The sequence below is a fragment of the Drosophila nasuta genome, unplaced genomic scaffold (genome assembly GCF_023558535.2).
Source record: "Drosophila nasuta strain 15112-1781.00 unplaced genomic scaffold, ASM2355853v1 ctg22_pilon, whole genome shotgun sequence".
Lineage (NCBI taxonomy): Eukaryota > Metazoa > Arthropoda > Insecta > Diptera > Drosophilidae > Drosophila > Drosophila nasuta.
In genome coordinates, this window is record NW_026869442.1 from 93522 (window position 1) to 165610 (window position 72089).

The 72089-nt window shown below is 39.3% G+C and overlaps 2 protein-coding genes and 1 pseudogene across 2 annotated transcripts; 1 reads left to right on the forward strand and 2 right to left on the reverse strand.

Annotated features, from left to right (window-relative positions):
- LOC132797803 (villin-like protein quail) overlaps positions 1-5055 on the forward strand; it is a 7254-nt pseudogene extending 2199 nt beyond the window's left edge.
- Positions 5056-21390: 16335 nt separating this feature from the next.
- Positions 21391-58137, reverse strand: LOC132797804 (uncharacterized). The gene is made up of 3 exons (XM_060809578.1): positions 57912-58137; positions 23324-24371; positions 21391-23224 (listed from the first exon to the last, which is right to left on the reverse strand). The coding sequence occupies exons 1-3, from the start codon at positions 58135-58137 to the stop codon at positions 21391-21393; spliced, it is 3108 nt and encodes a 1035-aa protein (XP_060665561.1).
- A 1627-nt stretch (positions 58138-59764) lies between these two features.
- On the reverse strand, positions 59765-62262 carry LOC132797805 (uncharacterized). Its single transcript, XM_060809579.1, has 3 exons — positions 62006-62262; positions 60369-61946; positions 59765-60278 (listed from the first exon to the last, which is right to left on the reverse strand). The coding sequence occupies exons 1-3, from the start codon at positions 62260-62262 to the stop codon at positions 59765-59767; spliced, it is 2349 nt and encodes a 782-aa protein (XP_060665562.1).
- Positions 62263-72089: the final 9827 nt, after the last annotated feature.

Below are 72089 nucleotides of genomic sequence, written 5' to 3' on the forward strand. Positions count from 1 at the left end.
GAGGCATCTTCAGCATTAGACAAAAGCTGCAAGATATTGCCCACAAGTTTATAGATATTCTCGAAGGCCTAAGTTTAGCCGATTTTGCTGCAAATTATAATTTTCCGAAATCCTGTCGGTCAGCACGTCAAGATGCAGATGACGGTGGTGATGGAGAAAACAAGGTCCTATCAAATTCCATTCACGCTCTTCGTGATGGTAGTGGCTTCATTAGGGAACGGACCAAACCAGCAATTATTAGGTTTAGGAAGTTCAATCTAAATGCAGACAGAGAGAACTATTTTATGGAACTTTTAATGTTATATTTTCCGCGGAGGGATGAACAGGTAGATTTGCTTAGGGTTAATTGTGAAAGCGTGTATTTTAGAGGATTTAGAAGACGTGCTTAAAAGGGCCATAGAAGCTGAGGGAAATTTTGAAGAACGGATCAGGCAGATAGTTTAGTTAATCAGTTTAGGGCTTTCGCGATCCCTGAAATAAATTCTCAAGTAAATGTCTTGAACTTAAATGCCGTTATTGTTCCAGAAGATTCGGTCAATCTCATCCGACTCTTTAAGCTCCCTCAAATTATATATATATACTTAGCAAGCATAGTTAAGTCTTTGAATCTTAAGCAAAACTTATTTCACGCATGTACTGCATAATGCTAAAGAAATGAAAATAATCGGTGCCAAAATGTTATCTCCTTAGATGATATTCTTAAGCAAATTTTGCTAACAGGGAAACCTCATTTGGAAGAATTTCAATAATTGTTTGTCCTACGTCCCGTAGGAGATCGATGGATTTGGAGTGCAATATTTGGGTGTACTTTGTGGGATATGTTTAAGTTTTTGAGCTCGCAGAGATTATGCGACAACGAGACGATCAAGAATTTGTGCTAGCGCTTAATAACATGGCATGAAAAATGACAATAAATGATATAAATTTACTTAGAGCTATAGTTTCGGTCTTAGACCAATTTCCTAATGATGCCATTTATTTGTTTTGCGTAATGAGGATTCAAATATTTTTAACACTGCTAAGTTAATAACGATACCTTCGGAGCAGTTCATTTCCACTAACTATAAAAGTCATACCAACGTGGTGATCCACACAAATCCTGGTATGCAAAGGGAAAATTTATGGAAACCGTTGTGGTATTAGTCTTGATTGCCATTCGACTTCTAGTGGATCTAGTCTAAGGAAAGGCATTCTTATATTCGTCAAAAACGAAGTTTTTGAGAATGTTAGTCTCTGCTCAAGCGAACGATATTATTCTGACCCCAAAAATTTAGCTTCCGCAGTATTCGAGTATGCAGTGTTTTGTCGGGAGCAGCAGACAGCGCATGTTAATGCAATGCTGTGACAGCGTCTGCCAGCAGTGCTGCATCTGCTGGCAGCGCCGTATGCTTCTGTTAGCGATCGCTTGCTGTTCGATCGGCTAATTGCTTTACTCTTGTTAGACTCTTGAATTGTAATTCGTTGTTATCGTGTCGGTGGCGAAGCTTGGTACTACGCAAGTCACAGCCAAACATTCTAAGGTGGTTACATATACGTACATATGTACCATCTCAATAAACAATTCAATTGTAACTCTGTTGTATATCGTGTCGGTGGCGAAGCTTGAAAGTGTTCAAGTCACAGCCAAAACATACATAAGTGGTTACATATATGTACATATGTACCACAGCAATAAACATTTAATTTGAATTCGCGTGTTTTATTTATAAACAATATTCTTGCGAATAAAAGTTACTAAAAAGCTTAGTAGCTCAACATTTGAGGCCCCGGCGAGATACATATTCTCGCTTAGTGTTGTGAATGCAATTGATTTTGCATAAATAATTGTTGAAAATAACTAAACATAAATAAAAGTAAACAATAACAATTGTTGAAACATTGAAAGTGCAAGTGCTGGAGAGTGCAAAGTGCTAGAGTTGGAATTGATTTAAATATGTACATATGCATATATATTTAACAAGCGGTGCATTTCTATTCTTGCATTCTCCGTTGTTTGCGCATGTTCGCCGTTGCTCTGCGTCTTGCGCACCCTCTCCGCACTCCGTCGCTTGTCTATGCTCTCCGCTACTCCGCTGTCGCAGCTGCGTGCATTGACCTTCAGTCTTGCTGCTCTCTTATGCTCTCGGTTTGTGTGATCTAAATCAGCTAATCAACTGATTAACTTTGAACAGCTGCTGTGCGTAAGCAACTCGCGCGCGTTTGTGATCGCGGCTTTGACGCGTTTTCCGTGGTGCGCTTCACTTTAAGCTGCTGCTGTGCTTAACCAACTAGCGCGCGGCTGTGATCGCGAGTTTGACGCGTTTTGTCTTGCTTTGAACTGCTGCTGTGCTTAAGCAAACCGCGCGCATTTGTAATCGCGGTTTGACGCGTTTTTCTGCTGCGCTGCACAGTAAGTTTGCCATACAAAGTGAGCAATTGCCAGTTAGCCAAAGTGCGGTTAACTGCTAACAATGGAAAACTCGATAAACGAGCAAGCGACTACTGTCGAAAATCGCGCGCGGTTTTTCAAGCGGAAGGTTCTATCGCTCTATGATAGCCTTGTGAGACTCGATGCGTCGCTTTCTGAAGTTAAGCTAGCTACATTTAATTCATCTGAATTAGCAGTACGGTTGGAGCTATTAGAACGTGCTCAAGCTTCATTTGACTTAGCTCAGAATGCGCTAGAGGAGATCGACTATAATGAGATCGGTAGTGAAACGTGGGACAATTTCGATGAGCGTTTTCTTGAAGTGAAATCGCGTGTTCGGACGCATTTTGACAGTCGTGAGCGTCAATTGATTCGGTCGCCCACATTGCGGCGTGATGAGACTATCGAACCTTCGGCTAATGGCCCGGTGCCCGCGCTAATAGACGTCGTCTACCCGAGCTCAAACTTCCCACGTTCGGTTGAGATTATAAGGAGGTGCGTCCAAACACAATACCCGACTTGAAGGTGGATGCCACATTCCGCAAGGTGCCGAGGCATGCGTTAACCTTTGAGCTGTGGAAGATCGACGAGGATCGCCTAGAAGCCGTTGCTCGAGCACAATATGGAACATTCTACGACAACTGTGCGTACATCATTTATGCATCGAGTTTAGTGGGACACTGTGCGAATCACGAGACCATCACACGCGAGCAAAAGCCGAATGTGCCGTTGGAGCGTTACATACATTATTGGCTGGGCAGCAATGTCAGCGAACAGAATCGCTCGAATGTTGTGCACAATATTCAGCAGCTAAACTCGTATCTAGGCAATGTGGCGTCCATTTATCGCGAGACGCAGAATCACGAAAGCGCACGCTTTCTACTACTTCAAGAAGGGCTACGATGTTCTCTCTGGCGCCTTGAACAACTCGGTTCAAAAGGTGCGCCTCTTTCAGATGTACGGTCGCAAGTGGCTGCGTGCTATTGAGCTGGCTGAGATTAAGTGGTCACACTACAATTCGGATTACATCATGGTGCTGCAGATGGAGGCCATCACCTTTGTGTGGATTGGACGCTCGAGTGCCTCGATTGAGCGTCGAAGTGCGCTCGCTTGGGTGCAGCGACAACGTGGCAAGGATTCTCGCACTATTTGCATCGTTGGCGATGGCTACGAGCAGTCGATGAGTGCGGAGCACAAGCAGGCATGGAATATGGTGTTGCCACTCCAGCAACGTCGTGTCTTTCAATCCAATCAGCAGCTGGACAGCAACAGCTATGACTCCAAGACGAATGACGATATCAATGGCAGCAGCAACAAGTTTCGCATTTACAAGTGCAATCAACGTGGGCGATTGCATCTCGATCAACTGCACATGGGCATGCCCAGCAAGGATGATCTAAGCGATGCGCATGGCGTCTATCTGCTCGACAACTATGGTCAAAGCATTTGGCTGTGGGTTGGCGCCCTGCCACTCAAGCGGATGCTCTCATGGGCGTGCATTTGTGAAGAAAGAAGTATGCAAACAGCACGCTCGTGGTGCGTGTGCTCGAGGGACAGAAACCCGTGGAGTTTAAGCGTTTGTTTGGCAACTGGCTGACGGTGTGGCAGGATAGTACACGAGGCCACAAGCCTGTTTCCACCAAGTTTGGCAAATTGGCAGCGGACACACAGTTGGTGGACGATGGACGTGGCGAGCGTGTTTTGTATCGCATCTTTGGCGATCAACTGGTCGAGCTGCCGGCCACCAAAGTGACGTTCTTCACCACCAACGCCTCCTATGTGCTCAAGTACACCGTCGTTGTGGCCGCTGATCTGGCCAGTGTGGGCGTCAAGAGCATCATCTACCAGTGGAACGGTTCGGAGGCATCTGCGGAGACAATTGCCAAGGCAGATAGCTTTGCCATGACTAGTTTCGAGTCGATGCAAGGTGCGGAGGCGATGTTTGTGCAGCTCTACGAGTTCGATGAGACGCCACATTTCTTGCAGCTCTTCGAGGGCAAACTGATCATAATGCGAGGTCAACGCAGCGAGCTGCTGCACTCCAATAACAATCACAATTGGGACTTCAAGACCAATATTATGCTGGAGACCTTTTTGCTGAAGATCTATGGCGATGCCAGCTACAACCCAAGGCTGTCGAAGAGCATCCATTGTCAGCGATCAGCTCCAAGGATTGCTATGCCATCAAGACGAATCATGTGTGGGTCTGGTGTGGACAGAGCAGCACTGGCGATGCTCGGGAGATGGCCAAATCGGTGGGCGCACTACTGGGCGAAAGTTCGCTGATGCTGGAGGGCAAGGAGAGCAAAGAATTCTGGCAATCGGTGTCAATGTACTTCATTCAGACTTTCGTCATCAATGGGCAATCGTGTGGCAGCACCCGGAGAGCCATAAACAAACTCTGTCTACTGCCCCTGAAGGATGATGTTGAAAGATAGGTTTTCAACGGCGGGAGTATGTCGGGAGCAGCAGACAGCGCATGTTAATGCAATGCTGTGACAGCGTCTGCCAGCAGCGCTGCATCTGCTGGCAGCACCGTATGCTCTCTGTTAGCGATCGCTTGCTGTTCGATCGGCTAATTGCTTTACTCTTGTTAGACTCTTGAATTGTAATTCGTTGTTATCGTGTCGGTGGCGAAGCTTGGTACTACGCAAGTCACAGCCAAACATTCTAAGGTGGTTACATATAGGTACCTATGTACCATCTCAATAAACAATTCAATTGTTACTCTGTTGTATATCGTGTCGGTGGCGAAGCTTGAAAATGTTCAAGTCACAGCCAAAACATACATAAGTGGTTACATATATGTACATATGTACCACAGCAATAAACATTTAATTTGAATTCGCGTGTTTTATTTATAAACAATATTCTTGCGAATAAAAGTTACTAAAAAGCTTAGTAGCTCAACAGTTTAAGTTTTAGAATTCCTCATTCTATGTATATAGAATACTAACATATCCTTCGCATAGGTTCGAAACTGAATTTGTATGTATTTGTATGTATTTTTGTTGTATTTTTGGACTGCTATTCTAGTTACAGTGCTGGGAGATTTTAATTTGTGTTTTCGAGTTTTTGGCAGCTAATAGTTTTAGGTCCTTGTTAGATTTGAACACGTCCACAATATTAATTGGACTTGCTCAAATATTACGGATACAAGGGCCACAGTACGAACATATGAGGCAATTTATAACTATCATATTGGTACTTTAGTTAGCAGTGATGATAAATTAAATGTATAATAAGTATAATTATAGAATTAAATAGACTTTAATTTACGCCAGCAATTTGGGGCACATTTTCCTGACTATTTTTTATTATGGGTAGCGGGATCTCACCGTCGAGCTCACTCGATTGTGGCTTTCTTGCTTGTTTTATAATGTCTTTTTTTCCTCTAATGCCGACGGCATTTTGTAGATCTAGCGCCGAGCCCCTGCAAGGCTCGGCTCTGCGATGGAGAGTTGTGGGGAGAGAGTAGCTGAGCGCATTGGATCTTGATTTTGTATTCACGCGCATTGCGGGTGAGCGAAAATCATCGAGTGCTTTTGGTCGGCGGAATGGATAGTGTGCCACTCACCTACAATGCGCTCGCATCAACATTTTCCCCTTGCAATATAGGGATTGCAAAGAATATCAGACTTGGGAGGATAGCACTCTTGACCAATCAGAATCAGTCCAATTTGAAGAAAGAATTGGGCATTAAGTCCTTAGATTGGCCAGGAAACAGCCCAGACCTTAGTCCAATCGAGAATGTTGGGGCCTATATGGGAGCCAAAATAAGAAAGCGAAAGCCCAAAACTATGGAGGAGCTAAAACAAATTATAGAAAAAGTATGGATACACGATATAACGAAGGAATATTTGATTCCATTTACGATTCTATGCCCAATAGGGTAAAATCTGTAATTAAGGCCAAAGGAGGCATTTCTAAGTATTAAGCTAAATTTAAAAAATATGTCTAATGTTAAATTGCCTATATTTAATTTTTTATAGTTAGTAAGGTGTTCAATTGGAAAAAATAGTTTTTGTTGAATTTTTCAATATTATTACTTTTATGATTTTTTCATTAAGTTTGCCATAATAGTGAAAAGTCGTTAAAACTAGGGTGAAACCAAAAACAAAATTTTTTAATATTAAAAGCAAATTTAAAATAAAAATTGGTATGCACTTTTATTAACATACCATCAATTATCTTGTTAAAAAAATTGGGCGAATCCGAAAACATATAATGAAACCACAGGCCCTGAAAGTTAAAAATTCGTAACCCATAAAAGTGCGGCTTTTTTGTGGCGCTGACTGTATGTCGGCAATTACCGCGACATACAAACGTACAAGAAATAACGGACAAGAATTAAGCAAAACGAAATGCTGGTACACAACTTGATTTAAATTAATTAATTCGTATGCTTATATATGTATGGAGTATACAATATATAATCTTCGCACTTTAAGAAATGTTTCCATCCAATTTTTTCAAAAATTTCTTTAGCAGTCGAATTATTGTCAGCAAAGGAAAGAAAGGAGTCGCTTAAAAATTCTATCATTACGCTTTTAGCTGATCTTTCTGCCTTTGTCCAGCTTTCCTCTACTTTTTGTGGCTTTTGATTCTCAACTACATATAATGTATCATTTTCAGCTAAAAGTGCCTTGATACGAAATTTCCATACGGAATATTTTTCACCACGGAAGGGTGAAAAATTCTTGAACTTATTCTCCTTGTTCATTTTTAAATTTGTATTGTATTAATGTCAAACAAATACTGTGCAAGTGCCTTCATGTACACACATAACATACACACGTGTAGGTAAAGCCAGTATGGTGAAATAAGAAGATCCACGCGGTTTCAAATATACATACACTCACAAATACAAATTTTCGTTAAAAGGAACGAAATATTTTATACAAACTTGTGCTTTATTACAAAAATTTAATTGCTTCTTTATAATTGTTGATGTGAGCGCATTGAAGGTGAGTGGCACACCTCCGCTCTGCTGACCGAAAAGCACTCAAAGCTTTTCGATCACCAGCAATGCGCTCACCCGTAAGAAAGAACTCAAGCTCCAATGCTCTCAACATCTCTCTCTCCCACAACTCTTCACCGCTGAGCGCGGCTCGGCACTAGATCGGTGAAATGCCGTCTACATTTTACTAGGTCAGCACCAAACCAGGTCTCTTAAGCCACGGTCTAATCACCCCCAACTCTGTGCGAATATTTCTAACAACCCGAAAGTTTACATATTTTAATTATTAGATATTAAAAAATTCGAGTGTTTTTATTTACGGGAACAACGGAAGCTACCACCTACTTATCTGCGCCACTCCAAAACATTGGTACTTCGAGCCGGATATAATCTTCGTTACTCCAGCATACTCCGCAGATAAGTACTACACAAGTTTTTTTCTTTCCTATCACTTCTTCCACGGTCGTCCGCCCTTTGATTTCCGCCATATTATGGAAAAGATTCCAATATCTTTTGCCAAGTTGCTTTCTTTTGCTTCGGTCGACCTTTTCTATGCTTTTTATCCTATATATATAATAAATTAAGACGCGTCCCAGTCCCTCGGCTGCCAATTGTAACTCGTTCGAAAAGAAAAATGGCACTCAATGTAGTAGACTCAGCGTTGAGTTCATCGCCGCGACTGATCGCATCAGTCACTTTGCGGCGCGAGTCAACAAGCCTTCTACTGACAGCCCATCCCGGTACACGTGCCAGGTACGAAGGGACCAGATACGTGCCTTGTGGGAAAAATCGAGAAGGAGTACGAGGCTTGCTCCTGCATCATGTCGGATGAGATAACGACAGAAGAGTTGCCTACTATTCAGGCAAAGTACGATTACTGCTATCTTCTCTACGAGCAGTGTTCAGCTCAGTTAAGTGAACAGATAGCTGATACATCCCAGGCGCTCACTCTCCATACACCCGTACAACCCCAAGCCGTGCAGTTCATGCCCACAGGGTGTCGTTTACCTCCGTGCGACACCGAAGTTTTCGGAGGCGATTACACTCGCTGGCCCACCTTCCGGGACTTATTCACGGCTATCTATATCAGAAACCCGAGACTGTCGGAAGTTGAGAAACTTTTCCATCTCAACTCCAAGACCAGCGGAGAAGCCCATGCCATTGTGTCAAAGTCTCCTTTGACCAATGACCAATGTTGCTCGTAAGCAGTCAGCTGAGGATCCTATTCAGTTTGCCCGCCATTGGGCAAGAGTCGGGTGCAGCCATTCAGGAGTTGCAGAGCACCATTTACAGAATAAAATGTAACTAAAATAGAACCACTATCACATATTGAAATAAAAGAAATGATTATGTATAACAATAGAGAAACCATAATTATAAATATTCAATAATTATGATTGTACTAATATTAATCCTCATTGTTATACACAACTTAGTAAATAAGAAAATTAAAACACTATTCAACACAATAACACAAAAATTTGTAAGAACACATGACACAAACATAAGTGCTAATGCTGAAACCGATAATATTGAAATTCCAGTCCCACTTATGTACCCTGAACTAAACGCTTGAGGTCAAGCTAACCTCTATAGGTTGGGGAGTAATACATCCACCACCAGAATAATTTCTCGTAGTTATTCCCCTATCTTCCAAATTCTTTCCCACAAGTCATATCATAAACATAAACACTTGTCGCGACGGGACCACCTGTCACAAACAAAAGATCCGATTACATTGGCGATCGTGCCACTTTCAAAAGTCCAAAGTCCAATTAAAGTTTTCCATTGCAACTTGAGGACTCAGCATTAATGCACTAACACAAACACCAAACATCACACGTATGTTAGCTTTAAGTCGCAATAAGAAGTTTCATGTTAAAGCTCAGCATATTGTGAGTTCAGTTTTAAAGAAACTTTCCTCGCCTAAGACGCGTAGCCCCCGCGAGCTTATAAGTAACAATAAAGTAGTCTACTAAGTAAACAAAAATAAATCCTTGTGTTTTTATTTTTTTTACTGTTCGTGAACCGCGAACATACAATTATATATATATTTATAAATTGTCCCAGCCAATTGATTGAAAGGAAAATTTCTTCTTCTTCTAATGTGTCTTCGATAATATTGAGCTTACACAGAGTTGATCTCAACTATTCGATCAATGTCTGTAATTTATTTGTGTGAATGGTAATTTACTGTCAAGGGCTGCTAACTCGACTGAGTGACATGTAATATGCGATTAATCGATATTAGTCAGCTGGATATGTTTACATATCGTTAAATAGCTAGAATTTGCAAATGCAAAAGTAAAATTCAAATTGCACCCTGACACACCGCACGAAGCTAAAAATATCTCCATTATGATATTCGATGATGTGGCATGTGAAATGCAGGATAATATCCGAAACTAATTTTGTATGGGAAGACATAAGAATATTGAATCATTCTATTTATGTTAAGCATACACCGAAACATTTAATACGTGACATTGCTAATTTTATTATAATGTTTAAAGAAGATGATTTGAACATGCGTCATATATATCGAGATCACGTAAACAGTGACATGGACTATGAATCATTTATGGAAATTTCACGCTTGTGATGATTGATGAGCTGGGTGGAACTTCAAAAGGGATTAGAATATATAACAGCTTTGATATAATATTATATACATACCATACCCATATGAGGAGTTACTATTCAATTATATCTAACTTAAAATATAATAGTAAATATAAAACTCAAATTTAAATTCAAATAGGAATTACATTTCAATTTTCATTGAATTTACGTTATATTATTGAACAATTTATGAGGCAATGAAAAATTATATACGAGAAAAGAAACAACAGCAACAAAGGCGGCGGCGAGTGCAATAGCACTATCGGCGGCGTCAGAAGCAGCAACGAAAATCGGCAGTGGCCTCCAGTGGCAATCGCACTGTCAACACAACATCCAATAAGAGATGCGACGACGAGTGGCGGCAAAGATCTCAGTGCCGACGAGTGGTGCAGGCTCGGCAACACATCGCAACGAATCGTAGCAACGAGTCTGCGTCAGAAACGCGCAGCCTCAGCAGTGCATGGCGCAACTTCCACAATGATAACGAGAAGTGGCAACGATCAGCTTTTATGCTGATCCACTCTCTCAAAAGGATGGAGTCTATCCGAACCGCCTTAGCAACGCATGGCGTAGCTTCTACAGCCTCCTGCTGTCTTTGTCGTCACTAAACTGGTGACTCAATTGCAAATATCTAGGCGTTTCGTGGCAACTTCTTTTGCAAAGTTGTTGCCACGCCTTTTGGCGCTGGGCTTCTGCAGTTGCAGATCATTTGGTGTGTGGTGTACAGTGGTCGTCGCCACGTGATTACACACACAATATCCTACACCAGGAAAAGGCACTAATGAAAATTAAAAATTTGGTTTTCTCACTACGTTCCTTGTTAAACCAACGAGAAGGCCAAAGAAAATCAGAAAAATACACTTTATTCATTCTATTCAGAAGCTAAGCGATTGTATAATAAAGAATGATTCTAAAAAGGCAACTCAACCAAGAAGGTTTATTCTTATTTGAAAACTCAAGCTTTTATTTCATCATTAATTCACCAACATTGGGACTCAAATACCATAACTGGGGCAGCCGCATTTCGAACAATCTCCCGGAGGATGAGCACACCAATATTGTTTCTAATGTAAGATAGTTGTTAACATAATGTGTGTAAAAAAAAAGAAAGAAAGAAAAGAAAACAAACTATGAGCAAAAGAAAAATGTATACATAACGTAATAATGAATTAAAGATGTTGGACAGTGAGAACGGGAATATCAAAGTTGCAATAAAACAGTGAACTCTAAACAAAAAGAAGTGAAACAAAAGTTGTATATGTAAGTTAATTATTTATTTAAAAATAATAACAAAAAAATATATTTTATTACGATTCCGATTGACTAAAGACTAATTCTAAAGCTAGCCCTATATAAAGCTGCGAGTTTCAGCAGCGGCGTTGACAGCGCTGCTGTGGTTGGTGAGTTGGGTGCAATGCTTCATGTTCCTGGAATTGCTTGCACCGGCATGTGACGGATGTATTGGGCAACTTGGCTTGGATCTTCTTGAATGTTTGCAGGTGCACTCGGCGCGTGCAGAAAGTTGGTCAGACGCTGAGTCTGCATTTTGGACTTGTGGGATTTGTTGTTTGAGTTTCAAAATGTTTTGTGTGTTAACTCTTCCCCTCTAATTCGTGCTTGTCCTCAAACAAATTGTATTTCTCAAAAGTATGGGATGTTGTTGAATTGAGGCAGTGGATTTTTCTGTAAATCTTCTTGCTTGCGGAGTGGTGGCTTCAATGTTTCTGATGGAGCTGGTGTTGGTCCAAGTTGAAGGGTAATGGTGTTCTTCTTCCGACTGCAACCGTAAAGTCCTAACGCTGTTATCAGGATGACACCGAAGAGCGTTAACATTGTAATGCTGTTGACCATGGAATGCGTCTGTATGTATTGGAGATTGTTGGTGTTATTGAGATGAAGCGCCTCCAGTGACTCTAGGGATAGAATCCTTAAACGTTCAGTTTCTTCGGCTGTTATTTGTGAGATTGGCACTTTTGGTTGCATAATGACTGGCTCCATATTGTTGAATAGCCGCTCTTTGATTTGCATGGAATCGTTGGATTAGGTGGATTAGAAATGACCCTTCTAGAGGATTTCCGGTTCCATTCCAGACCAAATTGCCGTTGAAGTTATTGAGGAGAATTAAACCATTGTCGATTTCCTCTATCTCTGGGATGTGATCTGCGTTGCTGAAACTGCACAGTGCTCTCTCTCCTTAACTAATTTCGGAATACAATGTGTTTGGCTTACATCAATAACATCTCTTTTGTCGCAAACTTTTATGTTTAAGTAGGTTTTACAATTTTTTGTATGCCGTATACTATATCATTATACAAAAATAGTTGACTTATTTCTAAGTGTACAATTGCGATATTTTTTACTATTGGTTTTAATAAAATATCTTGATATTCAATTTCTTCTAGGTTAGAATTTTGACAATATACAAAAGTGTAGTTTTATTATGAAGCATTGATATATCGGAGAATTCCATTATCTCTTCGATTGACAATGGTGGCATATTGCCTTTTCTAAATATTTCTCCAATTTCTGTTAGTTCATTTTCGTTTAGTAAAAGAGTATTTGCTATATTTAATTTGGCCCACTGAGTGGCATATGATGTTTACTATTTCATCTTTTAATAATCGCATTTCATTATGAAGGCTAATGTCAACCTCGTTACTAAGAAAACTACTTTTTGTATTTAATTAGTTAGGGAGTTCGATAAGGACGTAAGTTTGTTAATTCTTTTGATCCAGTTGTGTATTAACCATGACCTGTTGATTATTATTACTGATGAGATTATTGATATTTTCCTTTAACATGACGAGATCGTCATGATCTGGGTTGCCTGCTATTTACTTCCAACCTGTACCTAACCAATTTAGTGATCTAGATTTTCGTTTATTTGGGGAATCTGTTATTGTTTTGAGTGCGTTAGTGGTAGCGATTAACTCATGATGTATAGTTGAATATAGCGGACTACGCTTTAGGCCCTCTTCAGTGTGACTGTTAAGTAGGTCTAGTGCTTCCTGGATTTGATTAAGGTCTATTACATGTACTAATTTTGTTGAGGATATCTGCAACTTTCCCAGTCCCCTATGAACGGTCACTGTCTGAGCGTTCGTCTAGTTTGTAATATCCATCGTAGCTTCCGTTATTGTCCATAGTAATACCCTGCGAATATTATGATTTGATGTTACTTTTATGTACGATTCTTGCAGATTCTGTTAAAATGTTTGTATTTTTATCATCTTTAACTAATTCTTTCTTAAATCTTGGGGAAAGTTTTGAACCTAAACGAGTGTTTACTTTACATATATTTCTTGTCCTGGCTCATAAGTTATTATTTCGTTTCTGCTTTTGTTGTGAGTAGTTGGAATATCAAGTTTTCTCACAAATCTAATCCTCATGCAAGGAAGTGTTAATTAGGGTCACCTGTCATTAATGTCAATTTAGGGTAATAAAATGCAATTTAATTAGGGTCACCTGTGGAAATATCAAGTGTGAGGTAATAAAGATGAATTTAATTAGGGTCACCTGTGGAAGTGTGGGATTTGTGTGACGAATCGTACGCGACCCGAGACGGGGCGATAAAAGGATCGGGATCGGGATCGGGGTCGGGGGCGTTTCGTCACACAAATCCGTTATCGATCCTTCGGAGTCGGGGTCGGGGTCGGGGTCGGGGTCGAGGCCGCTTGTCCCGAGACGCCCTCGGGGTCGGGGTCGCACTCGGGCTCGCACTCGGGGTCGCAGTCGAAAACGATTCGTAGATCGAGGACGAAAACGTGTGACGAACACGTGCTACGATACGCTCTTATCATTAACGAACGTAGCGTACATTGTCAATCAGGGCGCAGCGCTGTACCCAAAACGATCGAGCACGTGAACGTTCAGCTCGAAAACGTAGTCGGAGTCGGGGTCGAGGTCGCGTGTCCCGAGACGGACGGTGAGGGGATCGGGGTCGGGGTCGCAGTCGAAATACGATTCGTAGATCGTACTCGAAAACGTGAGACGAAGACGTCCTACGAAAACGTGAAATGGTCTTTAACGAACGTAGCGTACGATCGCGCGAACACCCACCTCGAAAACGTAGGTCGTGGGGCAATGCATCATACTAGATCGAAACTTTACGAAACGAAAGGACGGAAACGTGGCGCAACGTGTCCCGAGACGGGACGGTGAGGGGATCGAGGACGTTATGAAACGAAAGGAGGGAAACGTGACGCAGCGCCACATCCATCGAATACGTGAACGTCTAACACGAATCAACGTTACAAAACGTGATGAAATATGCTCGGAAGCCCAACGCTACCTGAAAAACGATCGAAGGCGCCATGCACGTGACGCATCGCTACCTGTAAAACGATCGTAGGCGCCAACGTTACGAAACGTGATGAAATATGTTCGGAATCTCAACGCTACCTGTAAAACGAACGAAGGCGTGACGCCCACTTGTATCGTCAATTCGAATGTATTCGAAATCAGAGCGGAGGAAGGATCACGTGATGAACCTAAAAAGGATGGGAACATGATGGAATTCAGACGGGGCTTCTGCAGTTGCAGATCATTTGGTGTGTGGTGTACAGTGGTCGTCGCCACGTGATTACACACACAATATCCTACACCAGGAAAAAGGCACTAATGAAAATTAAGAAATTTGGTTTTCTCACTACGTTCCTTGTTAAACCAACGAGAAGGCCAAAGAAAATCAGAAAAATACACGTTATTCATTCTATTCAGAAGCTAAGCGATTGTATAATAAAGAATGATTCTAAAAAGGCAACTCAACCAAGAAGGTTTATTCTTATTTGAAAACTCAAGCTTTTATTTCATCATTAATTCACCAACATTGGGACTCAAATACCATAACTGGGGCAGCCGCATTTCGAACAATCTCCCGGAGGATGAGCACACCAATATTGTTTCTAATGTAAGATAGTTGTTAACATAATGTGTGTAAAAAAAGAAAGAAAGAAAAGAAAAGAAACTATGAGCAAAAAAGAAAAATGTATACATAACGTAATAATGAATTAAAGATGTTGGACAGTGAGAACGGGAATATCAAAATTGCAATAAAACAGTGAACTCTAAACAAAAAGAAGTGAAACAAAAGTTGTATTTGTAAGTTAATTATTTATTTAAAAATAATAACAAAAAATATATTTTATTACGATTCCGATTGGACTAAAGACTAATTCTAAAGCTAGCCCTATATAAAGTTGCGAGTTTCAGCAGCGGCGTTGACAGCGCTGCTGTGGTTGGTGAGTTGGGTGCAATGCTTCATGTTCCTGGAATTGCTTGCACCGGCATGTGGCGGATGTATTGGGCAACTTGGCTTGGGTCTTCTTGGAATGTTTGCAGGTGCACTCGGCGCGTGCAGAAAGTTGGTCAGACGCTGAGTCTGCATTTTGGACTTTGAGTTTCAAAATGTTTTGTGTGTTAACTCTTCCCCTCTAATTCGTGCTTGTCCTCAAACAAATTGTATTTCTCAAAAGTATGGGATGTTGTTGAATTGAGGCAGTGGATTTTTCTGTAAATCTTCTTGCTTGCGGAGTGGTGGCTTCAATGTATCTGATGGAGCTGGTGTTGGTCCAAGTTGAAGGGTAATGGTGTTCTTCTTCCGACTGCAACCGTAAAGTCCTAACGCTGTTATCAGGATGACACCGAAGAGCGTTAACATTGTAATGCTGTTGACCATGGAATGCGTCTGTATGTATTGGAGATTGTTGGTGTAATTGAGATGAAGCGCCTCCAGTGACTCTAGGGATAGAATCCTTAAACGTTCAGTTTCTTCGGCTGTTATTTGTGAGATTGGCACTTTTGGTTGCATAATGACTGGCTCCATATTGTTGAATAGCCGCTCTTTGATTTGCATGGAATCGTTGGATTAGGTGGATTAGAAATGACCCTTCTAGAGGATTTCCGGTTCCATTCCAGACCAAATTGCCGTTGAAGTTATTGAGGAGAATTAAACCATTGTCGATTTCCTCTATCTCTGGATGTGATCTGCGTTGCTGAAACTGCACAGTGCTCTCTCCCTTAACTAATTTCGGAATACAATGTGTTTGGCTTACATCAATAACATTCTTTTGTCGCAAACTTTTATGTTTAAGTAGGTTTTACAATTTTTTGTATGCCGTATACTATATCATTATACAAAAATAGTTGACTTATTTCTAAGTGTACAATTGCGATATTTTTACTATTGGTTTTAATAAAATATCTTGATATTCAATTTCTTCTAGGTTAGGAATTTTGACAATATACAAAAGTGTAGTTTTATTATGAACCATTGATATATCGGAGAATTCCATTATCTCTTCGATTGACAATGGTGGCATATTGCCTTTTCTAAATATTTCTCCAATTTCTGTTAGTTCATTTTCGTTTAGTAAAAGAGTATTTGCTATATTTAATTTGGCCCACTGAGTGGCATATGATGTTTACTATTTCATCTTTTAATAATCGGATTTCATTATGAAGGCTAATGGCAACCTCGTTACTAAGAAAACTACTTTTTGTATTTAATTAGTTAGGGAGTTCGATAAGGACGTAAGTTTGTTAATTCTTTGATCCAGTTGTGTATTAACCATGACCTGTTGATTATTATTACTGATGAGATTATTGATATTTTCCTTTAACATGACGAGATCGTCATGATCTGTGTTGCCTGCTATTTACTTCCAACCTGTACCTAACCAATTTAGTGATCTAGATTTTCGTTTATTTGGGGAATCTGTTATTGTTTTAAGTGCGTTAGTGGTAGCGATTAACTCATGATGTATAGTTGAATATAGCGGACTACGCTTTAGGCCCTCTTCAGTGTGACTGTTAAGTAGGTCTAGTGCTTCCTGGATTTGATTAAGGTCTATTACATGTACTAATTTTGTTGAGGATATCTGCAACTTTCCCAGTCCCCTATGAACGGTCACTGTCTGAGCGTTCGTGTAGTTTGTAATGTCCATCGTAGCTTCCGTTATTGTCCATAGTAATACCCTGCGAATATTATGATTTGATGTTACTTTTATGTACGATTCTTCCAGATTCTGTTAAAATGTTTGTATTTTTATCTTCTTTAACTAATTCTTTCTTAAATCTTGGGCAAAGTTTTGAACCTAAACGAGTGTTTACTTTTACATATATTTCTTGTCCTGGCTCATAAGTTATTATTTCGTTTCTGCTTTTGTTGTGAGTAGTTGGAATATCAAGTTTTCTCACAAATCTAATCCTCATGCAAGGAAGTGTTAATTAGGGTCACCTGTCATTAATGTCAATTTAGGGGTAATAAAAATGCAATTTAATTAGGGTCAGCTGTGGAAATATCAAGTGTGAGGTAATAAAGATGCAATTTAATTAGGGTCACCTGTGGAAGTGTGGGATTTGTGTGACGAATCGTACGCGACCCGAGACGGGCGATAAAAGGATCGGGATCGGGATCGGTACGATAAGACGATAAGACGTCCTACGAAAACGTGAAATGGTCTTTAACGAACGTAGCGCACGATCGCGCGAACACCCACCTCGAAAACGTAGGTCGTGGGGCAATGCATCATACTAGATCGAAACTTTACGAAAGGAAAGGACGGAAACGTGGCGCAGCGCCACATCCATCGAATACGTGAACGTCTAACACGAATCAACGTTACAAAACGTGATGAAATATGCTCGGAAGCCCAACGCTACCTGAAAACGATCGAAGGCGCCATGCACGTGACGCATCGCTACCTGTAAAACGATCGTAGGCGCCAACGTTACGAAACGTGATGAAATATGTTCGGAATCTCAACGCTACCTGTAAAACGAATGAAGGCGTGACGCCCACTTGTCTCGTCAATTCGAATGTATTCGAAATCGGAGCGGAGGAAGGATCACGTGATGAACGTAAAAAGGATGGGAACATGATGGAATTAAGACGAGAGTACAACACCATTTCCAAGATACTTGAAGCTAAAATAGAAAATCTAAAAGAAAAGCCGAATATTATAACCAAGATGCAATGAGGGCAGCACACCATGAATACCCATCGATATTCGCCCAATATTCAATTTTCCTCGGCTCCGCGATTCTCCAAAGTTAACAATATTTAAAATTGTTAAGTGAATAATTGTGCAGTGCAAATTGTTTAAACCTTTAATATTAACAATGACAATATTAACAATAACAATATTAACAATAACAATAACAAAACAAATTATAATTGTGCAGTGAAAATTGTTAATAACTTTCTAAATCAAGTTTGTTTAAACAAATTGTAAAATTCAAAAATTATTGTTAAACAACATTATAAAAATCAATTTTACAATACACAATAAAATACTTTAAAAACAATAATACAAATAAAATAAACTTTATTATATTCAACCAACAAAATACAAAAGAAACAAACAAAAACATCAACATCAACATGAATCCCGAGAACATCAACAACTTCAACAACACCACCAACACCATAATTGGGGAGTATTGCTATTCCTGCCAGCATTACCTACCTGCAGGTGGATGGAAGAATCAAGCAGATTGTGAATGGATACAAGGGACGTATTCTCCAATACATGTTTGAGAACGAGGGAGCGGATGTTAGGATGCCTATTGAATTGCTAAATGAGGCTGGATTAGCACTGATCCCTCACTTGGAATGCGTGATGACTACCCACCTATCATCCAAATGCAATTTTGAGTTGTTTGCTGAGTACATGCTAATAAAAGAGCATGATATTCAACAAGAAATAAAATCGTTCCAGAGCACAATTGGTCTGGTTACGACTGGATCCAACTTCCTTCGCTTCTTTGAATCGCATAAAAATGTGATAGACGCAAAAAATGAGTGAGTTTCAGGAAAAGGACAGCGGATGCACCTTGATACGAATCATTAGGCTGGAGCTTAATGTTTACAAATGTGATCCGACAAAAGGCTCTAATCATTTTGAGCTTCCGCTTAAATTAAAAATAGAAGGGCAGTTGTTAATGTACATAACAAAGATGCCTTCTGTTTTAAGTGGGCAATTATATCAGCCCTCAAACCAATAAATAGGTCATACCATTGCAATAGTTATGGTATTGAGATCACGTCCAATAATTGAGGTGAATAACGTAAAGATTGACTTCAATGGATTAACATTCCCGATGGAAATTCGATAAATAAAAGAAACCATCACATAAGTTTAAATGTTTTCGGGTATAATGAGGAATCTGACAAAATAATTGGACCGCTTTACTGCGATGGAGTGGAAATGAGAATCCACATTAACTTATTATTCGTCGACGGACCAACGGCGGTTATTCATGGACACTATGTGTGGATTAAAAATATTTCATCGTAAGTACATTCAATAAATTTGAAAATATCACAATCACCTTACAATTTCAATTTTCACACACAGTCTACTTGCCAAACAACTGGGTAAACAGCGTGTTAAGCGTGGGTCTGTAATCAATGCTTACAATACTCAATGAGTAAGGAGAGGGCGGCCCAACCTTCATTGAGATGCAGTCCGTGATGGGATGAGATGGTTACCGAGGGACCAAGGAAGGATCAGAAGATTACCTTTAAAACCATCACCGTCAGTTGGAGGTTCCGTTCGTCGTGTATGCAGACTTTGAATGCATATTGGAACCAGTAACATTAGATGTAAGTGCAAACTCCAAAATTATTAATAAGCATGTGCCAGTAGCATTTGTGTGTATTTGACTCTGGCGTAGATAAGTTTGTTTCGAAGACAGGAGGTGATGTCGCTCGCACTTTCATCAAAAATTTAACGTCAGACTTGTCCGATTTGTATGAGAACCACATGAAAATAGTGATTCCAATGCACATGAGTCATAATGAGTTAGAAAATTTTAGGAAAGCGACCATTTCTCACATATGTAAGGGTATTTTAAATAATGATAGAGTGAAAGATCACTGTCATTTTACAGGTAGATATAGAGGTGCAGCCCATAATTCTTGTAACCTTAAATACAAGACGGGTGATTTTATTTCCGTATTCTTTCACAATTTCTCCAAATATGATTCTCATTTGTTTGATAAAGATTTTGGAGAAATTGAGGGGAAATAAAAGTTATTCCTTTGAATAAGGAATTATATATTTCAATTTCTAAATATCTCCCTCTAAGGAAAAATACGCTAGAAATCAGGTTTTTGGATACTATCAGATTCATGCCCTCTAGTCTAGACACACTCGCGGGGAATTTGAGTGAGGAGAATTTCAATGTGCTGAAATCACAGTTTAAAAACAAGTCAAATTTTGAACTACTTCGCAGGAAAGGTGTTTTCCCTACGAATATTTAGATTCTGTTGAAAAACTAGACGAAACTTCTCTCCCACCAAGGTCCAAGTTCTATAGTAATTTAACAGAGTCAGAATGTTCAGAAGAGGATTACGCTCATGCCTTCCAAGTATGGTGTCATTTTAATTGTCGTTCATTGAAGGAATACTTAGAATTGTATTCAAAAACTGATGTTTTATTGTTAACAGACGTTTTCCAAAATTTTAGGGCAATTTGTTCTTCAATTTACAATCTTGACCCCGCCCATTATTACACTACACCAGGATTGTCGTGGGATGGTATGCTAAAACCACAGAAATCGAACTCGAGTTACTCACTGACATTGATATGATTACATATTTTAAGAGTGGAATTCGGGGTGGGTTGGTGCAATTAAGTCATCGGCATACAAAAGCAAACCACAAATACTTAAAAGATTTCGATCCTACTAAAGAATCGGAATTTTAATGTATGTGGATGCAAACAATTTGTATGGTTGGGCTATGTCTAAACCACTACCATGCGGTGAGTTCAAATGGTTAGACACGAATCAGGTTAAGAGTTTTAATCTAGAAAATATTCATGAAAATAGTGAGTATGGGTATATTCTAGAGGTTGATCTAGATTACCCTTACTCAATCCATGATGAACATAATGATCTACCATTCTGTCCGGATAACAAGCTACCATCAAGCACTTGTAAAACTCCAAAGTTAATAGCCGATCTCGCTGAAAAGAAGAATTATATCATATACTATAAGACTTTAAAACAGTGTATAAGACATGGCTTGGAATTAAAAAATTCACTCCATCCTTCAATTTAGGCAGAAGCCTGGCTCAAGAAATATATTGATATAAACACTGAGCATAGGACCAGAGCCAAAAATAATTTTGAAAAGATTTTTTCGAATTATTGAACAATGCTGTTTATGGAAAAACCATGGAAAACAGTGAAAAAGGGTGGATGTACGAATAATAACGGAGTGGGAGTATCCAATTGAAAATAGGAAGTCAGGGCGACCCAAATTATGTGCCAGGGATTTAATATCAAAATCTAATTTTCATAGTGCATCAAGCTTCAGTGAAACTATGTATGCAATTCAAATGAAGAGGTTACCCAACATTTGTGATTATTATTATATGGCCATGACAACCCTTTATCGGGTCTCAGCCTGAAGCGCAATGTGCCTCCACGCGTCTCTGTCCTGAGCGCGCCTTCGCCAGTTGGTAACACCAAGTGTGGACAGGTTTTCCATCACCTGGTCTTGCCAACGCATTCGGGGTCGTCCTCTCCTTCGTGTCCCAACAATCACCGCATCAAACACCTTACGAGCCGGAGCGTCTTCATCCATACGGGCAACGTGGCCCAGCCAGCGAAGTCTTTGAGATTTCACTCGATTGGCCACGTCAACATCACCGTACAGCTCATACAGCTCGTGGTTATATCTGATGCGATTAACATCGTCCACGCAGATTGGACCAAAGATTTTACGAAGAATTTTCCTCTCGAACACTCCAAGAGCAGCTGCATCTGACTGCGTCACTGTCCAGCACTCCGCACCATATAGGAGTACTGGAAGAATGAGCGTCTTGTAGAGTGTGGTTTTTGTGCGTCGAGAGAGAGCTCTACTATTGAACTGCCTACTGAGCCCAAAGTAACACCTGTTGGCAAGTGTTATTCTCCGCTTAATCTCCAGACTGACATCATTTGTGCTTGTTATAGCAGTGCCTAGGTAAATAAACTCCTTGACGGACCCAAAGCTATAGTTTTCTGCAGTCAGCTGAGAATCAAGACGCCGCGATTCTCTGCTAGAGCACACCATAAACTTTGTTTTCTCCATATTCACCGCTAGTCTTGCTTTTGCTGATTCCTTTTCAATAGCCCCGAAGGCTCCTGTGACATCACGCTTGGTGCGGCCAATGATATCAATATCATCAGCGTAACCAAGGAGCTGGACACATCTGTTGGTTAATATCGTGCCCGTCCGATGTACACCAGCCTTTCTTATTATACTCTCCATTAGAATATTGAAGAGTATACAAGACAGCGAGTCCCCTTGTCTGAGGCCACACTTGGTAGTAAAGGTTTCGGATTGGCAACATCCTACCTTGACAGAGCTGATGGTGTTGCTCAATGTCATTCTGCAAAGTCTAGTCAGCTTTGCTGGTATACCAAGCTCAGACATGGCGGCATATAGGCGATCTCGCCGGGGGCTATCAAATGCGGCTTTGTAGTCGACGAAGAGATGGTACGTGTCGATCTGGTTTTCGTAAGACTTCTCCAGGATTTGGCGCAAGGTGAAAATCTGGTCAACAGTGGACTTGCCAGGCCTGAACCCGCACTGATAAGGTCCAATCAGTGCTTCAGCATGGGGTTTCAGTCTTTCACACAATACGCTCGTTAGGACCTTGTATGCAACTGGAAGAAGACTAATTCCGCGGTACTTGGTGCGCACCGCGGCATCACCCTTCTTCAGGATGGGACAGATCATGCTGAGGTTCCAATCTTCGGGCATGCTCTCCGTGAGCCATATCTTACTGATTAGTTGGTGCATGCTTCCCACCAACATATCACCAGCTGCCTTAAACAATTCTGCCGGCAGGCCGTCAGCACCTGCAGACTTGTTGTTTTTAAGCCGTTGGATTGCATCCTTGACTTCGATATGACTTGGGATTGGCACTTCAATATCAGTGCCATAGATTGGGGTTCGTGGATCATAGTCTTCAGAGTCTGTGCTTGAGCCAGATAACAGACTCGAGAAGTGATCCCTCCATAACCTCAGCACGACCTCTGCTTCTGTGACAAGATTTCCATCATCGTCCCTGCACGCCACTGCACCAGTCTTAAATCCTTGGGTCAGACGCTTGACCCTCTGGTAGAAGTTACGTGCTTCATTTCTGCATCTGCTGCTCTCTATGCTCTCACACTCTCGCCTTTCCTGCTCTTTCTTCTTGCGTCTGAAAAGGCGTTTTTCGTCTCTTCTTCTCGACCTGTAGACATCCACAATAGCTCGTGTCGCCCCAGCCTGCAGTGTTCTTCTTTAGGCGGCGTCCTTTGCAGCTGTTGCGTCATGACACTCCTGATCGTACAATGGATTCCTTGTTAGAGGACGCTGGAGTCCAAGCACTTCCTCTGCCGAAGCTCGCAGGGAGTGAGATATGAGCGCCCACATATCGCTTATGTCTTCAGATATTGACGGTGCTCGGCTTAATAGCCCCGAGACGTGAGTGGAGAATGCATTCTTCGCCTGTTGTGATTGCAGCTTTCCGATGTCCAGCCTTCTTAACGCACTTCGACGTGCAATCTTCGCCACACATAGCCGTGTGCGAATCTTAGCTGCAACAAGATAATGGTCGGAGTCGATGTTGGGACCCCGACAGGATCGCACGTCGAGTATATTAGATGCGTGCCTTGCATCGATCACGACATGATCGATCTGATTTCTGGTCAGTCGATCGGGAGAGAGCCAGGATGCCTTATGGATGTCCAAATGACGGAATCCAGTACTACGAACTACCATATCATGCGCAGCTGCAAAGCCTATTAATCTGAGACCATTGCTTGAGGTGGTCTCATGTAGACTAAATCGCCCGACGGTGGCACCAAAGATGTCTTCTCGTCCTACCTTGGCATTAAAATCCCCGAGGAGAATTTTAATGTCATGGGAAGGACAGCGGCCATAAGCTCGGACGAGCTCCGCATAGAAAGCGTCCTTGGTGGCATCGTTCTTTTCCTCCGTTGGGACATGTGCGCATATCAGGCTGATGTTAAAGAATTTGGCAGTAATTCGGATCGTTGCAATTCTCTCGTTTGTTGGCCGAAAGTGAGAGACCCGGCGCCGCAGCCTGGCACCTACAACGAAACCACAGCCAAATTCATGCCGTTCTGGATGGCAGCTGTAGTATATGTCACAGTTCTTCTTCTTTATGCAGCCTTGTCCTATCCATCGCATCTCCTGGATAGCAGTGATGTCAGTCCTACATTTATTGAGGGTATCTGCTAGTTGTTGAGCAGCACCAGGTCTGTACAATGTTCGTACGTTCCAGGTGCATACTCTCAAATCATTGTCCTTTTTACGCTTGCTATGGTCGTCAACGTTAGATCGGTTCCTTTCCGAGGCTTCTCTTGCTTCCTTCACTGAAAACAAAACCTAGTTTGTAGAGTTAGGACTCTCGTCGCGCGATTTTAGTTTGCCACTCAACGGCTGTCGAGTGACAATCCAGGGAGAACCACGTGGAGGTAGTGCGTCGGCTTGAAGAGAGCAGTGACAGGAATCATGCTGGCATTCACCAAGTTGAATGCAATCAGACACTTTGACCTGTATGCTTTCCCCATTCTCCCCACAACATTTGTGATAAACCAATTTATTTAGGATTTGTAGTGCTGGAGATGTCAAAATACTAAATGTATGACTTCCATTATGACTACATGAAACCTAAGTTTGGGAAAGCACTCAAATTAAATTATATGGATACGGATTCATTTATTTACAGCATAAAACAAATGATTTTTATGCAGATATTCAGGATGATGTGGAGTTAAAGTTTGCCACGTCCGAATTCCAGATGAGTTGGCCGAGATGTATAAGTTTCAGAAATGTAATAAGAAACGATTGGGTTTCTTTAAGGATGAAATTTATGGTAAACCAATGACTGAGTTTGTTGGTCTACGCCCAAAAATGTATGCGTACACATATGAAAATTTCGATAACTCTGGTGAAATATGCATAAAAAAAATAAGGGGTTAAAGGCATGTTGCTTGAGGGACATTTCATTTTCAAACTATTCAAGTACTTTGTTTACAGGAAAGCAAGAACGTGGAGATGTTTAGGTCTAGAGGGCATGAAATCAGTATAGTCGAAATAACAAAAACTACATTAGATAGCAAGGATAACAAGCGAATAATAGAAAAAGATAGGATTTCAACTATAGCAAGAGCACATTATTTAGTAATTCCCTTTGAAATTGAGAGTTACATATAAATTCTAGAAGCGGAGTCAAGAGTTTGGCGCATCCAAATATTTGCGCTAGAGAACTCACACAGTTATCAAACTAGTGTGAACAAAATAAATAATCTTAAAAGAAAGTTGGATAATAATGAAAGTGCGATCAACAATTAGTATTACATTTCATGTTAATGGATAGGTTGAAAAAAGAAAACTAGATGTTTAGAATAATAAAACAATACTTTATTGAAAATTAAAATGTATAAATAAAAAAAAGAAATGTTTAAAATTAAGTGTACATATTAGTAAATTAAGAAAAATAAAAAAATTTTAAATAACTTGAAGTAAAATAAAAAGAAAAAATACAAAACACAAAAATTGTTTTCAATCTTATGTTATATTATTACAAAATTTCATTCTTATGAATCCAGCTGTCTTCGGTTTTGGGGAAACCCAACCAGCGCACGAGAGCTCTATTGCCTTTCTTTTTTACACTTTTTCAACCAGATAAGTGTTAGGAAAACTTGTTTTTTCAGTTCCTCTTTGTAGAAACCACCTTGAATTGGATTCCCATTGAAGTCTTGTAGTAAGTATGTTGTTGGGTAACTATTTTGTACTTTGCTTATTTTAAAAATTTCAGTTGTCCAATTAGAGTATAGCCTTTTACAAATACGTGTTTGTACTTGCTGATGCGTACATAATCACCCATTTTCAATTTGCTACCCGTAAACATTTTAATGTTGTTGTAGACAGTTTTCAAAATATGTTTCTCATTATTAGTGTTTACATTAATGGGTGGCATTTGTATAGTTTTATGATATCTATTGTTGTAAACGGAAATTGGTGTTTTGATTATATCAATACACTTGTATGTCCCATTGAAACTGCATTCACGCCACATTAGGTCTTTTAATGACCTATTAAATCGTTCAACAATTGACGCCTTTAGACTACTAAATGTTGAATAGTGGTTGATTCCATATCGTTTCACTAATATCTTAAATTGAGTGTTAAAGAACTCTTTACCATCGTCTGTTTGAAGATTTTTGGGGAATCCTCTCCCTGATTGAAATATTTTCTCCATGGCCTCAGCAACGTCTTTTGCATTTTTAGACTTTATTGCTTCCCCATCCAAATTTTGACTATGTGTCTATCACTGTTAGCATGTAGCGATACCCATTGTTTGAGTGTGCATACTTCCCCATTTCAACCAAGTCAGCTTGCTATAATTCGTTTATTCCTTTTGTTATGACTCTACGTCTAAGAAAATGCTTACTTGAAGGAGCATGTATTTCATTAATTATTCCCCGTCTAGACATATTTATTACTTCCTTGTATATTGTAACTTCCATCATTATCAATGTAGAGTCTTGGTATTTTCTCACGTCGTTTTAAATGAATAGAGATCTGCTTATCATTTACATAACGTCCAAACTTGTCAACAGACATGATCATCATGTAAGCTCATTTCAATATTATCAATCAATTATATACGAATTTAGTGTATAATTTGAGCCTCTCTCAATTTTCAATTATTGAGGTAATTTCATTTGGATCGTCCCAATATACATAATTGGGTTTATTCGTCGCGAGTGACATGAATCCAGTCCCAGAAACAATTGATTTTGAGATTTTAGGTGTAGACTCAGCAGTGCGTGATTTTGTTAAGAGTGGTTTAATAATTTTTGTATATTTCTTTGCTTTTGTTCCTCAGTTTTGTCCATCATCCAATTCAATTTTTTGTGAGTCACATTAATATGTGAATTCCCATTAATTGTCCACTTGCCATTTTGTATGGACCATATGTCTTATCAAAAGATCTTCCCGTGCCAGTTCACTGTGTAACAAACGGATTATACATAGCCTATGATAACGTACTCTGCTTACGGGGGCCGACTGTTGCTCCGGGCAAATGGGGTGGGTTTTGTTATCTATAGGAGCTGAGGTTACATTATTAAAAGAGGTAAGCAGACTTTATCGATATCTTAAACGGCAAAAATCTGAATTGGCATACGAGCAAGCCTAAAAGTCGAAGATCACAGATGTTGTGGATCCTCTTCTATACCCCTCCGTCCTGTAAAGCCCATTATGGTCTTTACCCTTTTTATTGTTTAATTTATGACACACACAACTATACTCAGGTGCCCGAAAGGCTTACTTTAATTCATTTTCAATAACTTCATAACGTTAAGACTTTATAATCGGACTCATTTTCAAGGGCGGTCAATACCCTGCAATTCTTCTTAATATTTACGGTAATACAAATCTATATATATAATACTTTAATGGTAAATATGGCATGTGTTAAACCCTATACTGTTGACACTATTATATTTCAATTATCGGCCAAGCCGTACTTACATACTTTTACTTTTGTATAGATGTACACAACTCACTGATGATCAGGCCTGATGATGAATGATGTGTGTGTGTTTTATGTTGTTGATGAGATGATGTACATATGTTTGCTGTGTGAACTTCCAAAAGAGAATTAGAATAATGTTAACAGTATTGAATATCGACTACATACCATACCATGTACTTATAAAACTATGTATATTACAAAAAATAAGAAAGCTACGTTAATTGATTCATTTTAATTTAACATTGATGCAAATATCGATACTTTTAAATTGTACAAACTAATCAGCGGCAAACAGGTGATGGCTATTAGCCGCGGAAGGTCATCATGGACGGCGACAATACTTGGGATGCTCCTATGGGGCATCACTGTTTAGAACATAGAAGCAACTATGCTCTATCCCTCCTCTGAACGGCTCATGGGTCCCTGTTAGCCCATGCTAACAATTTTGGCGCGGCCCTATGGGGCAGCACCGGTAGGAGACGTGTCGATCCTCTGCTCGACTGCTTTTGCCTTTTGAATTAGTCCAAGTTAGCCGGTGCTAACAATTTTAGTGCGGCCCAATGGGGCAGCACCGGTATGATTCGAGGCGATCCTCTGCTATGGCACTAATTCGCTTGCTGAGTTTTATTCCAGTTAGCCGATGCTAACAATTTTAGTGCGGCCCAATGGGGCAGCACCGGTAGGAACAGTGGCAATCTTCTTTTTAGCTTTTTAGCTTATGTATGTGCCCACTGTAACTCCAGCAGCAGTTTTGCGCGCCGATAATGCGCAGGTGAAAATACTATATGGCGGTGGCCAAACTGTTTAAACGCTTTTTAAACGTTTATAGACCCACGCCGCGCTAACTTGCAAATGCCTAAAAATATTTCTTATTAGAAATATGTATGTGCCTATGTAGCCTACGTACCTTATAATTATCCAAACAAATACTCTGGTGGCTAGATCCATGCAGATGAAGAAATATTTTAACTTTAATACAATTCAGCGCTGGATTGCTGAATTTTATATATAAATTTTATACATCAATTTTTCCAAATGGTCCACGCGCCTTGGTACCAGAAACGGAAAAGGAAAATTTCTTCTTCTAATGTGTCTTCGATAATATTGAGCTTACACAGAGTTGATCTCAACTATTCGATCAATCCCTGTAATTTATTTGTGTGAATGCTAATTTACTGTCAAGGGCTGCTAACTCGACTAAGTGACATGTAATATGCGATTAATCGATATTAGTCAGCTGGATATGTTTACATATCGTGAAATAGCCAGAATTTGCAAATGCAAATTATAAATTTAAATTGCACCCTCACACCACAGGTTTGAAGGCAGTGGCAAACTGTCGCTCAAAGCTGAAAAAGGGTGATGTTTACCAAATATCTTTTGCGTGAAAAGTGCCTAACTCCTTCCCATCCAAATCTTCAAAAGATACAACGAGTTGCCGATCTTGCTTTTGATTCTGGCTTTTACTCCTACGGGCGCCAATTTGGCGTTGAAATTATTAGCCAAGTTGCTGAGCTTGAAGTTTCTTTTGACTACTTCTTGGCCTATTTGAAAGGAACGCACTTTACTACGCAAATCATACGTATTCTGATTGGTGTTATACGATTTTTCTAGGTTTTTCTTAATGTTTGCACGAATTTTTGTAAATTCATCTAATCGTTCTAATCTTGCAGCACCTTCATTTATCAATTCTAAGTTTGCTAGCAGTTTATAATCCTGCGCATGGCAAATCATTTGCTGTCCAAATACTGCTAAATAAGGAGACATGGCGATAGATTGATGAAGATGGGAGCGCAAAGCACAATTGATACGATCAGATATTGATCCCAATCACGTTGATCTGATCGTAAATATGATCGCAATGCAGCATTGATACTTCTATTGACTCGCTCGGCAGCATTAGCTTGTGGCGAATACGCTGCAGTGAATGTGTGATGATTATCTGCGATGTGAATCTTTTAACCGCTTTTTAAAATGTAAATTTTGAAAAGTGGTCTAAAATGATGAAAATGCCAATATTTCCTCGCTTCGACCTTGGAAAGGGTCAATAAAATCAAATATAACCTTTGAAAAGGTCTCTCAGTAACGATCTGCTGACCCATTGGTGGCTTGAGAACGTGAGTTGGATATTTGCAGGTCCTGCAAGTATCACATTTCCCAATGTACTCGCGTACATCTGTAACCATACGAGGCCAGAAGAATTTCTGTCTAATCCGATCTAAACATTTTGAAACGCCACAATGTGAAGCAGATGGTTGATTGTGTGCAGCTTCTATCACACTGGTGCGTAGTTCGAGAGGAACGACTAATTTCCAATTAGATTCATCATGGTCCGGGTGACCATTAGAAAAGTCGATACGATGATACAGGAAACCGTTTTCTATTCTATAATCAGGTGAATTTAATGCAATATATTTTGCTTTCATGGCTTGGTAGTCTGAGGACTGAAAAGCATCCGCATTTAAATTAATTTCAGGGACGATTTCAACTTCAACGGCATTTATATCTGCGTCTTCAAAAGAACGGGACAGGGCGTCTGCCACGACGTTTTGTGAACCTTTTCTATGTTCTATAGTGAAGTTAAACCCTTGCAATTTAATAGCCCATCGCGCTAATCTACCACTCAAATCTTTTTGATTCATGAGCCACCGTAAACTCGCGTGATCGGTAACTACTTTGAACTGATGTCCTTCTATATACATTCGAAACCGTTGTATGGCTAGAACGACAGCTAAGCATTCTAATTCGGTCACTGAATAATTTCTCTGAGCTTTATTGAGCTTCTTCGACATAAAAGATATTGGCCGTTCAACACCTTCTTCATCGCACTGAGCTAATACCGCACCTATGCCGTCAATGGACGCATCGCATTGCACGATAAAAGGTTTTTCATAATCAGCATGAACCAACAACGGTGCTGTGCAAAGTTTACTTTTTATAAGCTCAAATGCTTCTTGTGCGCTTGTATTCCAATTTAGGCTTTTGCCACGCAATAAGTCAGTTAGAGGATGAACAACCGCAGAGTATTGTGGAACGAAGCGTTGATACCAACCGGTCATGCCAAGAAATCTTCTGAGTTGTCTCTGTGTTTTGGGGACCGGGAAGTCATGTACAGCTCGAACTTTATTAGGATTAGCCTGTAAAGTACCTTCACCTACTATATATCCTAGATATTCCACTCTAACCAAACCAAATTGGCTCTTTTCGATATTAATTGTGAGACCTGCTTCTCGCAGTCGCTCCGAAACCAGCGCTAAATGCTCTAAATGCTCTTCGAAATTAGAAGACATTACCAGTAAATCATCGAGATATACCATAACTTGAGATTTCAACTGGTATGTAATTACTTGGTCCATTAATCGACACATGGTCTGAGGTGCGTTGCACAATCCAAATGGCATTCGTTTGAATTGATATAATGGACGATTAGTAATTGAAAATGCAGTTTTAAGTCGAGATTGGGGTTCCAATGCGATCTGCCAAAATGCATCCTTAAGATCTATCTTGGAGATACATCGCACTTGGGGGAGTCTACTTAAGATACCCTCTAGATTGGGCATTGGATAAGCATCTTTTATAGTTGCTTCATTTAATTTCCGGGAATCCAAGCAAAATCTTATTTTGTTTGGTTTGACTAATAGTACAATTGGAGATGACCATTCGGATGCTGGAGCTTCTTCAATTACACCCAGTTCTAACATTCGGTCTATCTCTGAAACTAACAGTTTTTCTCTGGCAGGTGACAAAGGGTACTTCCTTTGCTTAATAGGTTTTGAATTGCCGGTATCTATTTTATGCTCTAACAAATTAGTAAGGCCAAGTCCATCCCTTGTTGAAGCAGGAAATTGCTCAATAACAGTTTGCAATTGTGCACTCTGGCTGAGAGTTAGGGGCAACTGATTATTTTCAGCTTCGATAGCTCCTATTTCTTCCATCATAGGAGTTTGGACGATTGTAATACCTAATTTTGTCCATGAATCGATTCCGATAATGACATCAATCTTAATATCAGGTACTATAACGAAATCAATTTCAAATGGGGAATGGTTGTAGATCAGTCGGGCGATAATTCGTCAAATTATATGTTGTCTTTGACCATCGGCTGTTCGAACATTGCCAGTCGTCTTACGATATTTTAACTTTTCATTGATAATACGATTAGCAAGACTTCCGCCAATAATACTTTTATTTGCTCCACTATCCAGTAACGCAAACCACGGCTTGCCAAGGAGGTCAATTCTAATAAATGGTCGATTATCTTGTTTGATATAAGTAATGGTCGATACTGTGCAATATTTTAATTCACGCTTCGACTTCCAGTATTCTTGGAGGCGTTTGGAAGATCTAGATTTACGATCTTTAATCGAAGGTGACAAGTGTGTTGGGTTAGCAGTGTTTGTCGTTAGTGGATCCGTGGCTTTGAGCGGATATTCGTTACCTAATTGGGACGAACATCCTGTGGTGCATTTTCCGTATGCGGATTGCAGTGACCACACTTCGGCTTATAGGTATTTAAAGCACCACAACCGTAGCAAAACACTCTACGAGGCTTTAAACAGTCTTGGTATCTATGACCCAACCCATCACAGTTCCAACATTTTATCTTGTCTGATATTTTTACCGCATACACACTGTTGGACTCTGTACTTTCTCCTTCCAGAATGGAATCAGAATCTTCATGCGTAATAACATTTACTGCACGTCTAGGGAAACCAGATGTGGTCATCGGTTTAAGCCTGTTACTGGTAAAGAAGTTTTCATGCTTATGACATTCTCGACGCAAACTTGCCAATGTAACTGTGTCAACGTGCAACAGCTCGTGATACAGCTCAGGCTTTAAATTGTTTCTCACTTCTGCCACTATTTCCTCATCCGATAAAGGATTACGTAAACCATCTGCGAGGGATACCATCGCATCGACGAAATCATCAAAGCATTCATTACGGCCTTGTTTACGCCTACGCATCGCATCTTTGATATCTCGATCGGTGCGTTGATCTCGATATCTCTCTCGTAGACGAGTACACAAAATGAACCAGTTCATCTCGTGTTCCATTCGGTGACAACGCCAAAAGAAGTTTAAGGCTGTCCCCGTGAACAAAATATGACCGTATTTATAGAGAAGATCAAAATCACCATTCAAGCACTGCTCGGTTAAGCAACTTACTCTATAAATGAAATCTTCAATAGAAATGACTGTTCCAGAGCCACTGAACTTGATATGCCAGTTGGATATCACATTCGAAGTTTTATCTGAGCGTTCGTCAGTAGAATTACGACGAATTGGTGAGTTATCATTTCGGATTGTAAATTGTCGATTTCTTCTATTGTTGCCAGGAATATGGGAGGCATTGGTACGTCCCACTCTAGTTGAGGTTCTTCCGGACGTTCTTGTTGAACTCCGGAAATGGTTAAGTTTCGTATGGCTGCACGGATCTCGTCCGTTAAACCTGTTGCCATGTTAACTCGATATGTCTCTAATGAACTAGATATTAATTGTTGAACACGTTCTTCCGATATGCCGTTTGATTCAGGCGGAACTGGTATAGCTGGATCTACTCGAGCCGCTGCTGATGTGTTCGCTCTTTGATTCACTCCAGTATTTATTCTTGGGTTTGACCTTGTATTTGGCCGATTTCTGGGCACTGCACCCGTGTTGATACTTGGATTGTTAGTTCTAGCATTTCTGGAGGATGGCTCATTGGGTTCTATTGGAACACTTGCTATATCATCTAACTGACTGCGCGAGCATGCACGTCGACAGACTGGACATGTTTCATTTTCACTCAGCCATGTTGTCAAACATTGTCGATGAAATTTGTGCTTACATAAGGTTTCAGCAAATTCAGTTAGACTACTAGTGTCATTACAAATACTACAGCTCGACTGCGGATCGCGTGGTGGATTTCCCATCAAGTTGTCGAGGCTACGTCGAACTGCCATATTTGACGCAACAAAAAAAAACTTCACTCCAAAAAAAATTAACTTAACTAAACAAACAGAGTTGAATCTGCGAAATATTCAAGATACTCAATAGCTAAAATAGCCAAAAAAAATAACTCAAAAGAAAAGAAAAGTCGAACCAATGCAAACGCAGATTCGCGGAATACAAAAATAATTATTACCAACCGGTAATTGCGGGAAAAATAAACCAAAAGAAAGATAATAAGATACGATACTCAATACGATAAACTCGGTAATCAATATAAATCATAAAATTTTGGGTCTTATCCTTTGTACAATTGGTGTGTCAAATTATAAATAGGATGTCGTATTCTGCCAATAAAAGATATCAATTTTGTTTTTCCTTTTGTGGAAAACTGCCAGGATTCGATGTTTTCTTAAGAGAGGAACTGACGAAACACTCCATTCAGAACAATCTCGATCTTAAGTGAAACAATACTGTTGTAATCAGATAATAGTTCCTGGTATAGTTCCGCTACTTAGTCAGGCTATAAATCCGAGGTGAACTTAAATCTTTTTTACTTCAGGGGTCTAATTCGCATGTTTGATTGTGGTCAGGATCCAAATATTCAGAACTCCTGCATATTCCAGGCAATCAAACAATTGAACGTTAAAGTTTTAGGGTACTATTGCAGTGCAGGTCAAACTGCTAACACGCCTCAGATGGAAATCCTTGTACTTTATTTTATTTTCATATCTAGCATGTCGAGCTTGCTTGGCCTCACGTTCGGGCGCCATTTAATTATGTAACAAACGCCTCTCGAGTTTGTTTGGCTCCACGTTCGGGCGCCATTTAATTATGTAACAAACCGATTATACACAGCCTATGATAACGTACTCTGCTTACGGGGCCGACTGTTGCTCAGGGCAAATGGGGTGGGTTTTGTTATCTATAAGAGCTGAGGTTACATTATTAAAAGAGGTAAGCAGAGTTTATCGATATCTTAAACGGCAAAAATCTGAATTGGCATACGAGCAAGCCTAAAAGTCGAAGTTCACAGATGTTGTGGATCCTCTTCTATACCCTCCCGTCCTGTAAAGCCCATTATGGTCTTTACCCTTTTATTGTTTAATTTATGACTCACACAACTATACTCAGGTGCCCGAAAGGCTTACTTTAATTCATTTTCAATAACTTCATAACGTTAAGACTTTATAATCGGACTCATTTTCAAGGGCGGTCAATACCCTGCAATTCTTCTTAATATTTACGGTAATACAAATCTATATATATAATACTTTAATGGTAAATATGGCATGTGTTAAACCCTATACTGTTGACACTATTATATTTCAATTATCGGCCAAGCCGTACTTACATACTTTTACTTTTGTATAGATGTACACAACTCACTGATGATCAGGCCTGATGATGAATGATGTGTGTGTGTTTTATGTTGTTGATGAGATGATGTACATATGTTTGCTGTGTGAACTTCCAAAAAGAGAATTAGAGTAATGTTAACAGTATTGAATATCGACTACATACCATACCATGTACTTATAAAACTATGTATATTACAAAAATAAGAAAGCTACCTTAATTGATTCATTTTAATTTAACATTGATGCAAATATCGATACTTTTAAATTGTACAAACTAATCAGCGGCAAACAGGTGATGGCTATTAGCCGCGGAAGGTCATCATGGACGGCGACAATACTTGGGATGCTCCTATGGGGCATCACTGTTTAGAACATAGAAGCAACTATGCTCTATCCCTCCTCTGAACGGCTCATGGGTCCCTGTTAGCCCATGCTAACAATTTTGGCGCGGCCCTATGGGGCAGCACCGGTAGGAGACGTGTCGATCCTCTGCTCGACTGCTTTTGCCTTTTGAATTAGTCCAAGTTAGCCGGTGCTAACAATTTTAGTGCGGCCCAATGGGGCAGCACCGGTATGATTCGAGGCGATCCTCTGCTATGGCACTAATTCGCTTGCTGAGTTTTATTCCAGTTAGCCGATGCTAACAATTTTAGTGCGGCCCAATGGGGCAGCACCGGTAGGAACAGTGGCAATCTTCTTTTAGCTTTTAGCTTATGTATGTGCCCACTGTAACTCCAGCAGCAGTTTTGCGCGCCGATAATGCGCAGGTGAAAATACTATATGGCGGTGGCCAAACTGTTTAAACGCTTTTAAACGTTTATAGACCCACGCCGCGCTAACTTGCAAATGCCTAAAATATTTCTTATTAGAAATATGTATGTGCCTATGTAGCCTACGTACCTTATAATTATCCAAACAAATACTCTGGTGGCTAGATCCACGCAGATGAAGAAATATTTTAACTTTAATACAATTCAGCGCTGGATTGCTGAATTTTATATATAAATTTTATACATCAATTGACGGCGCGCCTTGGTACCAGAAACGGAAAAGGAAAATTTCTTCTTCGTCTAATGTGTCTTCGATAATATTGAGCTTACACAGAGTTGATCTCAACTATTCGATCAATCCCTGTAATTTATTTGTGTGAATGCTAATTTACGGTCAAGGGCTGCTAACTCGACTAAGTGACATGTAATATGCGATTAATCGATATTAGTCAGCTGGATATGTTTACATATCGTGAAATGGCCAGAATTTGCAAATGCAAATTATAAATTTAAATTGCACCCTCACAACTGATATTCAAATTTTTGATTTCTCTTCATGTTGGGTTGATTGACTCGTTATCGAAAGTGATGAATGTATAGATGTTTCATTTGGTAACACGTTCGATAAATGAGACGGCTCTTGACTCGTTAACGGAAATGATGAATGGGGTGAGTCTTGAACCGGTAATGGAAGCGAAGTGTGTAGAGCATTTCGGCTTTTAATTAATTGATATAAAACTTTTGATTCATTTTCTTTCTTTCAAATTTATCTCATTCAACTGTTAGTGGATTAGTGATTATTTCAGTCTTGTGGTCATTAGTGTACTGTGATCTATTTTACGAAACATAATCATATATAACCTGTAGTGGTGAGCATTGTCCGTTAATTTGCAATTTGAATTTAAATTGTATGGCGGTGTTAATATTTGCGACGCGACTGTTGTGCAAGCTAACAGCTGCTCGCGATAACATCTGCATTCGATGATTGATGCACTTACCAAGAGATGATAGTATATTATTAATTATTAATCGAATATTTGCAGTGAGTTGGCAGGATCACTTTTGCCATTCACAAAAATATCGTATTATATAATATCGTTATCGAACTTAGATTAATCAAGCAATATCGATATCCACGCTTAATCTAGGCTAGACCATCTCTTTTAATTGAAAAGCTAAGGAGACAAGTTGTGCGGCAGAAAAATAATAAAAATAAATCTGACGGCATTCGTCACAATATTATATATAATTAAATGTTCGCGGTGCACGAACAGTAAAATAAATAAAACACAAGGATTTATTTTTGTTTACTTAGTAGACTACTTTATTGTTATTTATAAGCTCGCGGGCTACGCGTCTTAGGCGAGGAAAGTGTCTTTAAAACTAAACTCACAATATGCTGAGCTTTAACATGAAAGTTCTTATTACGACTTAAAGCTAACATACGTGTGATATTTTGTGTTTGTGTTAGTGCATTAATGCTGAGTCCTCAAGTTGCAAATGGAAAATTTTAATGGACTTTGATTTTTGGAAGTGGCACGATCGCCAATGTAATAGGATCTTTTGTTTGTGACAGTTGGTGCCGTCGCGACAAGTGTTTATGTTTATGATATGACTTGTGGGAAAGAATTTGGAAGATAGGGGAATAATTATGAGTGTTTGTCACGTATGAGAAATTATTCTGGAGATATATTACTATATATATTTTATTGGTGTTGTTCGGGAGTGCGCACTTTTCAAAGTGCATTGTTTTGATTTTCTTTGGCCTTCTCGTTGGTTTTACAAGGTACGTAGCGAGAAAACCCAATTTCATAATTTTTATTAGTACCTTTTTCCTGGTGTAGGATATTGTGTGTGTACCACCAACTGATCTGCAACTGCAGAGGCCCCTTGCCAAAAAGGCGTGGCAACAACTTTGCAAAGGAGTTGCCACCAAACGCCTAGATATTTGCACTTGAGTCACCAGTTTAGTGACGCCAAAGACAGCAGGAGGCTGTAGAAGCGACGCCATGCGTTGCTAAAGCGGTTCCAGAAGGAACACAAGCTTCGGATAAACCTTTTGAGAGAGAACGGATCAGCATAGTAGAGCTGATCATGGCCACTCTCGTTATTAGTGTGGAAGTTGCGCCATGCGCTGCTGAGGCTGCGCGTTTCTGACGCAGACTCATTGCTACGACTCGCTGCTATGTGTTGCCGAGCCTGCACCACTCGTCGGCATTGAGATCTTTGCCGCCACTCGTCGTCGCATCTCTTATTGATGTTGTGTTGACAGTGCGATTGCCACTGGAGGCCACTGCCGTTTTTCGTTGCTGCTTCTAACGCCGTCAATAGTGCTATTGCACTCGCCGCCGCCTTTGTTGCTGTTGTTTCTTTTCTCGAATATAATTTTTCTTTGCCATATAAAATGTTCAACAATATAACGTAAATTCAATTCAAAATCATATTGAAATGTAATTCATATTTAAATTTAAATTTTATATTTAGTATTATATTTTAACCCTCTAACACGTAAGCGTGCGTGAAGGCACGTATTACTTTTTGTCCTTAACTAATGAACTAACAGCTTTTCAATCAATTAAATAATTTTTGACGGTTGATAAAAGCACAAAATTATGAGTCTCAGCTTTGAAAGCTCTCCGTGACGTATATTTCGGTATGCACAAGCCATATGTTTTTCGCGCGTAAAATTTGGTCTGCCTTATGTTGTGTTTTGCTGTGCAAATAAATTTGAATATATAAAACCAATCCAGCTCATAATTTTTTCTTGAAAGGTAAGTTAATTTACGGTTAAAATTAAGTTGCAGATTTGCAAAAATATTAAAGGCATCCGTTGTGACATCGAAATAGCGATACGTACCTTGAAGCACGTTTGGGGATCCAAGACAACTTTTGTTGCCAGCTGATATTTCACAATAGATTGCAATTTATGTGTTTGTTTCTATTGATGGAGTGATTTTACTTATTAGAAATAGAAATATTACAGGAAATGGATAACCGAGTTCGGTATAAGCTGTCCGACTTGACAGATGAGCAGTTGCTCAAGATTTTGAGTCAGCTCCGTCGGATGAAGAAGTGTTAAGCTCAAGTGACGACGAGGACGGCGACATTGATATAGTGGAGGCTCTTAATACTGCATTAGAAGATGTTGAGACTATGTCATTTATTGAGAGTAATGTTGAAAATGTCCAGAACAATGCACAGAAAGCTGTGACTTCCCAGAAAACTGCAAAAGGCCGCGATCACCTTTACCAATTAGTGAAGATTCGGCGTGCGCATCGCCGCCAACTTCTGGTGGGTTCAATGGAGCTGGTAAGCCAAATTTAATTGCTATGTGTTATTTTAGTGAATAATTAGTTTTATTTAAACAGGTATTGAATCAATAACAAAAGATTCGAGTAAGATTCTGTAGCGAGAGAAATCAATGCAGTTGCATATTAACAATGTAGCATTTCGAGCGATTTTTCGTTGCCAGCAGAAATAAAGGAGCTCAAAACACCACTAGAGCTCTTTTGCTATTTCTTTAATGCGGAAATTATGAATATGATCGTCGGCGAAACCATGTGCGCAGCTTTAACGGATGATATCAACAATAAGTTCAAAGTTAACACTGATGAGATGCACCACTACATAGGTATTTTGATGTACATGTCTATTTATCGCTACCCAAATCTGAAGAGCTACTGGGGACAAAATGCGCTCGGACCTATACAAACCTGCATGACCCGAAGCAGATTCGAGGCAATCAAAAGTACTTCTCGCTACGTGATGAGCGCGAACGGATCAAAAGGGTGAACTAGGCTACGATCCTTTGTTCCGTACGCGAAAACTTGTAGACTGTCTCAACAAACGGTTTGACTTGGTGCCAAAGTATGCCCGTCTTTGTGTTGACGAGCAAATGTGCAGCACAAAAATGATTCATTTGGATACGCATACCGCTTTGAGATTTACAGCGGTGCAGGTGATAATGTGGTCTTACCTGGTCACCCAGATCTTGGTGCTTCTGCCAACATTGTAGTGCGTTTAACACAAACCGTTGAGACATTTAAGAATCACATCATTTACTTCGATAATTTTATACATCCTTGCCTTTGATGGTTTATCTAAGAGCGAAGGGTATTTACAGCCTTGGCACGGTGCGAGGAAACCGTATTCCCAATTGCAAGCTACCAAACGATATTGCCATCAACAAATTGCCAAGGGGTTTTTCGACTGAGTACGTTGGGTCCTCATATGGTGTCGACATAACCAATGTACTCTGGAAAGACAGCAAACCTGTTCGCTTTTGTCCACCTATGTGGGTGTAAAGCAATTTCAAAGGACAAACCCTTGTGAAGGAACTGCAAAGGCTGCTCGTTTTGACAGAAAAGCTAAGCGACACATATCAATTGATTGTCCCCAAATTGTGCATGAGTGTAACGCTCACATGGGCGGCGTAGATTTCATGCACGGCCTAATGGGTCGCTACCATATCAGAGCAAAAACACGCGATGCTGCAACACGAGTTTTTATCACTTAATTGATATGGCAGCCACCAACGCCTATATTTTACACAGACGTATCCAAAACGAGAACGAAAGCAAAGAAAAATACTCGCACTCCCAGACTTTCGCGAAACCCTAGCCGCAGGGCGTGTGACATATAAAAACAAAACCTTACCGGGTCGTCCAATCAACACCAAAAGTGCATCTTCACCGCGCGACAAACCAGTCTCCATCCTCTCAGTCAGGACGAACAATAAATTCCCCATCCTTGCAGACAGAGCGGGCAAAGCAGTCTCGATGAGACATCGTCCTTATCAGCTCAAACATGGTCAAAAATCAAAACATCCAATATCGGACTTGCGGTTTGACCAGCTCAACCATTTCCCACATTGGTTGGATCGAAACAGTGGCAAAAGATTTTGCAAGCACTGTAAAACTTCACAAACGCAATGCATATGCACGAAATGCAATCTACATTTATGCTGCACAGCGAATAAAAACTGTTTTGTAGAATACCATAAGAAAAATAAAAACAAGTAAAGAAGCTACAGTCGAGTGCACTCGACTGTGAGATACCCGCTACCCATTTTGAATAAAAAGAAATATATTTTGCGATATTTTTCTCAAAATATACCAAATATACTGCAAAAATACTAATAGTATACCAAATAGTATATTTGGAATATTGATATAGTACCGCATTCAAAATATACCATAGACGGCACAATATACAAGATTGTCATTTAAAGCAACTAAGACCCCTAGTAAGTAGGCGTTTTTGCCCATACAAAAGTATTTCTTTAATAACTTCGACAATTTTTATCTGATCGCAACCAAATTTTCAGGAATCATAACTACTATAGTTATTATTGCATATACCAAAATTGGCAACTCTATCTTTAAAATTACGCTTGTTATTCGATTTTTTGATTTGCGGGGGCGGAAGTGGGCGTGGCAAAAATTTGAAACAAACTTGATCTGCGTGCAAACATAACAAATACTGTCGAAAAAAATTATAGCTCTATCTCTTATAGTCTCTGAGATCCAGTGTTTCATACGGACGGACGGACAGACACACAGACACACAGACGGACAGACGGACATGGCTATATCGTCTCGGCTGTTGACGCTGATCAAGAATATATATACTTTATAGGGTCGGAGATGCCTCCTTCTACCTGTTACATACATTTCCTGCCGGCACAAAGTTATAATACCCTTCTACCCTATGGGTAGCGGGTATAAAAACATCATTACTTGAAAAATTTTTTCACTCAAAGCCCCAAGCGAGCCTTCAGGCACGCTTACCTTTCCTCTCACCTTACAGGTAAACCAAAGATTCAACGTAATTTCTAAGCACATATTTGAGCTTAGAAGACTTCATTTACTTAAAAAATTATTTGAATACCTTTTTTCTATTACTTTGGAAAGTAGTCTTAGAGGGTTGAGTTAGATATAATCGAATAGTAAGTCCTCATATGGGTATGGTATGTATATAATATTATATCAAAGCTGTTATATATTCTAAACCCTTTTGAAGTTCACCCAGCTCATCAACTCATCAATCATCACAGGCCTGTCGATATCGATGCAGTATAAAACAAGTAAAGAAAGCTACAGTCGAGTGTACTCGACTGTGAGATACCCGCTACCCATTTTGAATAAAAGAAATATATTTTGCGGTATTTTCTCAAAATATACCAAATATACTACAAAATACTAAAAATATACCGAATGGTATATTTGGTATATCGACATAGTACCGTATTCAAAATATACCATAGACGGCACAATATACCAGATTGTCGGCCAAAGCAACTAAGACCCCTAGTAAGTAGGCGTTTTTGCCCATACAAAAGTATTTCTTTAATAACTTCCACAATTTTTATCTGATCGCAACCAAATTTTCAGAAATCATAAATACTATAGTTATTATTGTATATACCAAAATTCGGAACTCTAGCTTTAAAATTACGCTTGTTATTCGATTTTTGATTTGCGGGGCGGAAGTGGGCGTGGCAAAAATTTGAAATAAACTTGATCTGCGTGCAAACATAACAAATGCTGTCGAAAAAAATTATAGTTCTATCTCCTATAGTCTCTGAGATCCAGTGTTTCATACGGACAGACGGACAGACGGACAGACACACAGACGGACAGACGGACATGGCTAGATCGTCTCGGCTGTTGACGCTGATCAAGAATATATATACTTTATAGGGTCGGATATGCCTCCTTCTACCTGTTACATACATTTCCTGCCGGCACAAAGTTATAATACCCTTCTACCGAATTTTGGTATATACAATATTTACTATAGTAGTTATGATTCCTGAAAATTTGGTTCCGATCAGATAAAAATTGTCGAAGTTATTAAAGAAATACTTTTGTATGGGCAAAAACGCCTACTTACTAGGGTCTTAGTTGCTTTGGCTGACAATCTGGTATATTGTGCCGTCTATGGTATATTTTGAATGTGGTACTATGTCGATATACCAAATATACCAATTGGTATATTTTTAGTATTTTTGCAGTATATTCGGTATATTTTGAGAAAATACCGCAAAATATGTTTCTTTTATTCAAAATGGGTAGTGGTATCTCACAGTCGAGTACACTCGACTGTAGCTTTCTTACTTGTTATTCTTATTAGTATTATATTCATACCCATTGTTAGGAAATAATAGACAAAAGTAATATAGTAGGCTGATAATGCATAAAATGAAGTTATGTACATGCATTATAGTATTTTTGAAGTCTTTTAGTCTTAACCTCTTTGAATAATCATGAAGTCGAAATAAATTATAAAGTAATGGGCACCTGATATTACTTGTTGTTGCTTAATATGGGTAAAGGCATAGAGCCAGAAGCTTTTACAGGTTGGGAGGGTAAAGAAGAAGAACATAACCATCTTCGTTCTTTATATTTATATTCGCTCGCTCTCGCAGTCGCAGTCGGACGTGTTTTTTTCTTCCCTCTTAAACTTTGTGATTTTTCATTAATTTCATATTTATTTACAATTAATATAACATTAATTTTACTCTTTCACTTGTGTTTAACTACAGATCGTTAAATCGCTGTGTGCTTTCTTGTATTTAGTATTATTATCATTTTTCTGAAAATGTAACAACAAATTGTGTGGTCAAACTTTGCTTTGCTTTGTTAGCACAACAATTCTGTTTTCGTTGCCGCTGCACTTTGTTTTTGTATTTTTGTTTAATTTCGCGCTCTTCTTTTTCACTTGCTATTTTTGCGCTCAACGCTGTTACAATAGTTAACTCTCCCTTTTTGGTGTTGTTGTTGGCTATCATCTATCTTGCGTCTCGCTCGACCCGCGCTTTACTCTCAGTGCTTGTGCTTTGTGCTCTCAACGCTCTTTAGAATAGTAAGTCTCCCTCTCTTGGTGTTGTAGCTGCCTATCTATCTTGCGTCTCGCTCGACCTGTGCATACACTCTGTGTTTTGTGCTCTTCGTAATTAGTTTGTTAAAGAATTCGTTGCCAAAAGAAAAATCGGTCTCCGATTTCTCTTCCTAGTAGTGGCAAGAATTCTATTTCAAAGCCTTCCTCTATGTCTGTCAGTTCAAAAACTAACATCCTCTTTTACTTCTTGGCTATCAGAATGTAAGAGGTATTTGTAGTAAACTTACTGACTTATATTTAAATAGTGTATCTTTCCATTTCGATGTTATTGCCTTTACTGAAACTTGGTTAAAAATGACATCCTTGATACGGAAATCTTTTCTAGTAGATTTTCCGTATACAGACGTGACCGCAAGGTACGTCGCGGTGGAGGGGTTTTAATTGCAGTAGATGCTCAATTAAATTCAGAGTTGATTGATCACACTTCTGACATTGAGCTAGTGGCTGTTAGATTATCCTTTGGTAGTTTTAACATTTGTATTTCTTGCTCATATATCCCTCCTGCTTCAGATGATGCTTTATATTTAGCTCATTTTTCTATTATTAATAACATTTCTAATATGCTTTCTGATGCGTGATCACCTTATAGTCCTTGGTGATTTTAATATCGCTGGGGTGTCATGGCATTCCGCCAAGAATCTAAATGGACTTTGCCCCTCTGTATCCCATGTTTTTATTGATAGTCTTTTTGGGGTATCATTGTTTTAGATTAACGGTATTCCAAACAGGTCTCTAGACCTTATTTTTGTTTTGGACCCAGATTCATGTTCTCTATCGAGAATATCTCCTATATCTTCCCCTGAAGACCCTTACCATCCCACTTTAGAAATTATGTTGGAGCTCCCATTTATTGCGTCTGAGTCGAGTGTACGTTGTGGTGAGTTTTCTCGTTGTTTTCGGAAAACCGATTTTGAGAAACTTGCTCTGCTTATATCTCAAACTGACTGGTCCCAACTTTCGTTGTCTACAAACTTGGATATAGCGGTTGAATTTTTTATTCTACTTTAAACTCGCTATTTGATGCTTGTGTTCCATCAAGTATTCCACATTTGTTTGATAAACCCTTATGGTTTACCAAGAAATTATCGAATTTAAAAAATCGTAAGTCGAGACTTTACAAAAAATTCAAAGGAACTGGCTCTTCTTTTGATTTTCTGCGTTATTCTGTTGCACAAGCTGCTTTTCGCACTCATAACAATGGGTGTTATAATAATTATTTGAGTAGGTGCAGAATAAGATTTCAGCGTGATCCAAAGCGATTTTACGACTTCGTTAACTCGAAGCGTAGATCCGCGTCATCACCAGCATTTATGTCTTTGGAGAATATGACAGTATCTAATGGTCATGATGTTGCCGATTTATTTGCGGACTTTTTCCAAACGACATATTCTGTCCCAAGCTCTCAAAATTCCTTTTCTTATCCTTATCAGTTAAATTCATCTAAGTGTATTTTTGGTCCTTTAATTACTGAAAGCTCTATTTTAACGGAACTATTGGCTATAAAACCTGTTTTTGGCTGGTCCGGATGGAGTACCTAGTTGTGTGCTAAGGTATTGTGCTGGTAGTATCTGTAAACCGCTTTTAAATTGTTTGAATTATCCGTTAACTCATGTTCTTTTCTTAAAATCTGGAAAAATCATACATTATACCTATCCTAAAAAAGGGAGTATATCTAAAGTTCAAAATTATCGCGGTATATCTAAATTGTCTGCGATTCCGAAAGCATTTGAAAAATTATAACTTCTCAACTGCAACATCTGTGTAAATCTATAATTTCACCTTACCAACATGGGTTTGTGAAGTCTAGATCCACTTCTACTAACTTATTGGAGTTCTCTTCTATTGTAATTAAAGGATTCGAGAATAAAATGCAAACGGATGTTATTTACACCGATTTTAGTAAGGCTTTTGATTCTGTTAATCATCACCTCTTACTGTATAAGCTTAATGTTTTAGGGTTTCCTCATAGCCTAATTGAGTGGATATCCTCATACCTTTCCAACAGAATTCAAAATGTTTATTATAATGGTTTTGTATCTAAATGTGTCCAAGTCACTTCTGGTGTGCCCCAGGGCAGTCATTTAGGTCCTCTATTGTTCACTTTGTTTATAAATGATCTTCCTTCTGTTATTGAGCATTCCCGTGTACTTATGTACGCCGATGACGTTAAGCTTTGCCTGACATTTGTAACAAACCGATTATACACAGCCTATGATAACGTACTCTGCTTACGGGGGCCGGCTGTTGCTCAGGGCAAATGGGGTGGGTTTATTGTTATCTATAGGAGCTGAGGTTACATTATTAAAAGAGGTAAGCAGAGTTTATCGATATCTTAAACGGCAAAAATCTGAATTGGCATACGAGCAAGCCTAAAAGTCGAAGATCCTAGATGTCATGGATCCTTTTCTATACCCTCCGTCCTGTAAAGCCCATTATGGTCTTTACCCTTTTTATACCCGCTACCCATAGGGTAGAAGGGAAATGTATGTAACAGGTAGAAGGAGGCATCTCCGACCCTATAACGTATATATATTCTTGATCAGCGTCAACAGCCGAGTCGATCTAACCATGTCCGTCTGTCCGTCTGTGTGACTGTCCGTCCGTCCGTATGAAACACTGGATCTCAGAGACTATAAGAGATAGAGCTATAATTTTTTTTCGACAGCATTTGTTATGTTTGCACGCAGATCAAGTTTGTTTCAAATTTTTGCCACGCCCACTTCCGCCCCCTCAAATCAAAAAGTGGAATAAGAAGCGTAATTTTAAAGCTAGAGTTGCAAATTTTGGCATATATAATAATAACTATAGTAGTTATTGCGATCAGATAAAAATTGTCGAAGTTATTAAAAAATACTTTTGTATGGGCAAAGACGCCTACTTACAAGGGGTCTTAGTTGCTTTGGCTGACAATCTGGTATATTGTGCCGTCTATGGTATATTTTGAATGCGGTACTATATCGATATACCACATATACCATTTTGTATATTTTAAGTATGTTTGCAGTATATTTGGTATATTTTGAGAATAATACCGCAAAATATATTGGTTTTATTCAAAATGGGTAGTGGGTATCTCACAGTCGAGTACACTCGACTGTAGCTTTCTTACTTGTTATTGTTTAATTTATGACACACACAACTATACTCAGGTGCCCGAAAGGCTTACTTTAATTCATTTTCAATAACTTCATAACGTTAAGACTTTATAATCGGACTCATTTTCAAGGGCGGTCAATACCCTGCAATTCTTCTTAATATTTACGGTAATACAAATCTATATATATAATACTATAATGGTAAATATGGCATGTGTTAAACCCTATACTGTTGACATTATTATACTTCAATTATCGGCCAAGCCGTACTTACATACTTTTACTTTTGTATAGATGTACACAACTCACTGATGATCAGGCCTGATGATGAATGATGTGTGTGTGTTTTATGTTGTTGATGAGATGATGTACATATGTTTGCTGTGTGAACTTCCAAAAGAGAATTAGAATAATGTTAACAGTATTGAATATCGACTACATACCATACCATGTACTTATAAAACTATGTATATTACAAGAATAAGAAAGCTACGTTAATTGATTCATTTTAATTTAACATTCTTGCAAATATCGATACTTTTAAATTGTACAAACTAATTAGCGGCAAACAGGTTATGGCTATTAGCCGCGGAAGGTCATCATGGACGGCGACAATACTTGGGATGCTCCTATGGGGCATCACTGTTTAGAACGTAGAAGCAACTATGCTCTATCCCTCCTCTGAACAGCTCATGGGGTCTCTGTTAGCCCATGCTAACAATTTTGGCGCGGCCCTATGGGGCAGCACTGGTAGGAGACGCGTCGATCCTCTGCTCGACTGCTTTTGCCTTTTCGGATTAGTCCAAGTTAGCCGGTGCTAACAATTTTAGTGCGGCCCAATGGGGCAGCACCGGTATGATTCGAGGCGATCCTCTGCTATGGCACTAATTCGCTCGCTGAGTTGTATTCCAGTTAGCCGATGCTAACAATTTTAGTGCGGCCCAATGGGGCAGCACCGGTAGGAACAGTGGCAATCTTCTTTTAGCTTTTAGCTTATGTATGTGCCCACTGTAACTCCAGCAGCAGCTTTGCGCGCCAATAATGCGCAGGTGAAAATACTATGTGGCGGTGGCCAAACTGTTTAAACGCCTTCTAAACGTTTATAGACCTGCGCCGAGCTAACTTTCAAATGCCTAAAAATATTTCTTATTAGAAATATGTATGTGCCTATGTAACCTACGTACCTTATTATTGTCCAAATAATACTCTGGTGGCTATGTCCACGCAGATGGAGAAATCTTTTCCTTTAATACAATGTTCAGCTCTGGATTGCTGACTTTTATATATATATATATAGATTGTCCCAGCCAATTGATCCACGCGCCTTGGTATGGGAAACGGAAAAGGAAAATTTCTTCTTCTTCTAATATGTGTCTTCGATAATATTGAGCTTACACAGAGTTGATCTCAACTATTCGATCAATCCCTGTAATTTATTTGTGTGAATGCTAATTTACTGTCAAGGGCTGCTAACTCGACTAGCTGGATATGTTTACATATCGTGAAAAGGTCAGAATTTGCAAATGCAAATTTAAAATTTAAATTGCACCCTCACACATTTAATGATAGTCTTGCGAGCTCACTGTTACAATGTGACCTTAATCGTCTAGAATCTTGGTGCAAAGTAAATATGTTACATCTGAACTGCAATAAGTGTAAGTTTATGACCTTTTGTAGGGATCCTTCTCAGTTAAATAACTATATGTTATATGATACTCCTCTTGAGCGAATTGAAGGTGTGAATGACTTAGGGTTTTGCTTGATGCAAAACTAAAACTCGATAAACATATTCTGTCTGCTGTAAATAGGGCCATGGGTGTTCTGGGATATATAAAACGCTGGTCGAAAGAGTTCAATGATCCCTACATCACTAAGATTTTATACGTCTCTCTGGTTCGTCCTATCCTTGAGTACGGATCTCTTGTCTGGAATCCCCAGTATAGGGTTTATCAAGATAGGATTGAATCGGTGCAGAAACAATTCTTATTATTTGCTCTTCGTAGTTTAAATTGGAATCCTAATATTAGATTACCACCGTATCGCAGTAGACTTTTATTACTAAACCTTCCTTCTCTTTCTTACCGTAGAACTATGCAAGGTGCTGTTTTTATACAGAGACTAATTAATGGTGATATAGACTCTTTGGAGCTGTTAAGTCAAATTAGTTTTGCAGTTCCTGTCAGGATCACTAGGAATTTTCTCCCTCTTCTCATCTCACGTAGATCTAATAACTTTTATTTCCATAATCCCTTCCGTATTCTGTGTGTGAACTATAATAATCTCAATAACGTAGTTTGCTATAGTAAATATATTCCTTTGAAAAACCTTATTATTAGCTTATTTATCGAGTATTTAATTGTTATTTATCTTATTATACATTTATTCTAACATATTTTTAATCTAATTTAATTAGCTGTCCAGCGTCTTTTAATATTTATTGGCGGGTTTCGTTTAATGCATGCTGTTCACAAATTTTTTTTTTTGTTTTGTCCGCGCGTCAACAAGCCCGTGCTTGGTATCACTGGGCCACTTGATGGCACTGCCGTTAGTACGTCATATACTTCTTAACCGGTCTATCGGTTGATAGCCTATCCTGTCTGTTCCCGTCTTAACTCTGTCTACCTTCTTTTATCTGTGTGGCACGGTAGCTTACTAGGTGGCAAAAGACCCACCCCACTTTCCCTGAGCTTTAGTCGACAATGTAGGCAGAGTATGCTTCCAGTTTGCTGCCCACTTAACGGGTCGTCTCATAATAAGATGACGCCCTAGACGTGTTCGTTACAAACCAATAAACATTAGATACATTAGCATGTTTTGATGAAAAGAGCTGGTTTTACAGATCAGCTATCAGACTGTTAAATAGACCAGCTAGCTGTTCTTTTAAACAGACCTGGTTGTACAGATCAGCTACCTGGTTGTATCGATCAGCTAGCTGTTCGTTTAAAAGACCTGGTTCTACAGATCAGTTATCCGGTTCTGATAACGGACCTGTTTCTGTTAACAGACCTATTTTATTTTATTTTAAAATAATGAAATTAAATTTTCAATTACATTTATTCACGCAATGTAAAAGGTGAAAAGTGGCTGAAAAAGAGCTGAAATTCCCAATTTCCCATTCCCTAATGAAAATTTCGAATTTATATTTCAATAACATTTATTTGAAAAAATATCAGAAGTAATACAGCTGGAAAAGAAAGCTGAAAAAGAAAGCTGAAAATTCCCAAATTTACATTAACCATTTAAAAATTTTTAAATTTATTTTGTTAATAGAATTTATTGTTTTGATTATTTTTTATTCAATTACAATTTCAATTCGAATATGTCGGGTTGTTATTATTATTTTCCATATTTAATTTCGCATATTGTATACGGCGAATAAACTTGATCACGCCACAGCCAAGTTAAAAGTGTCCGCCAACCTTCTAGCATACCGAAAATACTGTCCAGAAAAGCTGCCGCGAACATACTTCTATCTCTGTCTCTCGCAGTGGCTCAAGCATACACCCACAACAATCACGCAACATCTCTCTCAAACCTCTAACCTCACGCAACATCTACCTCTCGTGTTCGCATCGAACTGTCCTGACCATCTGGCGAAAAGAAGGATCAAAGCGTACTAACAAACAACCGTTATAGTGTAGAGACAAGAAATGGTACACGTATTTGATTTAAGTCTTTTACACTGACTACCATAATTTAAGATCTGACACGGCCATTCTGACAATTACACGTCCTCGTGTACTGTAACCTTAATATTACAAATGACTTATAAATCCGTGATTATAGCTTGTGTTTTCTTTTACTCATCAATTTCAAATACCATTTATTTATTGGATATATTGCCTTACACTTGACATTTTCTCTTATTTCATAGTCTTTCTATATTTTACATTTTACGCAACATTATAAACAAATTTCAATTCTTATTCTCATTACATAATCAAATTCATGTTAACATTTAATTCATTACATTTGCTTCTCAACAATTCAAAATTCGACTCTAGTTATCGTCACTATGATTTCCTTTTGAGCGCCACACGCCATGTTCCAACTCAAATCTCAAAACCATATCTTTAACTCATACATCTCAATCAAATTTTGTCATATCAACCATGCATAAACTTTGCATCCGCCAGGTTATTTCCATTCGAATTCTCAAACACATCCGCCATTCACAAACATTTTCTTATCGAAGTCTATTGCAACTTCATTTCAACCATTCCATACTCTATATGGACATTTTGTTAATCACATAACATATCCTCTCACACGGATATATTATAACCATTTCAACAATTCTCAGGCGGGCACTCCAATTCACTTGGAAAATAACCATCTGGCATCTTTCTCAAATCTTCATGACAATATTTATAAGTTCTCTTATTATGTTATGAGTTCAAGATATATCAATCTCCTTCTAAAACTTCACTAACCAAAACGGTCCTTTAAACTTTGCATCCAATTTAGTTTGATGCCGTTCTTCGTTTTTCAGTAAAACCAAATCTCCAACTTTATGCCGTTCAACTGCTGCTTTATTTTTATCGAACCTTATTTTGTCGTAACTAGCTTGATTATTCATATTTTCAATTGCCCTATCTCTAGCATTAACTTTATCTACCTCCATCTCTGTATCATACGGTGGAATTAAACCCAAAGGACGAGCCTCCTTGCCGACAAGCAACTCTAGGGGACTTGCTTTGGTTGCACTACTAACTGTGCAATTCAAGACAAGTTGTACCTCACCTAAAGCATCTTGCCAAGATCGGTGACTTGATTCAACCGCTGACAGTAGATTCTTCAGTGTACTCCTCACACGTTCAGCTTGACCGTTTGCACGGCTTCCTCCTGTAGCTATAAGATGAAGCTTAATCTTCTGTGATGTAAAAATTTTGAAAATTTCCCACTAGTAAAACATCTACCCTGATCAGCTATTATACGCTGCGGTATTCCGAACAAAGAAATAGATGATTTCATTGCCTGAATACAACTGTCAGAATCTAATCTTAGAGTATGGAACAAATAAGCAAATTTTGTTAAAGCATCAATTTGTACTATCACATATTCCTTAAGATCATTCTTCCCACTTAATTTTCCAGTAATGTCGATATGCACCGTGTGCCATGGCACCCTCACTTTTGGAATTGGATGTAACTCGGCTTGTATCTTTCCAGATGAACCCTTAACAATTTTACATGTAATGCAGCTATCGACAAACTTTCTAACATATTTATTCATCTTAGCAAACCAATAATATTGATAAGTCTTGTCAAGAGTCTTTTTCCATCCCAAATGCATGATGGACTCGTGCACTTGATTTATTACTGACCATCGAAATGCATGGGGCACTACTGGCAAACAACGGGTTCTTCCATTTCTCTGAACTTTACGAAACAAAACATCTTTTCTCAACTCATAAGTCTGTGCAACATCGTCTGTCAACTCTTTAGAGTTAAGTTTGTTAATGATATCAGTGATTTCAGAATCCTGGCGCTGTTCAGCAGCAAGCCAGTCACTTGAGATTTCTGCCAAGTTTACACGCTTTTCAGGGACTAAAGACTTTTCAACTTTGGTTGCTTCCTGAATATGATTTCTCGATAAAAATCCACATGCGCCATGCGCTTTCCTTCTCTATATTCGATTTTGAAATCAAACGACTGCAAGTACGCCCACCAACGATGCACTCTTGGTGTTAGCTCAATCTTCGTCCGCGATGATTTAAGAGAATTACAATCAGTATACACTACAAACGTACGACCAACTAAATAATGACGGAACTGTTTAACGGATTCTACCACTGCCAAGGTTTCTAATTCGTATGAATGGTATCTAGACTCGGCAGGGGAAGTAGTTTTACTAAAATACTCTATTACATGAGGACTATCATTGATTCGATGCATTAACATTGCACCATAACCGTAAGAGCTAGCATCTGTGTGTAACTCTATTGGATGTTGTGGATCAAAAATAACAAGTACAGGCTCATTTATAAGGATAGCAATAATATTTTTTCTAATATCTTCCAACTCGCTATTCCAATTAAACACACTTTTACTCGAAGTTAAGGAATATATCGGTTTCATAATCTGTGAGAACAAAGGCACGAATTTTCGAAAAAAGACGCCAATCCTATAAACTGTCTTACGCTACGAACGGTTTGTGGTGGTGGCAAGGAATTTAACGCAAGAATTTTTCGCGGATTAGGCCTTAACTCTCCAGCTCGTACCTCATACCCCAAGTATTGTACAGTAGTTTTTAAGAATCTACATTTTGCTATGTTAAAAGAGAATCCCGCTGCAGTCAATACATCCAAAACAATCCTCAATCTTTGCATACCTAATTCTATTGTAGATGAAACCACCATTATATCGTCCATATAGACTATTACATAAGAATATGCAAGATTTCCCAATGCGTTTATAATAGCTCGCTGGAAAACAGACGGGGCGTTCTTGAGGCCAAATGGCATTGTCAGATACTCATAGTGCCCATCAGGTGTAACAAACGCGGTATATTCAACAGAATCGGGATGAATGGGTATCTAATGGTATCCACTAGCCATATCCAGACAAGTAAAATATTTGCACCCGCTACTCTAGCAATCTGATCGTTAATAAGTGGTAAGAGATATCTGTCCGAAACAGTATTGTTGTTCAGTTCACGATAGTCAACGCAAAGTCGATCGGATCCGTTCTTCTTTTAACCAAGAGTATAGGACTAGCATAGGAGAACAACTAGGTCGAATAATGTTATAGTTTAACAATTCCGTTATCCTTTCACGTACAATTTCTTTTCATTTGGACTCAAACGATATGGACGCCGCTGCACAGTTTTGTTTGGATCAATTAATCTAATAGTCATTTCACCCGTATTAACCTTTGTGCAAGAGATTCCATTAATAAATGCAGCTGAATAGTTTAATTAAGTTTTCCTTGTCATTACCAATCATTTCAGTATCAACATTAAGCAACAAGGCAGATGGCTCAGATACTTTGCAACGTTTACAGATTTAGACTTAACAAATTCAAATTTATCAGGTGTCAAGATGAGTTCGTATCCCTGACTAAGGATTTCCCTATCAATTACAATATCATTTATAAGATACTTATCTGCTATGACGTGAAACTGTATTTCTACAATATTTCCATTAATAATACATTTAGATAGTTTTTGTAGCTTACTGGAAATGCCAGCGTCGCCAATACCTCGTATTATGACAATATTATTAATAAGTTTGCCATTAAATTTACCGGCAACACTACTTCGAATAAGCGAGCATTCTGCTCCAGAGTCTCACCCTGATGTGTCAAAACTCCTATTGGCTCAGCCACAAAACATTGATTACATTTCTTCTCAGTAACTGCTGCATTGTTCGTGCACCGATTCGCAAGATGCTTAAGTTGTCCACACCGGTAACAGGTCACATTCTGCAAATCGCGATGCTGTTTATTCTCCGATCCAGACCGCTTTAATTTACACTCCGCCATTTTATGTCCTGGTTTCTTGCATAAGTGGCACACAATTTTGGCTCGCTTGCTGTCGCCGCTATTACCATCAGTACTTCCAGCACTACGCTTTTGGTCAAATGTTGTAACGTGCAACGAGAAGAAGCACAAGGCGACAGGGCTATCGGTATTTGCGGGGCACGCTTTAGAGTCCGGCTCTAGCTCGTCGGCTTTGGGGGTGGTGGTCTTGCTTATACCGATAGCCCTTTCTTCTCTGCTCATTATTATCAATTTAAGATCAGAAATTGAGCGGGCTGCGACGAAGAAGTGTTTGCTAGAACACTAGCCGGAAAGAGAAAGAAAAATCCAAAAATGTCTCGGAACAAAAAAAGAAAAACAAGGAGAGAAAGAGAGAGAAAGTGAGAGAGAACAAGAGAGAGCGGGAGAATTAAGGCAGGTCATCACAGCTGTTCAGTGAGTAATGTCCCTCCCAACCTATGATCACTGCCTCAGAGCGTGGCTCTGGTGATCCCTTCGACCCCTACGTCAGTGGAGTCAACGGCTTGTTTCGCCTAAATAAGGACAGAATTATTTCATGGTTTATAATATTTAATTAATGGGAGATATTAAACAATAAGGCATTACAAACTAAAATAGTACTAAATGACCAATAATAATAATATAAAAGGATATTTGCAATATTATTATAGTATCTTTTAAATATATAAATATATTTTAATTTCAGTACCAAATTTTAAACTTTAATTTAATATTGTAATTTATCTTCAAACATTTTTATAATATTCAATAGTTTGAACTTTTGTATGCTCTTCTATAAATTTATATTTCGTGTTTGTACAAAGTAAATTGAGGTGAAAGTATGAGGTGTGTTTTCGCAATAATAAAAAAAACTCACCAACAGAACTCCTGCGGCGTTGATCGATCTCCGGCGAAGTTGTGCTGGAACAGTGCTAAATTAAAAGAAATACAACTTTCACCAAAACACTTCATATTGTACCTGAAACTGGTACTAACTATTCAATATAATTTGCATACGTTTTCATTTTTTGTTGTTGTTTTAATTTTGTTATTTCTTAACTTGGCACTGATTTTCATAACTTATTCGTTTAATTTAATTTAATATAATAATTTCCGTTTAGGCATTTAGCCTTCGAAGCTTTTAGCTGTTTTGTTTTATATTTTAAATTTTGTTGTAACTTGTGCACAACACATTCAACAATTGTTTTTAAATTCTAAATTCTCATGGCTCTACAATTTCTTATTTCATTTCCACTATTTCATTTATATTTGTATATTCGTTTTGTTTAATTCTTGTAGCGCTTCACTTTTTTTTTTATTTGTTGTTTTACAATATTTTTCGCTTTTATTTTCAATTGAATGTGGCACAATACATGTTTTAATTTTTATTTTTTTATTATTTATTTTTCATCAACAAAACAGCTGCGCTAATTTCTTTTGATTTTAAATCATTTTATCTTTTAACTTTTTAACCTAACTTTTGACTTTAACTTTTAATTTTTTATTTTTTGTGCAATTTTGAAATTCTGCAATTGTAGTACCGCTTTAAAATTAATTTGAATTTTAAACTATTTTTGTAAACAAATGAACTTTTTAAATTTTAAATAATTTTCAACTTTTAACTTTTTATCGTATTCATGTTTGAATTTTAACTAAATTTAATTTTCAATATTTTTGTGCAATTTTTGCAATACTAAACTTTTAACATGTTTTAATATTAATTTGTGTTGAGCGGCGCTACACTGTTGAGTTTTAATCTTCCATATTATTATTCTATTTTTTGTTGTAAACAATGTAGCGCATCTTTTAACTTTTCAAATTTGGTTTTAATTTTTCATATCTGCACTTTTAACACACACACACTATTTTTTATATGCGAACTAGTCGCTGATGATCAGGAAGAGTATAGATGAGATGATAAAGTTGGTGATGATGAGATGAGCGAAGATGCGGATGCCAATATGTTGATGCGCAGGGGTGCTGCGCTGACGTCTCGAGCAGATGCCCTGACGCTACGCCGGCGCAATAAGGCGCTCTGCTCAGCAGAAAGAAGTCGACGGTGTCGCTCACTGGCCCTTCGCTGGCCGATAATTCGGCAGCAAAGATGGCGCTCAGTGCCGCTTCGCTGTCCGCTATTGCGGCGGCAAAGATGGCGCTAAGGGCGCTCCGCTGGCCGCTATGGCGGCGGCAAAGGTGGCGCTAAGGCGCTTAGCTGGCCGCTAGTGCACCGCAATGAGAGCACTCTGGTGCGCTTTACTGACCGCTAGGGCAGCGACAAAGATGGCGCTCAGTAGTGCTCCGCCGGCCGCTAGTGCAGGCATTGTCGCGCTCAAAAAAGCCAAACCAAAAGCCAAAAAATATCGAAAACGACCTGCGGAAACAACAACAATGAGTAAAGTACACATACCAGAATCTATCACTAACAATTCTTACCAAGTATAAAATGCACTAAGAGAATTCTAACCTCTTGTGTCTTGTGGTATAAATTTTCCACATCAACCAATATGCGTCTATGCACACTGCCGGTCACCAGAAAAGTGCTCTGACCGGAACCAGCCCCAGCTTAAGCTTGCTGAGCATGCGCGTGGTGACGCAAACGTCAAAGCTGAACTTTCCAGTGCAACTCGCTAAACGTCAAATGTGAGCTTTTCAGTGCAGCTGATGCACTTCTTAAAGCTCGGCTTTACAGCGCAGCTGATGCACTTAAAGCTGCGCCCTTAGTTGAAATTAAACTTCCATACTTTTAGGACGCATTTAAATTATATCTGCTTCAGGCGCCGTTACAATGTAAATGCTTTCAGTTCCATCTGGACGAGAACACCATACGCTACAAACGGTTGTCAAAATTGGCCATGTGCGCAAGTACGGTGGATACAGCTATTTCCTCGACGTTCATATTGCGCCATTTTGTGGTCAATGACGTCACCATACGGCTTGCGTACACTGCAGGGCATTCATTGTATGCTGGACGGCTGTTCAGCATATTCAGGAACATAGCTGCCGACGTTTCCTTAATCTCTGTGCAAGCCACGCTGAAGCACTGCCCTGCATGCAACTACTCAACATCATGATAAGTGCGCTGCCATTAATCTGCTGTTCGTCCATAATAATGCTAGCCGTTGCACACCACTGAGTCGCATCAGCTCCAGTTACATCTGGGTTAAATTTTGGCAAAACCACTTGATTTTGTGGACGCACAGAAGCTTGCATTGCTTTACACATTTCGACGAAACTACGATTTTGCAGTTCCATAATGGTATGCCACTGATGTTCAGAAAATGCAGGAGTTGGCACTGATCCCACTTCTGATGTCGGCTTGTTATTATTATTTTCCATATTTAATTTCGCAGATTGTATACGGCGAATAAACTTGATCACGCCACTGCCAAGTTAAAAGTGTCCGCCAACCGTCTAGCATACCGAAAATACTGTCCAGAAAAGCTGCAACGAACATACTTCTGTCTCTGTCTCTCGCAGTGGCTCAAGCATACACCCACAACAATCGTAGTGTGTATCTCTCTTTCAAACCTCTATCCTCACGCAACATCTCTCTCTCAATCCTCTAACCTCACGCATCATCTCCCTCTCGTGTTCGCATCGAACTGTCCTGACCATCTGGCGAATAGAAGGATCAAAGCGTACTAACAAACAACCGTTATAGTGTAGAGACAAGAAATGTCACTTGGACGCGTATTTGATTTAAGACTTTTACACTGACTACCAGTATTTAATTCTTTAATGTGCACATCATCAACTTCATCATAGCGTGCTGGGAGGTAAATAAAATTCTTTTCCAATGTTAATTTTATGGAATTAGTATTAAATTTACTAAGAACCCTAGACGCTCCATAGATTCTGAATTCCCGATTCCTTGGTAAAGCGTGGAAAGGGATCCTCTTCTTCTCCTTTATTCTATTCAAATAATTCGCTGTTGATTTAAACTCGATGTCATCGGCGAGGAATTGAATGTCCTCAGCAAGAGGAGTAATAAGAGGAAGATTAACTTCGGTGAAGTCAATCTCCTCTCCCTTGCTAGCCTCCTTTGATGGGTTCATCCTGATTATTTGATGTGTGTGTGTGTGTGTAGTACTGCTGGTGCTATTCAGTGCTGCTACTGCTCCTGCTGTTCAGTGTTGGTCGTGCGTGCTCCTGGCGGTGATGATACTGCTACTGCTGGTGTTGTTGAGTGCTGAGTGCTGATGACCGAATGATATTTTCCTTCGAGTGGCTGGCTGATTTTATACTTGTCACTTTCCCCTTCCACTGTTGTTTTGAAAGGTTTTCATTACCTAAGGACGTTTTCCTTTGATTGGTTGACATTCTACCTGTTGCTACCTGTAGGACTTCTCAAGTGCTAGAGAAGGACAACCATCCCACTGATAAGTGTCTCTCTACCCTTCAACCGACATACACCTCATTAAAAATTCTAAACACAAATGTCCACAGTTTACAGTCCCAAAATTTTGTAAACGTTCATAATTGTACTTAATTGTACTTTTCCTAAATATCTGACTACTTCTAATGGTGGCTGTAAATTCCCAAAACTATCAAAATAATAAGAATCTGATCCTCTCTTGTAATATGCTACCCAATGCGTTCCAACAACAATACGCTGAAAGTTCAAGATACCACTAAAAAGAAACAGTATTTTGTAATCGTGAACGAAGTATTAGAATGCTATTTGGATTTGGTGAACGTATTCTAAAACCGCACAATACTGAAGTTTATGTCTCAGATAACCCTGTGAATATTTTAAAAGTAAATACAATTCGATTGGAGTGCAACATTATCAGTGGCTCATATGTGGGTAATAGACCAAATCATGTGCTTCATGAATTTGGGATCAATGTTCCTCCGGATATAAAATGAGTATTACACCACGAAACTTGATTTATTTACCTATCAACACGCTCGAAGTACGGATAACTGATCAGGAGGGGAATTAATCAATTTTCGAGGGAAACTATATCAATTCGTCTTCATTTACGAGCAACAGAATGATTATTTATAATAAAGGTCGTCACATCACCTCACAACTCCCTTTACTAAATGTTAAGGTGAAGTGAAAACATCATCATCATTATCATCTCGAGGACCATCATATCCACGACCTGCGGTATCATTAAAAATAAACAGATTTTAAAATCACTTGGCTTTAATATTCAGTAAAATTACTACATGAAATTTTTTGTGCAAGATAAACCTCACAATGATGAGTGTTGCACTACTAAGCTTTTTTAGTAACTTTATTTGCATGTCTATTGTTAATAAATAAAACCGCGAATTTCAAATTAATTATTTATTAAATGGTACATATGTACGTATATCTAACCACCACTTTAGACAATTTGGCTGTGACTTGAGTAGGTACAAGCTTCGCCACCGACACGACTACAAACGTTTTACAATTAAAGAGACAAAAACAATAGCCGATCGAACTGCAAGCGATCGCTAACAGAGAGCATGCAGCGCTGCTGGCAGACGGTGTTACAGCATTGCATTAACATGCGCTGTCTGCTGCTCCCGACATACTCCCGCCGTTGAAAGCCTATCTTTCAACATCATCCTTCAGGGGCAGTAGACATAGTTTATTTATGGCTCTCCGGGTGCTGCCACACGACGTCTTTAACTCGGCAACTCGACACTCGCCGTCCTTGCCAGGGATAAGTGACATGACACGGGCTAGCGGCCACAGAAGAGGAGGCAATTTTCGTCCTTCATCAAGACCACGTCGTTGACTTGGAGACGACGATCAGGAGTGCGCCAATTGGATCTTTGCTGGAGAAGAGTCAGATACTCCTCCCGCCATCTATTCCAGAAGACCTGCTGCAGTTGAGTGACACGCTGCCAACCATCCAGCCGATTGTAGTCCAACGTAGTTAGGTCGGGCTCCAGAATCACGGTTGGAGGACCACCAAACAATAGATGAGCGGGAGTCAGCACATCCAAATCGTCAGGACTCTCTGAAATGGATAGCAATGGACGACTATTAATTATTGCCGCTATTTGGCAAACGAGCGTGCGAAGCTCATCGTAGTTGAGAATAGAGCGACCAACAGAGCGATACAGATGGTGCTTTGCGCTCTTGACTGCTGCTTCCCATAGTCCACCAAAATGTGGGGAACGAGGAGGAATAAACTTCCACTCGATGTTGTCCATCAGGCACACACGATGAACTGACTCCTTATGAAGATCGCTGAGGAGAAGTTTCTTGACATCATGAAGTTCATTTTGGCCCCGACAAAGTTAGTCGCATTATCGGACCAAATCTGATTAGGCCTCCCACGAAGTGACACGAATCTTTAGCGCTCCCAGAAAGGCGGCAGTTGTCAAATCCTTCACCAACTCCAGATGAATCGCCTTGCTAACAAAGCAGATGAATACGCTGATGTAGCATTTGATTGGGGGTCTGTTCCGAACTTCAGATTTATAGTAAAACGGCCCGCAGTAGTCCACTCCGCTTATTGCAAAGGCACGAGAATTCAGAAACCGTTCCTTCGGAAGGCTGGCCATAATTGCTTCGAGCACAGTGGGCTTGGCCCGGAAGGATTCGATGCAATTGCGAACAACCTTCGACACAGTTCCAACGTGAAGATTCTTTTTATGATGGTGAGCGATGAGTGCCAATGTAATGGGATGCCGTCGAGGTAATATAATAGGATGGCGAGCATCGAAGGGAAGAGTTGAATTGGCTAGACGACCGCCAACACGCAGAAGTCCAAATTGGTCGATGAACGGCAACAGAGAAGCGATTGAACTCGATTTCTTGACGAAGCCTTTCGAACGAATCTCCTTGACATCACTCCATAAATTTGACAACTGCACCAATCGCAGTAGCAGCCATGTGCCTTTGTTTACATCTACAACGTTGAGGCCTGGATGCTTTATACGATTAACAAATTTAAACACAAACGCATATACGCGCTGCATTGAGGCAAACGTGTTAAGGTACTTGCAACGAAGAGTGATATCATCATAAGGAGACGTGGCTATCATGACCTTGCTACGCATTTCCAGCGTTGACGACTCTAAACAGCGTTGTGAAGGCCATTCATCTCGATTTCCAACAAGAAACTCCGGTCCATGAAACCATATCTTGGACTCTGCTAAACATTCTGGAGTTGTACCTCTGGAGAGTACGTCGGCAGGGTTCAAAGCCGTGGGAACATGTTGCCACTTCATGTTGACGGTAAGATCCTGAATAGACGCTACGCGATTTGCCATAAAGACGTTGAACTTGTATGGATCATCCTTGATCCATGTGAGTACCACCGATGAATCACTCCAGCAAAAGAAGTCCCCATCAAGAAAACCCATGTTTCTAACTGCATGAAGCAGTTTGGCCAGAAGATAAGCACCGCATAATTGGTGCGAATCCGATTTAGAGCACAACAGCTGACTCTGAGAAGTGCGTCCACTGGACACTACATATACGCAAGCGCCGTAGGCCTCTTCGCTGGCATCACAAAATCCATGAACTTCGACACGGCACCCAGCAGCAAGAACAGCTCTCGCGAATGAAAGAATTAAAGCTGCTGCTGTGTATCGCTGCAAAGGCAAACTCTCATCCCATGTCAACTTATCCTTGCGGAGCTGCTGTAGAAATATTTTGGACTTTGTCATGACGGGTCCAAGAAGTCCTAGCGGATCATAAAATCGTGCAATTGTGGCTAAGACAGACCGCCTGCACAGCTTGGAATCAGCTTCTAAGAACGACAGCGAGAACAGCAGCCGATCCGATGAGGGATCCCACGCTAAGCCAAGAGTTTTCGTGATTTCGCTACCATCGCTGAACCTCATGTACGACTCTTTCTCGTCGTCAGCTATCTCCGACAATACTTCGGCATGACTGGAACACCATTTCCTGAGTTTGAAGTTTGCACGAGCTAGAATTGCGGCGGTTTCCTGCAGCTTGACCTTAACCTCAGCAACTGAATCGCCCCAGATATAAAATCGTCCACGTAGAACTCATTCTTCAAAGCAACAGATCCAACCGGAAACGAGTCTGCTTCATCATGCGCCAGCTGATGCATTGCACGAACCGACAAAAATGACGCTGCCTTCGTGCCATAAGTAACGGTGTCCAGCTTGAAAATCTGCAGCTCTTTATCAGGCGAATCGCGCCATAAGATGCATTGATAATAGCTATCTGGTGAAGCCATGCGCACACATCGATACATCTTGCATATATCCCTGTTAGTGCCACCAGATATGTACGGAAGCGAAGAAGTATATGCATCAATTTGTCCTGTATAACACGCCCAGCCATCATAACCTCATTTAACGAATATCCAGTGGATGTCGCTGCCGAACCATCGAACACAACACGAAGCTTTGTTGTCGTGCTATCGGCCTTTAGTACGCAGTGGTGTGGCAGAAAATACTTGCAACGCTCAATGGTCTCAGCCGGAACACGCGACATATGATTCAACTTCAAGTATTCTTCAATAAATGATGAGTATTGCATCCTAAGATCAGGATGCCGCTGCAATTTGCGCTCCAGATTGAGAAATCGACGATGAGCTTGAGTATATGATTCCCCTAACGAGTCAACACTAGACTTCATTGGCAATCTTGCGAAAATGCTCTTCGCAATCCTGCTGCTCCCTACTAAGCCTTGTGGCCTCATACTCGCAGCTCTCGACTTCCCAAAAACGGCGAACAAGCTCATTGAGGCTGGCATCTGCTTGATCGTTACTACTTTCAGAAACCGTTTTAATTATAGCTGTTGGGCTAAATGGGACGTCATCATGTGGATTTGCGAACCTGAATCCAGCAGAGCACGATAAGGAACCAACGACCCAGCACGACTCTTAAGCCAAACAACAACAGTACCCAAGAGCACAACATCAGAGCGAAGACATTGAGCAGCAAGAGAGGTGGACGCTTGAGGCTGCAAAGCGGCAGACGCATCAGCTGACGAGGCTCGTTGCGATGCCTCGAAATGTAGCAAAGAATGACGCCGCCCACCACAGTTACGGCAAGCGCCAGATGTGCAGGAGCGGGTTTGGTGTCCTTTCTTCAAACAGTTAAAGCAGAGAGCAAACTTCTACACAAGTCGGTTGTTGTTGAACCGATTATCCAATATATCCAGAGCCACACGATAATTGGGCCTCGATATCTCTAACGACCGAACTGCATCCAGCGCTGGACCAGTTAAACACGATAGCAGATGCTGAAACTTTTCAACATCATCTAAGCCGTTGTCCTTGTCAATGACAGACTCGAACATTGACCAAAAACTCGCGTACTCCGTATAACCTCCACCGAACGTGGGAAGTTTGAGCTGGGGTAGACGACGTCTATTAGCGCGGGCACCGAGGCCATTAGCCGAAGGATCGATGGTCTCATCACGCCGCAATGTGGACGACCGAATCAATTGGCGTTCACGACTGTCAAATTGCGCTCGATCACGCGATTTCACTTCAAGAAAACGCTCATCGAAATTGTCCCGCGTGTCACTACCGATCTCATTATAGTCGATCTCCTCTAGCGCATTCTGAGCTAAGTCAAATGAAGCTTGAGCACGCTCTAATAGCGCCAACCGTACTGCTAATTCAGATGAATTAAATGCAGCTTGCTTTGTAGTATGTGCATATATCGAGGGTACACTGTACCAATAGCTAAGCAGCAACACTTAGTCGTGTTGCATAAATAAACAAACTCAAGTGGACGCGAAATACGATCACCCACTTCTGCTGCACTCTAAGACAGCATTCAAGACATGACTGCATTCCCATGCTGACCACTTACAATATATATATGTATATGCCCATAAAACTCTCTCTCCATAACATAGTATATAAGATATATATATATGCAGCTGCTCTTCTACGCAGTGGCATTCTACCATTATGTACTTAGGCTAAGCCAACCGAATTATTTGAATAAAAGAACATTCACAGTTTGACAACAGATCAGCACTGACGTGCTGCAACTATTTCCCTTGACTACGAACTTAAAACATTTTTATCACATGTCGACCGTGACAAAGAGCTAAGGCTCTTCGGATAGTTTTTTTAAAACAAAACAACCCAAAAAATAATGGCGATATAATCAAAAGGCAAATAATGATATAAACGTTTATCAATTCAACAATTATCTGGCTGCAGTGAAATGATGAAAACACACAAATGAAACAAACAAAAGTCGGGCAGTCCATAAAAACGAAATAACGTAGTCGAGTCAAGTAAAAAAAAAAGTTAACAAAACTATGGTATGCACGTCCGCACACTATAGCAACGAAGGAGTAGCAGATGAGCTACAATAGCGAATGAACACCAGGCCGACGTTTCAACACCCTGCTCCTGTCGAGCAAAGGGACCTGCCAAGACTTAAAGAGGCAATAGAGGCAGATCCAGCCGCGGGACCAAAGCCCTGACCATAGAAGAATACAAGGCAAGGACAGCAGCGAGGAGCAGCCACCTAAGAAGAAGCGAGGTGGCCGCCGGGTAAAATTGCTCAGCTTAAGAAGACTGAACACCGAGATGCTAAAGACGGCAACCAACGGGAAAGACCGACAGCGCTACAAGGAGCGCCTTGCAGCCATCAACATTCAACTTCGCGGTGCGAAGTAAAGCGGCGAGCTACTTTTAAAAGCCATAGCCCCAACCGCCCCAATATTATTAATGTTGCCGATGCGATTTCCGCTGCAACAACAAAACAACAATTACTAACGTAATAGGGCCCATATTCACAACTAACACATTATACTCAGTCTTAAACTTAATATAAGTAGAAAACATCGTAAACTTGCTTATTTGCAATTTATGTAAACTGAGTATAATGAATTCATTCATTAATTAGGGAAACGGTATAGAGTTTTAATATGAACTAAACAAAGGAAGATAATAATTGTCAATTATTCAAGATATATCTATGTTTTTATCTAATCTAGATCTATCTATATCGTTAACTAAAATTTTGCTCACAATGGGGCACCAAGTCAAAATCGGACGGTAACACCGCAAATGTTGTAAATACAGTAGAAGTAGTGGATACAACTCCACACTTAGGCGGACTGTACGTGCTACTTTTGATTTTAGTAATAATATCAGCTTTTAACCTAGTACTGACGATTTATCTTCTTCATAAGAGGTCGTTGAGAAAGACTTACATGGGTCGAGCCAACGATTTAGACAAAATATAAAAAAATACTATCATACGTGACCATCAGGTACCTCCTAGTACAGACCATCATAGTACAGATCATACCACAGGGTACAGGTGCGATTACATCGCTAAAATGTACATACATGGAATGGCTAAACCTAGTAAAAGCTATAAACAATATTAGAAATGCTTTGATAAATCAATAAATGCATCAACAAAAGCGCTCCGATAAAAACTCAAACGCTTATTTATCACATAAAGGTATTGATAACGCAATACAACGCGCTACAAAATCTTATATTAAAGAACAGAGAAAAACTCACTGAAGAACATAAAGCTCAATGCTTAAAAGTTCTCAGTTCATTCGGTAAAGGACTACAAAATACTAGTGTTAGGCACAGTATTATAATAGAAGTACCAACCGAAATATCCAAAATAGCGGAATTTGACGAAAGCCAGCTAAAAGAACGGGACGAGTCACAACCCCAAGAGGATTGGGATATCGAAAGCGATATCGAGTCCATAGAAGAGAAAAGACAAATATAAACATGGCCAATACAGTGGAAGCTCAGAGAGCATACCTGAAACAGGTATCCGCCACAATACCTGAATTCGATGGTAAGAAACTCCATCTAAACAGGTTTGTGACAGCATTAAGGTTGACGGATCTAACTAAAGGAGATCAGGAAGCCTTAGCCGTAGAGGTCATCAAGACCAAAATTATTGGACCATTGACATATAAAGTCGAACATGCGACATCTATACAGGCAATAATTAACATATTGCAGGCAAACGTAAAAGGCGAATCGCCTGACGTTATAAAAGCCAAGTTGATGAATGCCCAACAAAAGGCAAAACCGCGTCCCAGTACGCTACCGACGTAGACAACATGCGTAAGCAGCTTGAAGCAGCTTACATAGACGGCGGATTAGACGCCGATAATGCCGACAAATTTGCGACAAAGGAGTCGATATCGGCAATGATCAAAAACTGTGCCAATGAGTCACTAAAATGATCTTAACAGCAGGTACATTCAGTACATTCAACGATGCAATGGAAAAATATATACATTGCAGTACAGAAATGACCGGCAATGCCAACACCGTCTTATTCTACAATGGGAATAATAGACGAGGTAATTATAATGCCAACTACCGCGGTAGAGGCAGAAATAATTACAACCAGAATGGTAACAACAATAATAACAGAGGTCGCGGAAGCGGCCGTGGCAATAACAGAGGCGGAGGTAACCGAAGGGGTAACCAAAGCCAAAATAATAATCAATATCAAAACGAAAATAACAACCGAAATGTGCGTAACGTACAATCGGAAAACAGCAAAACCCCTTAAGCAATCAGCAGTAAAGGTGTTTAAATTGAACCTAAATCTGAGTATTTTCATTAAAGCAAAAAACTACAAAACAAACACAGTTCTTACATTATTAATAGACACAGGTGCAGACATTTCATTTGCTAAAAGACAAAGCAAATGAATATAGCAACTTAAATTTCAGTAATATATCAAATATTACAGGTATTGGAGAAGGAACCATACAGTCTATAGGAGCAGTCGATCTTGACCTACGCATTCAGGATGTTCTAATACCACATGAATTTCATGTAGTACCTGAGAATTTTCCGGTACCATGCGATGGCATAATCGGTTTAGATTTCATTAAAAATACAATTGCATATTAGAATTTCAAAGCAATCAAGACTGGTTCATAATAAGACCCAATAACTTCCATAGACATATAAACATTCCAATTTTACACAACTTAGATTCCAACACATTATTATTGCCAGCTAGATGCGAAGTAATTAGACAAGTCAAATTACTCACTAGCGAAAAACGGTTGTAATACCAAATCAGGAGCTACAATCGGGCATAATAATAGCAAGCACAATTGTCGATAGCGAAAACGCATTGATTCGTATTATAAATACAAATACTAAAGACGCCATAATAGAAGGCGCAAAGATCAAATGCGAATCATTGGAAGACTATGACATTTGTACAACACCATTAGAAAATGATAATAGAACCAAAGAAATCTTTAAACAGTTGAGATTTCCTAAACAGTTTAATACAGTACTAACTAATTTATGCACCGAATTTAGCGATATATTTGGTTTAGAAACAGAACCAATATCAGCTAACAATTTTACAAACAAAAACTCAGATTAGGAGATAAAACACCGGTCTATATAAAAACTATCGTATGGCAGATAGTCAAAACCAGAAATCGCTAGACAAGTTAAAAATTAATAGATGATGGAATTGTTGAACCATCAATGTCCGAATATAATAGTCCATTACTTTTGGTTCCAAAGAAACCGCTTCCGAATTCAACGGAAAAAAGATGGCGATTAGCAGTAGACTATCGTCAAATAAATAAGAAACTATTGTCAGACAAATTTCCACTTCCAAGAATAGAAGATATTCTTGATCAATTAGGAAGAGCAAAATATTTTTCATGTCTCGACCTAATGTCTGGATTCCGCGCTTCACGCGACTACCATACGGATTGAAAGTAGCACCAAACTCTTTCCAACGTATGATGACACTTGCATTCTCTGGTCTTGAACCATCGCAAGCATTTCTATATATGGATGATTTAGTAGTAATAGGTTGTTCAGAAAACATATGCTCAAAAATTTAACAAATGTATTCGAGCTATGTAGGCAACATAATCTAAAACTACATCCTGGGAAATGTTCTTTCTTTATGAAAGAAGTCACATATTTGGGTCACAAATGTACCGATAAAGGTATACTCCCAGATGACACCAAATATGAAGTTATAGAAAAATATCCTATACCAACAGATGCTGACAGCGCTAGACGTTTCGTAGCCTTCTGTAACTATTACAGACGTTTCATTAAAAATTTTCTGATCACTCACGCCACTTAACGAGGCTTTGTAAAAGAATGTCCAATTCGAATGGACAGCAGAATGCAATAGTGCATTCGAATATTTAAAAAGGAATTAATGAAACCAACAATATTGCAGTATCCAGATTTCAGCAAAGGATTTTGCATAACAACCGATGCTAGTAAACACGCATGCGGAGCGGTACTTACACAAGACCACAACGGTCAACAACTTCCAGTGGCATACGCTTCAAGAATGTTCACTCAAGGTGAAAGTAATAAGTCCACTACAGAACAAGAATTAGCGGCCATTCATTGGGCCATAAATCATTTTCGACCATATATATATGGCAAGCATTTTATGGTAAAAGCGATCATAGACCATTGTCATACCTATTCTTTATGAAAAATCCGAGTTCCAAACTCACTCGCATGAGGCTGGTCTTAGAAGAGTATGACTTTACAGTAGAATATCTTAAGGAAAGAACCATATTGCGGACGCCTTGTCGCGCATAACAATAAAAGAATTGAAAACAATTAATAGAGAAATACTAAAAGTAACGACTAGATCAAAAGCTGCACAGGAAAATTCTTGCAAAGAAGACAAGAAGGTCAAAACAAAAAATAAAAATGAGCAAATTATAGAAAAGCCCAAAGTCTATGAAGTTGTCAACAATAATGACACAAAGATACATGTTCTAATCAAAATAGATAAACACAAGTGTTTATTAAAACGAGGAAAAATAATTGTTTCACGCTTTGATGTTAATGACTTGTATTCTAACGAAACATTTGATCTAAATCAATTCTTTCAAAGGCTTATTTCAAAAGCCGGAATGCATAAAATAACAAAAATGCGAATATCACCAAGTGAACAAATATTCGAATTTGAATCACTAAATGAATTTAAAACAAAGGGCAATCGAGTACTCGAAAAGTAGAACTAGCTATTCTACAAAAGGTGATAATCATAGAAAAAAACGACGAAGCTCAAATTAAAGAAATTTTGACAAAATTCCATGATGATCCTATAGAAGGAGGCCACACGGGTATTGCGCGAACCCTGTCAAAAATCAAAAGATTTTATTATTGGCCACAAATGACTAAGACAATATCAAAATACGTAAAGACTTGTTTGAAATGCCAACAAGCCAAAACAACAACACATACCAAAACACCATTAACATTGACACCAACGCCAGCAACAGCATTTGATACCGTTTTAATTGATACCATTGGTCCATTACCGAAATCGGAAGACGGAAATGAGTATGCAGTTACAATCATATGCGATCTAACTAAGTTTTTAGTCACTATTCCAACACCGAATAAAAGTGCTAAAACAGTTGCAAAGGCTATATTCGAATCATTTGTATTGAAGTACGGTCCAATGAAGACGTTCATTACGGATCAAGGTACAGAATACAAAAATTCACTTATAAACGAATTATGCAAATATATGCATATAGAAAATCTAACATCTTGCGCTCACCATCATCAAACTCTAGGAACAATAGAAAGAAGCCACCGAACATTTAATGAATATATACGTTCATATATATCAGTTGACAAAAGTGATTGGGACATTTGGTTACCATATTTCACTTATTGTTTCAATACAACACCCTCAATAGTTCATGACTATCGTCCATATGAACTAGTATTTGGCAGATTACCCAGACAATTTAAAGATTTCAGTAAAATAAACAAGATAGACCCAATATACAACATTGAAGACTATTCCAAAGAACTAAAATGCAGACTAGAAATGTCATACAATAGAGCTAGAAGAATGTTAGAAAAAGCAAAAGCAGATAGAAAATTAAGATACGATAAGAATTTAAATAATTTTGATTTAAAAATAGGAGATAAAGTATTGCTTAAAAACGAAACAGGTCATAAGTTAGATAATAGATACGAAGGTCCTTACGACGTATTAGATATAGGAGTAAATGACAACATAACTATTAAAATACCAAATAAGAAACAACAGGTAGTACATAAAGATAGGCTAAAAAGCAAATATAAAAAAAGGTCTGATCAGCCAAAAAAAATATATATATATATATATATATATATATAAAGACATAAATAAGTTTGAATTTTAATAATTTAAAAAATTGTATTCCCTTTTGTTCATTTAAAACTCAATATCAGAAATCATTTTAATTCATTAATATTATATTCACTAATATGTTACAATTATGATATAATTTATAGAAAATAACTTCACTTCTTAACGTTATTTTTCAAAAGGAGGGAGGTGTAGTATGTGCATATATCGAGGGTACACTGTACCAATAGCTAAGCAGCAACACTTAGTCGTATTGCATAAATAAACAAACTCAAGTGGTCGCGAAATACGATCACCCACTTCTGCTGCACTCTAAGACAGCATTCAAGACATGTCTGCATTCCCATGCTGACCACTTACAATATATATATGTATATGCCCATAAAACTCTCTCTCCATAACATAGTATATAAGATATATATATATGCAGCTGCTCTTCTACGCAGTGGCATTCTACCATTATGTACTTAGGCTAAGCCAACCGAATTATTTGAATAAAAGAACATTCACAGTTTGACAACAGATCAGCACTGACGTGCTGCAACTATTTCCCTTGACTACGAACTTAAAACATTTTTATCACAGCTTAACTTCAGAAAGCGACGCATCGAGTCTCACAAGGCTATCATAAAGCAATAAAACCTGCCGCTTGAAAAACCGCGCGCGATTTTCGACAGTAGTCGCTTGCTCGTTCATCGAGTTTTCCATTGTTAGGAGTTAACCGCACTTGTGCTAACTGGCAATAGCTCACTTTGTATATCAAATTTACTGTGCAGCGCAGCGAGAAAAATGCGTCAAACCGCGATTACAAACGCGCGCGGTTTGCTTAAGCACAGCAGCAGTTCAAAGCCAGAGAAAACGCGTCAAAATCGCGATCACAAACGCGCGCTAGTTGCTTAAGCACCGCAGTAGCTTAAAGTGAAGCGCACCACGGAAAACGCGTCAAAACCGCAATCACAAACGCGCGCGAGTTGCTTACGCACAGCAGCTGTTCAAAGTTAATCAGTTGATTAGCTGATTTACGTCACGACACGATTACAAACGTTTTACAATTAAAGAGACAAAAACAATAGCCGATCGAACAGCAAGCGATCGCTAACAGAGAGCATGCAGCGCCTGCTGGCAGATGCAGCGCTGCTGGCAGACGCTGTTACAGCATTGCATTAACATGCGTTGTCTGCTGCTCCCGACAATGAGAGTATCACGAAAAAGAATATCACACTTATTACCCATATCAGCAGAACTTCAAAACAAATGATGAAGTCGTATCACAATACAGAACCAAGATTTGTATGTGTTGCCGTCTGAAAGTTTCCTCCACTTTGAAGGAACACTTAGTAAAATTACTAACCAAAATACGGGCACAACTTCAACAAATGATGTTGCCGGCTTGCTTAAAAATAATTGCATGACCTATTTTTGGATGAAATAAGATATGAATTGAACGGTTGCGAACTGGATAGAACACGGTTTACTGGAATCACATCTACTCTGAAAAACTTTCTTTCTATTGGCCGACAGAGTCTCTACGTTATCGTAATGCCGGATGGAGTGGAGGAGAGAGTATATCTTCCGGAGGACATTTCAGCTTTTCAATACCACTAAAAATGCTAATGGGATTCGCTGAAGATCATAAAAAGTTATATTAAATTGTAAACATGAACTCATTCTCTTACTAGCTAAAATATGAATGATATATATATACATATATATACATATATATATATATATACATATATATACATATATATATATATATACCGGGAGCCTACTCCACTTTTATCACCACTAGACTTCAAGTCCAAGGCTCCTATTGTTGTTGTTGATCTTCATATCAAAACGAGTCGGTCAAATCAGGGCCAATTGATGTTAAAATTTCAACTGAACTAAGAGTACCAAGTGAGTTGAATACAATGGTGTTGTGTATGCGTTGCGTGATGTGTGCATT

What these genes read in the sequence shown, in the direction of transcription:
- LOC132797805 (XM_060809579.1), bottom strand. Translation starts at nt 62,262, where the DNA reads ATGTATCGATGTGTGCGCATGGCTTCACCAGATAGCTATTATCAATGC. An exon ending in GGGGCGATTCAGTTGCTGAG is followed by an intron (nt 61,947 to 62,005) that starts GTTAAGGTCAAG and finishes CTTCAAACTCAG; the next exon opens with GAAATGGTGTTCCAGTCATG. An exon ending in CTAAAGATTCGTGTCACTTC is followed by an intron (nt 60,279 to 60,368) that starts GTGGGAGGCCTA and finishes ACTTCTCCTCAG; the next exon opens with CGATCTTCATAAGGAGTCAG.
- LOC132797804 (XM_060809578.1), bottom strand. Translation starts at nt 58,137, where the DNA reads ATGAACCCATCAAAGGAGGCTAGCAAGGGAGAGGAGATTGACTTCACC. An exon ending in TGGAGCGTCTAGGGTTCTTA is followed by an intron (nt 24,372 to 57,911) that starts GTAAATTTAATA and finishes TTTTGTTTTCAG; the next exon opens with TGAAGGAAGCAAGAGAAGCC. An exon ending in CCTCTAACAAGGAATCCATT is followed by an intron (nt 23,225 to 23,323) that starts GTACGATCAGGA and finishes GGATGTCTACAG; the next exon opens with GTCGAGAAGAAGAGACGAAA.